This window comes from Pipistrellus hanaki, assembly GCF_964339955.1.
Source record: "Pipistrellus hanaki genome assembly, chromosome: 20".
Taxonomy (NCBI): domain Eukaryota; kingdom Metazoa; phylum Chordata; class Mammalia; order Chiroptera; family Vespertilionidae; genus Pipistrellus; species Pipistrellus hanaki.
Genome location: NC_140522.1, coordinates 14308056 through 14378347, shown reverse-complemented (window position 1 = coordinate 14378347; position 70292 = coordinate 14308056). Strand labels below are relative to the sequence as shown.

The following is a 70292-nucleotide window of genomic DNA, read 5'->3' as shown; positions in this document are numbered from 1 at the left end:
GGGCCCCTGGAGCCCAGGCCTGGGACGGTGCTGAGCCCAGTGCCCGTGGCCCACAAGCTCCCAGAAGCCCGTAGACTGGCTGCCCAGCTCAGCTCTGCCACCCAGGGCCTCCTGTCTCTCAGCCACAGGCGCCAGGCTCAGCAGCTCAGCCAGCGCTGCCTGGGCTGGAGCCCCTGCCCCAGCCCCTGGTTCTTGCTAAGCCTCAGAACCCTAACTTGTGGCTCTTGCTCTGCCTGGCTCCCATTGTCTCTGAGCCCACTGACCTGTTGCCCTGCCTGGCCCTGCCCTGGCGAGGAGTCCCTTCCTCGGCCCACAGCCCCTACCCTTCTGGGTCAGCGCTGCAGCTGAGGCATGCCTGGTCCCCACCCCAGCCTGGAGACCCTCCGTGGGGGCGTCCCCCGTCCTCCCTGCAGCGCCTCTGTACCCAGCAGTCTTGCATGCTCACCCCTCCCCCTGGCACTGCCCCCTCGCTGCCCCAGCTCCTGCCTGTCCAGAGCCCTCCTGCCGGGTCCTTCCTCAGTCCCCACTCAGCATGGCTTGGAGCCTGGCACTGGCCTTGGCAGCCTTCTGCATGGTGTCAGTGTCCCCAACCCCTGCGTGGCCCCATCAGCTCAGCCTCAGGGCCCTGCCCTACTGTCTCTCCTCCCCATCCGCCACCACCATGCTCAACCCCCACCTCGCCCTGGGATCCTTTACCTCAGGCCCTGCCTTAGCCCTGAGCTACATCCCAGCTCTGCTGGACAAACTGCCTGCTACTCAGGGCTCCCAGCCCAGCGGCTGCCACGCTCAGTGCCCTGCAGGGTTACCCCCTCCAACTGCTCCCCACAAGCCTTCCCTGAACCCCAATCCCCACGAAGCCTCGTCCTGGGCCTTCAGAGGAGCTCAGGCCTCTGTCCTCCGGTCTCTGCATTTGCCCATCTGAATCTCATTTCTGCCTACTCTGTCCCAGCCCTGCCCTGGGCCTCAGGCCCCTGCCCTGGGGCTCAGCCTCCTGCCCTGGGCAGGCCCTTGGGCTCAGGCCAGGGTTGCTGTGTCCTCTCCTGACCTGCCCCTGCCCCACTTCCTCCCCCTTTTCACTGAAGCCCCTGGCCAACAACCCCCCTCTGCCAAATGCCCTATGATCCCGCTCTACCTACCTGCTTACCGCAGTGCTTTTGTCTCGTGGATCCTGGGCAGCTCCTGCCCTCCCAGCAGCCCCTGCTCACTGCATAACTGCAAGCTCCCTCCCAGCTCCCACCCAGCCCCTGCTTACCCGCATAGCTCTGCCAGCTCCCACCCAGCTCCCACTGGCCCCCTGCCCTCCCAACGACCCCCTGCTCACCTGCATAGCTCTGCCAGCTCCCACCCAGCTCCTGCCCTCCCACCTACCCCTGCTCACCTGGATAGCTCTGCCAGCTCCCACCCAGCTCCTGCCCTCACACCTACCCCTGCTCACCTCCATAGCTCTGCCAGCTTCCACACAGCTCTGACCCAGCTCCTGCCCTCCCACTGGCCCCTGCTCACATGCATAGCTCTGCCAGCTCCCACCCAGCTCCCACCCAGCTCCTGTCCTCCCACTGGCCCCTGCTCACATGCATAGCTCTGCCAGCTCCCACCCAGCTCCCACCCAGCTCCTGCCCTCCCACCTGCCCCTGCTCACCTGCATAGCTCTGCCAGAACCCTCCCAGCACCTGCCCTCCCACCTGCCCCTGCTCACCTGCATAGCTCTGCCAGCTCCCACCCAGCTCCTGCCCTCCCACCTACCCCTGCTCACTTCCATAGCTCTGCCAGCTTCTACCCAGCTCTGACCCAGCTCCTGCCCTCCCACCTGCCCTTGCTCACCTCCATAGCTCTGCCAGCTCTCACCCAGCTCTCACCCAGCTCCTGCCCTCCCACCTGCCCTTGCTCACCTGCATAGCTCTGCCAGCTCCCACCCAGCTCCCACCCAGCTCCTGCCCTCCCACTGGCCCCTGCTCACATGCATAGTTCTGCCAGCTCCCACCCAGCTCCCACCCAGCTCCTGCCCTCCCACTGGCCCCTGCTCACATGCATAGCTCTGCCAGCTCCCACCCAGCACCTGCCCCCCAACCTGCCCCTGCTCACCTCCATAGCTCTGCCAGCTCCCACCCAGCTCCCACCCAGCACCTGCCCACCCACCTGCCCCTGCTCACCTGCATAGCTCTGCCAGCTCCCACCCAGCTCCCACTCAGCTCCTGCCCTTCCACCTGCCCCTGCTCACCTGCATAGCTCTGCCAGCTGCCACCCAGCTCCTGCCCTCCCACCTGCCCCCTGCTCACCTGCATAGCTCTGCCAGCTTCCACCCAGCTCTCACCCAGCTCCTGCCCTCTCACTTGCCCCTGCTCACTGCATAGCTCTGCCAGCTCCCACCCAGCTCCCTGCCCTCCCAGTGGCCCCTGTTCACCTGCATACTTCTACTAGCTCCCACCCATCTCCCACCTAGCTCTCACCCACCTCCTTCCCTCCCACCGACCCCTGCTCATTCTCATAGCTCTGCCAGCTCCCAGCCAGCTCCTGCCCTCCCACCAGCCCCTGCTCACCTCCATAGCTCTGCCAGCTCCCACCCTGCTCCCACCCAGCTCCTGCCCTCCTACCAGCACCCGCTCACCTGCATAGCTCTGCCAGCTCCCACCCAGCTCCCACGCAGCTCCCTGCCCTCCCACCTGCCCCTGCTCACCTGCATAGCTCTGCCAGCTCTCACCCAGCTCCTGCCCTCCCACCTGCCCTTGCTCACCTGCATAGCTCTGCCAGCTCCCACCCAGCTCTCACCCAGCTCCTGCCCTCCCACAGGCCCCTGCTCACCTGGATAGCTCTGCCAGCTCCCACCCAGCTCCTGCCCTCCCACCTGCCCCTGCTCACCTGGATAGCTCTGCCAGCTCCCACCCAGCTCCCACCCAGCTCCTGCCCTCCCACCTGCCCTTGCTCACCTGCATAGCTCTGCCAGCTTCCACCCAGCTCTCACCCAGCTCCTGCCCTCTCACTTGCCCCTGCTCACTGCATAGCTTTGCCAGCTCCCACCCAGCTCCCACCCAGCTCCCACCTAGCTCTCACCCACCTCCTGCCTTCCCACCAACCCCTGCTCATCCTCATAGCTCTGCCAGCTCCCGGCCAGCTCCTGCCCTCCCACCAGCTCCCACCTGCTTACCTGCATTGCTCTGCCAGCTCGCACCCAGCTCCTGGGCAGCTCCCTGCTCTCCCACTGGCCCCTGCTCACATGCATAGCTCTGCCAGCTCCCACCCAGCTCCCACCCAGCTCCTGCCCTCCCACCTGCCCCTGCTCACCTGCATAGCTCTGCCAGAACCCTCCCAGCACCTGCCCTCCCACCTGCCCCTGCTCACCTGCATAGCTCTGCCAGCTCCCACCCAGCTCCTGCCCTCCCACCTACCCCTGCTCACTTCCGTAGCTCTGCCAGCTTCTACCCAGCTCTGACCCAGCTCCTGCCCTCCCACCTGCCCTTGCTCACCTCCATAGCTCTGCCAGCTCCCACCCAGCTCTCACCCAGCTCCTGCCCTCCCACCTGCCCTTGCTCACATGCATAGTTCTGCCAGCTCCCACCCAGCTCCCACCCAGCTCCTGCCCTCCCACTGGCCCCTGCTCACATGCATAGCTCTGCCAGCTCCCACCCAGCACCTGCCCCCCAACCTGCCCCTGCTCACCTCCATAGCTCTGCCAGCTCCCACCCAGCTCCCACCCAGCACCTGCCCACCCACCTGCCCCTGCTCACCTGCATAGCTCTGCCAGCTCCCACCCAGCTCCCACTCAGCTCCTGCCCTTCCACCTGCCCCTGCTCACCTGCATAGCTCTGCCAGCTGCCACCCAGCTCCTGCCCTCCCACCTGCCCCCTGCTCACCTGCATAGCTCTGCCAGCTTCCACCCAGCTCTCACCCAGCTCCTACCCTCTCACTTGCCCCTGCTCACTGCATAGCTCTGCCAGCTCCCACCCAGCTCCCTGCCCTCCCAGTGGCCCCTGTTCACCTGCATACTTCTACTAGCTCCCACCCATCTCCCACCCATCTCCCACCTAGCTCTCACCCACCTCCTTCCCTCCCACCGACCCCTGCTCATTCTCATAGCTCTGCCAGCTCCCAGCCAGCTCCTGCCCTCCCACCAGCCCCTGCTCACCTCCATAGCTCTGCCAGCTCCCACCCTGCTCCCACCCAGCTCCTGCCCTCCTACCAGCACCCGCTCACCTACATAGCTCTGCCAGCTCCCACCCAGCTCCCACGCAGCTCCCTGCCCTCCCACCTGCCCCTGCTCACCTGCATAGCTCTGCCAGCTCTCACCCAGCTCCTGCCCTCCCACCTGCCCTTGCTCACCTGCATAGCTCTGCCAGCTCCCACCCAGCTCTCACCCAGCTCCTGCCCTCCCACAGGCCCCTGCTCACCTGGATAGCTCTGCCAGCTCCCACCCAGCTCCTGCCCTCCCACCTGCCCCTGCTCACCTGGATAGCTCTGCCAGCTCCCACCCAGCTCCTGCCCTCCCACCTGCCCTTGCTCACCTGCATAGCTCTGCCAGCTTCCACCCAGCTCTCACCCAGCTCCTGCCCTCTCACTTGCCCCTGCTCACTGCATAGCTTTGCCAGCTCCCACCCAGCTCCCACCCAGCTTCCACCTAGCTCTCACCCACCTCCTGCTTTCCCACCAACCCCTGCTCATCCTCATAGCTCTGCCAGCTCCCGGCCAGCTCCTGCCCTCCCACCAGCTCCCACCTGCTTACCTGCATTGCTCTGCCAGCTCCCACCCAGCTCCTGGGCAGCTCCCTGCTCTCCCACAGGCCCCTGCTCACCTACAGTTGCTGTCCATAAAGTTCCCGACCTGCCGTACTCCCTGCCCATTCTTCCCTAAGATCCCTTCCCTACAGGTCAATGTTCCACCTGTGCTGTGTCTGCCCACAGCTGCCGCAGGGCCTCCTGCCAAGCCCAGAGCCCCAGCCCAGTAGCCCACTCCTGGTCTCATTCCTTTCCCGGCTGAACTGGGCTTTGCTCCTGGAGCCTCCAGCCACCCGCCCTCTCTCCTACAGCCTCTGTCCACCCTGTCCTCCCCCAGAGCAGGCCCCTCCTCACTCCCCACTTGCAGACATTCTGGACCTTTACTCTTTCCAATTGCTGGTCAGCTGACCTGTGCCTGGCAGCTGCTGGCACTAAGCTCTGAACCCTGCCACCTGCCTACTCAAGGAGCTGCCCACTGAGCCTGCCCTCTGGGCACAGGAGCCCACGTCCACCTCCCCGCTTGGCCCCACCACTGGCTGCCCTCAGCCCTGGGCCCCATGGTCTCAGCCTCTGACTCAGCCCATTGGCCTGGACAGGCCCTCAGGCCACCTGCGGGTTCTCTTCCTCTGCCGTACCACGCCAGCCACCCCCCCCCCCCCTGTGCCCCCAGCTCCTGCTGTGGCTGCCCCAGCCCTACCCTCTGGCCCAGGTAGCCCTGGACTCCTGCCTTCCTGCTTGCTACCTTTCTCTCAGGCTCTGGCCTAGCTGCTCCTGTCTGTGGGTCCCCAAGGGCCTGGTCTCCCCTTATCTCCTGGGCCAGGTCCACTGTCCTCCTTCGGCCCTGCTCTGTAGGGATCCCACTCACCATGGGTGGGAGCTGTGGACGCAGTGCCCTTGGCCTGCCTGCTCTTGACCCCGGTACATGTGGCTCCTGGTGGCTGTGGCTCTGCCAACAGCCCCACATCCTAGGAGTTGGTAGCTGGGCCCCTGAGATGTGAATTACCCCTGCCCCTCCCCCCTTCCCCCCGCACCTCCCCTCCTCGCCCTGTGAAGACTCAGAACGGGATTGAAACTGGTGGCAGCTTCCCGAAGTTCCCTTTTCTCTGGCTGGTTTCTCTCAAGGGGCCTGGGGGAGTCCAGACACGGCACAGGGCCCCTCACATGGGTGTGTGGGTTGAGGTGAGGCAGGCATCCAGGGCCCAGGGGACAAAGTGAGAACCTCCTGTCATGCGCTCTGCCTCTCCCCCCTCCCCATGGGGCCAAGCTTTCCCCGAGGCCCCTGGCTTCCCCAGCCTCATTGACACCTTGCCCTGCCTGGCCAGCGTGGGTGTGGGCACAGGCTTCCAGTCATAGTCTGCAGCTCAGCCCAGGCTCCCCATCCTCCTACCAGGCAGCTCCCAGGAGCCAGCTGTCCTCTGGGCCCTGCCTCTGCTCTCCTTTCTTCCCTCTCTGGTTCCATTGTGGCCTAATCATTGATTGGTTCTTTATGTATAACAAACTAGAGGCCTAGTGCATAAAAATTCATGCAATGGAGGGGGGTTTCTCAGCCCAGCCTGCCCCCTCTCACAGTTCGGGAGACCTCAGGGCAGGAGGCAACCCAGCGATTGGGGAAGGTGACACCCTATCACGCCTCTGCTGCTGCCACTGCCAGTAGTACAAGCCTCTGCTCACCCTGCTTACCTGAGCTTTGGGCTACCCTGGAAGGCTGGGCAGCCACCATTCAAGGCTTGCCTGTGTCTCAGGCCAGCTCTGGGTGACTGGGGGGCTGAGGGGACTGGGGGACTCCGAAGGCAGCCACCCCAGTGGGGCTGAAGGGACTGAGCGCCACCATCTTTGAGGGCATTGCAGTCAATATATTCTCTCCTTATTGGCTGTGGGCACTGACATATTTGTGACAGTGTGAGGGTCAATTACCATATCCCCTCTTTATTATTTTTATTTTATTTTATTAATAAATCTTTATTGTTCATATTATTACAAATGTTCCTCATCCCCCCCCTCCATTGCTCCCCTCCACTAGGTTCCCAGCCCACCCTCAGCCATTTCCCCACCCCCCCATTGTTCTCATCCATAGGTGCACAATTTATGTTCAGTCTCTTCCTGCACCCCCCACTCCCCTTTTCCCCGAGAATCGTCAGTTCACTCCCCTTCCATACCTCTGATTCTATTATATTCACCAGTTAATATTGTTCATCAGATTTTTTAATTCGATTGGTTTTTAGATACACTTGTTGATAGTTATGTATTTGTTGTTCATAATTTTTATCTTTATTTTCTTCCTTTTCCTAAAGAACCCCCTTCAGCAATTCATATAATTCTGGTTTGGTGGTGATGAACTCCTTTAACTTTTTTTTTTATTATTATTAATGAAGCTGGCCTTTGATTATGAGCGATAGCTTTGCTGCGTAGAGTATTTTTGGCTGTAGGTTCTTCCTATTCATCACTTTGAATATTTCTTGCCATTCCTGTCTGGCCTGCATGGTTTCTGTTGAGAAATCAGCTGACAATCTTATGAGTGCTCCTTTGTAAGTAACTACCTGCTTTTCTTTTGCTGCTTTTAATATTCTCTCTTTGTCTTTTGCTCTTGGAATTTTAATTATGATGTGTCTTGGTGTGGTCCTCTTTGGATTCCTTTGTTTGGGATTCTGTGAGCTTCCTGGACTTGTAAGTCTAATTCTTTCACCGGGTGGGGGAAGTTTTCTATCACCATTTCTTCCAGTATGTTTTCAGTATCTTGCTCTCTCTCTTCATCTGGGACCCACATAATTCTGATGTTGGTTAGCTTGAAGTTGTCCCAGAGGTTTCTTACATTATCTTCAACTTTCTGGATTCTCTTGTCTTCTTGCTTCTATGGAGGAGTGTCTTCTGGTTCTTTATGTTCCAAATCTTTGAACTGATTCTTGTGATCTTCCATTCTGTTTTTAGGACTCTGTATAATATTTTTTTATTTCAGACAATGTATTCTTTATTTCTAGTTGATCCCTTATTATTTCTAGTTGATCCCTTTAGATATCCTCATAGGTCTCATTTATTTTATCGGCCTTTTCTAGGAAATTCTTGAAAAACCTTATAACCGTGGTTTTGAACTCTATATCCAGTCTTTTTTTGTCCTCCATTTCTTTCATTTGTGATATGTTCCTTGTCTTAGTATTTTTTCAGCTTTCCTGAGTTGGTAGGGTGGCTTTGTGTGCTAAGGTGTCCTATATGGTTCAGTGGGTCAGCCTCCCAGTTACGTGAGGTGGACACTCTTGGTGCCCCCTTTTGTGGACTGTGTGTACAGCCTTGTTGTAGTTAAATCTTGATTATTGTTGGTATCACTGGGAGGAATTGACCACCAGGCCAATTGGTTGTGAGGATCAGCTGTGTCAATGCCAGGAGACAGTCTTATTCGACTAGACTTAGAAAATTGCAAAAATCTCTGTGCTCAGCTTGGATGGGGCAGAATTTCAGGGTGGAGCCTATAGCCTTGGCTTCCTATCAGCCCCGCCCTATGAGGTTCCTGAGTCTCAGTGTTCCTCAGTGTTCTTCGGTACTCACTTCCTCTGAGAGAAAGGTGACCTCAATTTCGCCCGCTACCAAACAGTCTAGGCTCTCCCCCAATGAGCCTGGAACTGGGGTTCAGTGCAGTTGGAAGTGGGGTTCAGAGCAGTCTGGTACTTTTGTTTCTTTCCTGCTAGGGCAATCCAGCAACACAGGCAACAGTCTGTTCTCTGCGCATAATGTGTGCTCCTCTGGGACTGCCTTTCGCTGCTCCCCTGAGTTTCCGACTTACAGCTTAGACTCCCTCCTTATGTGTCTGGGTCCCCAGGGTCTTGCACAGAACTGGGGTTCAATGCTGTTGGAACTGGGGTTTAGCACAGTCCGGAGCTTTTATCTCCTTCCCACTAGGGAATGCCAGCCAGGCACTCAGCCACCCCTCCCCTCCACGTGCAACATGTCTCCATACCTTAGGCTTTTACAGCTCCTCTGGTTTTCCTTTTGGTTTTCTCTTTCCTTCTAGTTGTAGAATTTCCAGTCAGTTGACTTTCCTGAAGTTCTGGGTAATGTCCATTTTGTATTTTAGTTGTATTTTTTTTGAAATTGTTGTGTGAGGCTGCAATTAGGTGTTTACCTATGCCTCCATCTTGGTTTCTCCCCTTTCCCCCTCTTTATTAGATAGGATAGTCCTAAATGCTGATGCAAGATACTTACAATAGGTAAAGATGTGCCAGCCAGCATGGCTCAGTAGTTGAGTGTCGACCTATGAAGCAGGAGATCATGGTTTGATTCCCAGTCAGGACACATGCATGGGTTTCGGCCTCACTCCCCAATGTGGGATGCACAGGAGGCACTTTTCTTTCTCCCTCTCCCTTCCTCTTGAAATCAATGCAAATATATTTAAAAAACAAAAAAGAAAAAACAATAGATAAAGGTGTGGTGTTTGAGGGGCACTGTAGAATGGAAACTCTGTACTGTCTGATTAGCTTGTTTGTAAACTTAACCTCTCTCCCCTACCCTCCCCCAAACAGTAAGCCATTCAGAAAAACAAGAACAGCACTGCAGACAGCTGCTCGCCCAGGTGGTGGGCCTGACAGCACCATGGACAGCGACTGCCCAGGTGGTGGGATGGACAGCAGCTAGCCCAGGTGGCTGGCCAAGCAGCACTGTGGACAGAGGTCTGGAGGCTGAGGGGACAGACACTACAGAGCCATTGTCTCCTGTGCAAAGGCAGCCGCCCGGGACAGCACTGGCCCTACAGCAGGAATTTACAGAGGAAGAAAGCATTTGGACCTTTGCATCGTGACCTCATGCACCTAGTCCAGGAGTCATGCGTGCATCACCCATGAGTGCCCCACAGAGAACACTGGGTGAATGCAGGGTGGTGGGTGGAATTCTCAGATGGCCCCTCATTCTTTGTTCAATTATATTTTTATTGATTTCGGAGAAGAAGGAACAGGGGGAGAAAGACAGAAACATCAACGATGAGAGAATCATCGATGGGCTGCCTCCTGCGTGCCCCACACAGGAGAGCGAGGCCGCAACTCGAGCATGTGCCCTGACCAGGAATCAAACCATGACCTCCTGGTTCATAGGCAATGCTCAACCCCTGAGCCATGCCAACCGGCGTTTTTGTTGTTATTAATTCTTACCCGAGGATATTTTTCATTGAGTTTTAGAGAAAGTGGAAAGGAGGGAGGGAGTGGGAGAGAAACACTGATGTGAGAGAGACACATCGATCCGTTGCTTCCTGCACATACCGCCATCGGAGCCAAGGATGGGCATGAACCTGCAACCCAGGCCCACAAGAAGGGAATGTGCGACCCTTTGGTGTGTGGGCCAGTGCTCTAACCACTGAGCACACAGGCCAGCATGGTGCCTCATTTTGATATGATATATATATATATATATATATCAATTATTTTCTCTCCTGTCCCCCCCCCCGTTCTGCTACCATTTAGCATAGGATGCATTCCTGTGAGTTACCATGGCTCAGGGTTAAGCGGCTGTCTAGCTCTGGCCATTTTCCAACAAGGACAGAATGAGTGGCTCCCAGGGACAGGGAAAGGGGGTGCTGGCTTCGTGTCCTCTGGGAGGGGGCTGGCAGGGGGTAAGGCCGTGTGTTCTTCACTTGCCAGCAGGAGCTCAAGGAGCCAAAGGAGCCACGTGGTGCTGTGGTGAGTTTGTTCTCACCTTAGCTAAGCGCTCACTACACCTCTCAGGACCCTCTTCCCAGGAGGTCTAGAGGAGAGTGGTCATGCCAGGAAGTCACCGTGCTAGGAAAGCTGGGCGAAGCAGCAGCAGTCCTCAGGGCTGGAAGGCGAGAGCCGGGCCCAGGGGAAGAGCGGCTTGTCAGGCCTGGTTGAGGTGTGGAGGGCACGTATCCTGTTGGCACAACTGCTGGGACAGATGTTTCTACGCTGAGAGGGGGGGCACCACTGGGGTAGGCCGACGTGACAGGAAGCTTAGGGCACGGGAGCCCAGGAGACCACCACGTGCCTCCAGCAGGCCAATTTCCGCAGCAGCGAGGCCAGCAGGGGTTCACTGGGGATGAAAAGGGACGTTGTGCTGGGTGCAGCCCCAGCTCTCGGAAACCCCTGGGCAGCTTCCCAGAGCCAGAAGCTATGAGTTCAGGTGTGCATTGATGACAATATGTTTCACGCCCTGTGTCAGGGGCTGTTTTAATTTGTAAACATATTTTTATTGATTCCAGAGAGGAAAGCAGAGGGAGAGAGAGGTAGATATATCAATGATGACAGAATCATAAATGTGCTGCCTCCTGCACACCCCACATTGGAAATGGAGTCCACAATCCGGGCATGTGCCCTGGCTGGGAATTGAACCATGAGCTCCTGGATAGGAGCCTATGCCGCCTGGGTAGGAGCTGTTTTATAAATGTGTTTCCCAGACAGAACGAACCTTAAGAACTGACTCCTGGCCCAGCCAGGCACCCGCACACTCAGGGGAAGCATGGGCCATGGGGTGTGGTGCCCAGATTTCCTCCTGGCTGCCCAAGGGCCTGTGGATAGGGCTCCAGGTGAAAATCCAAGGGCAGAATGAAAAGTCAAGACCTGCTCTCTTGGGAACAGCCAGGAGACAGCTGTGACTCCATGGGGGTTCCTGAGGGTGGGGTGGGGCTGGAGGGCGGGGCTCCGGGATAAAGCCCAGCAATGTGGCCTTTGAGGCTCTGAGACCCTCAGCCCCCAGCCCGGCGCCCTCCCAATCTTCATCATTTGTTCATTCATTCCTCCTCTCAGGGGTGTGGGTGCTGGGGTGCCCTGTTCCTGCTCCCACGGAGCTTAGCGTAGGCACGGAGGCAGGACTGGGGACACACAAATTGTGTTGCCATGGACAAAGAGCTGGTGAGGAAGCCATGGGGAGGCGGGCAGCGGGCTGGCTGGGCGAGCTCTGACTTCATACTTGCGTGATGGGAACCCACCAGCCGGTTTGGGCCTTGGCAGCCAGGACAGTTTAGGTTGCAAAAGACCACCCTGAGAGTGGAGGGGCAGCCTGGAGAGGCAGCAGGTGTGGTGTGAAGCAGGAGGTTGGCCGCACACAGTGGCAGATGGAGGGCCATGGGCCCATGGGCAGGTGGTCATCTGCTCATCTGCTCAGATGGCAGAGCAGGCAAGCAGCTCAGAGGGAATCCCCTGAAAGCAGGACAGTGACTGCCTCTGTGACGGCTGAGGTGAGCGAGCAGGGATGGTGCACCTGACCATGGCCAAGACAAAGGCATCCTGATGCTGCCACTCTTGCCTGTTTGCTGAGAGCTTTCCACCTGCCTGGTGGTCCCACCTGCCTGGAGGGTCCCACTTGCCTGGTGGTCCCACCTGCCTGAGTGTCCCACCTGCCAGGAGGGTCCCACCTGCCTGCTAGTCCCACCTGCCTGGAGGGTCCCATCTGCTTGCTGGTCCCACCTGCCTGCTGGGTCATATCTGCCTGCTGGGTCCTACCTGCCTGAGGGTCGTACCTGCCTGGAGGGCCCCATCTGCCTGGAGGGTCGTACCTGCCTGGAGGGTCCCATCTGCCTGGAGGGTCCTACCTGCCTGGAGGGTCCTACCTGCCTGAAGGTCCCACCTGCCTGCTGGGTCATAAGCAACAGCGAGCTTTGTGCTCTCTGAGGCAACTTTCTAGGTGAAACCAAGAATAACTGACAGGAATAAGTGAGCCACAGAAGGTTCTGGAAGGAGGCTCAGGGGGAGGTCTGGGGGCTAGGCCTTTCGTTGGGTGGTGGGACCTCACACCGAGCTGTAGGGGATGAGGGGGAGCTTCATGGCCTGGAACAACCTATGAGGGGACAGAGAGGGATGGAGAGACAGGAGGCCAGGGCAGGCCAGGCCCTACAAGGACCCCATTCTGATTTCTGATAAAATGTGAGGGCTTTTCAGGCTGTGGAGACCTGGGGTCTCATCTGAGATCTTGAAACAGGGCTCCGGGGGTGGGCAGGGAGACCCTGCAGGAGTGACCCTGGGCCTCTGGCAGGGAGACAGCACGGCCAGGTGCGGAGAGGAGGTGGGGCGTCGGCTGGATGGGACAGGGTGTAGCAGCGGTGTGCTCCTTTCCTCAGCTGCTGGGCAAATGGCCCCCAGCAGGTCCTCTCCAAGCCTCACTGGGCAGTGTTCACTATGTGGTTCTGCCCAGTCCTCTCCCCTCCCACAGGCTCCAGGGAGAACCCAATTTGCCTTTTCCAGCTTCTGTGGCACCCACACCCCTGGGCCCCTGGCTGTCCCGTGGCTGTCCCCACACAGCTGGCCATGCAGAGATGAGTGCCAACTTCTTTCTTTGATGACACTGCCCAGCAACAGGAAGAGCCCACCCACCTCAATATCCTGACTGACAGGTTCTGGGAATATGTGTGTGAAGCCTGTATGTTGCTGTAGGCTGGCACACATGTGCCTGTGTGTGAGTGCACATGTGTGCATATGTGTGCGAACTAGGTACAGAAGCATGTTGCATGTGTGCATGGTGCATGTTGCTTCTGTGTGAGCTGTATTTGCACCTGCAGAGTGAGCCTGCGTGTGTGTGTTCAGTGGGGAATAGGCTTCCCAGCCCAGTCCACTGTGTGGACGGGTCTCCGGGCCCTCCGTGGCAGTCCTGCTGTGAGCAGCCTCTCAGCACCCTGGTTCTGTGGCCGGAGGCGGGTCATGATGACTGGGACAGAACAGGAGGCAGTGCAAGGAGCCAGAACTGTTTATGGGTTAGCCAGCGGGTGGGGGGCCGGGGGGCGGAGGGGGGTTGGCGCTCAGGTCAGGGCCGGCTCTGCAGCCAGGCTTGCAGTGTTCCTGTGAGGGCCCTGGGCGGCTCCCTCAGGCCGGGCTAGTGCCCACGGCCCACGGCCCTCCTGCCCAGGTTTCCCGGCTCCGCACGGTCCCTGGCCGGCTCCAGCAAGCCCCCTGGATGTCCCTGCCCTTCACTTTTACGAAGGTGACGAAGCCGCTGTAAAGCAGGGTGAGGAGGAAGAGGGCCACAAAGGTGGGCCACAAGTGGCTGGCGGCGTCCACATCGGCAGAGCCATCACAGTCCTCGTCCATGCTCAGGGCGCCCCCGAGGGGCTGGGCCAGATCTGGGGAGGAAGCGGTGCCACGTTAGGTCAGTCCTGCGGCCTCAGAGCGCACAGAGGCAGCTGCATGCCGGTGACAGCTCACACCATCCGGTGCCTGCCTATCACCTACTCAGCGGGCATCTGCAACTGGCCTTCTCATGGCTAGGCTTGTGCCTGGCACAGCAGAACCAGGTAGGTCACAGAACGATTGGGGCCAATGAACCAGAACGAAACTTGGGCACATAAGTCCACAAATGTGTGACCAGAGAGCCAGGGAGGTGTCAGCTGTAAGAAGATGCAGACGCACAGGGAATGGCCCGGAAGCCTGGCCATGGCCCTGGCCATATGGCTCAGTGGTTGAGCATCGACCTATGAACCAGGAGGTCATGGTTTACTTCCCGGGCAGGGCACATGCCTGGGTTGCAGGCTCTATCCCCAATCTCTCATCATTGATGTTTCTATCTCTCTCTCTCCCTCTTTCTCTCTGAAATCAATAACAATAGTTAAAAGTACATACAGTATCTGGAAGTGGCAGCTGTGACGAGCTGTGGAAAACAAGATATTGCCCACGAGGCAAAGAGAGGAGGGAACAGCATTCTAAGCGAGAGGAACAGCATGCACAGATGCTCTGTGTTGGGAGAGAGCCTGGCCCAGGAGGACGGAGGGGCAGGAGGCCAGGCCCAGGAGGGGTGCAGGCCTGGATGGTGGCGGGAGGAGTGGCAGGGCTGTGAGCCAGGGCATGCTCCAGGCTGGAGTATGACATCATCATCCTGCCGGATTGGGAGGGGGACTTGCCCAGGTCAGACAGGAAGTGGGCCTGGGAACCAGCATGCAGCACAGGTGCCGGGCCCCTTGTTGGTGGTATGGGGTGTGGGAGGTGGGCCGGGTAAGATTGAGTGCCAAGGCTTTGCAGTCTGTCATCTAACAATGGAAAGCTTGTGCAACGTTGTTTTCTCATCATCATATTCTTCGAGTAATTAGTGATTTATTCCAGACTCAGGGTCCTAGGCGAAATGGAGATTTAGAGAGCAGCCGTCTATCACCACAGAGACTCAGAGCTGGGCTAGGGCCTGGGGCCTGGGGCCCGGATCCCTCATGACCAGCCCGGCGGGCAGAGCCATCTCTGTGACCTGCGCAGCCTGTGGAGCTGTGGACATGGGGCACAGGTTGGCAGGTGAGCACTGGGTGGCCTGGCCAAGCGTGCCCATCCCATCCCCCTGGGGCTTGGGGGGTGAAGCCGGGGCAGGGTCTGGGTGCTGTGCCCAACAGGCGACCTGGCGGAAAGCCTCAGAGGGGAGGGTGAGGCCTCCCCTGCGGGTCCCTGTGCCCTCCACAGTCAGCGTGGGGTCTAGCCCTCCCTTCAGGGTGCACCGGGCTCCCAAGGTGCTGGGCTGGGTCCTAGGAAACCTGGGGGCTTGGAGAGGCTTGGACATCTTTGTGGGGAGAGCCGTCTGCAGTGACGCCCCGATGTCCGCCCTGGAGGAGGCCCTGTGCCATGCCCAGTGATGGGGTTGTCTTCACAGGAAATGGCTGGTTCTCTGGACCTGGCGGGGGGGCTGGGGAGGTGGCGCCGCCTGCCCGCCTGGACTAGCATCCAGAATGGGGCCACCAGGAATGGGTGAGATTGACAGGTGTCAGGTCACCCAAATCACCTAGTGTGGGGACAGCGAGTGCAAACTCCAGATACCCAGTCAGCCGAGTGGGGCTGTCCCGGGGTCAGCAAAGACCACAGGCCACTGGCCGGGCTGCCCCCCAGCCCTGTGCCCTGGGGGGGCTCACCTGCAGTGTCCAGGCTCCAGCTGGCATTGAGCAGCCTCCCAGAGGCCGGGTGCCTGACTGCGCACGTGTAGGTGGCGGGCGAGGGGCTGGGGGCGGCCGGGACCCGCAGGACGCTCCAGGTGCGGAAAGTGGTGCTTCCAGGCTCGGCCGTGGGCTCCGCGGTGGCAAACCAAGCTGTGTCCAGTTGACGCAAGCCCTCCTGCCAGGTGAAGAGCAGCTCCGCAGGTGAGAAGCCCGCCACCTCGCACAGGAGCCAGGAGGCCACCCCGGCAGAGGCGTGAGCGCCCAGCGTAGCCAGGACCCGGACAGTGAGGCTGCTGGGGGCCGTGGCAGCTGTGGGGAGGAGCCCAGGTGTGCCCGGGCCATGGGCAGCCTCTGGAGGATGTGTGTCCGTGTGGGCGGAGGTGGCCGGAGGGGCTGTGGAGAGAGGACATGGGAGGCCCTGGCCCATTCCTTCCCTGCTCCCCCTGATCCGGCCCCAGGCACTGGCCTCAGAGAGAGGGGTCCAGCACCCCACCTTCTGGCTGGGACACAGGCCGGGGTCTGGGCATGGTGACCGGATCCCTCATGACCCCTGGGTTCAGGGGGTTGGAGGCCCTGAGGGGGAAATGGTTGGAGGAGGAGAGTCACCTCCTGGCCCACCCAAGGTCAGGGCTGTGGCCACTCCATGGTCCCAGCTGTGAGGTACAGCTCTGAGCCGCACCCAGGCCACATGGTCCCTGTGTTGGTGCCCGGAGTTTGCTCTGGTTCTGGCGGGACCCTGCTGGCCTGGTGGCCGTGACCGACTGCCAGGTGCTCAAGGACCATCCGTATGGCAACCTCTTCTATGGTTTAGGGCATGACAGGCACCAGGTGAACAGGCCACAGATGGACAGCAGGCCAGGAGCAGCGCGCTTGTAAAGGGACATGCCCTGGCTGGTGTGGTTCAGTGGATAGAGCATCGGCCCACAGACTGAAGGGTCCCGGGTTCGATTCCAGTCAAGGGCATATACCTCGGTTGCAGGCTCAATCCCTGGCGCAGGTTTGGATGTGTGTGGGAGGAACCAATCGATGTGTCTCTGTCACATCAGTGTTTCTCTCTGTCTCTCCCTTTCTCTTACCCTTTCTCTAAAAATCAATGGAAAAATCCTCAGGTGAGGAGTAACAAAAAAAAAAAAAAAAGATAAAATAAAAGGACACATGGTAAATATGTCTCCTTCTGTCTGATACTGGAAGGCCCATCACCAGACAGCAGGCAACAACTGCAGCTGGGAGTGTGGGCGTGCAGACCAGCAATCTGGTGGGGCCACCGCAGGTCGGGATGCCTTGTGTCTGTCCAGCACACCTCTGCTGGCACTGGCAGCCCGCTCAGAGCAGGAGCACCATCTTTTGGTGTGGCAGACGCGGGGCATGCCAAGATCCCAGGCTTCAGGAGGTGCCTGTGTTTCTGTGAGGGCTAGGGGGCGGGTTCCACCCTCCTGGCTGTCCTGGCAATGAGTCCCCACAAAAGCCTTCAGAGCAAGCACATGTCTCAGCCAGGCCCATGGGCAGGCATGTCCCGGTGCTGGCCCGGGGCCCTTCTTATCCACCATGCTTCCTGCATAGTGACCTAGGCACCTAAAGGGCCTCAGTGGCACTCAACACAGGGCTTGGCATATGGTAGGCACTCAGTAGCCGTAAGTTCAGGGCCCCGGCCTTCCTGACCTCAATGTGACTGAAGACTCCCCGAAGTCATGGAGGGCTGACCGGAGGAGGCAGCCTAAGGCACAGACAGGCGGGCGGGGGTAAGCTGGCAGAGGGCTCCTCACCTGGGGCTCTGGCAGTGGTGGAGGCTGGGATGGGTTTCTCTGAGAGAGGTGGCCCGGGGGTCACTGAGAGGGCCTGGGTTTCCCAAGATGCTGAAATCAGAGGGGCAGTTGGCAGCCCAGATCAGAGAACACTGTGGACAGGCTGCCGGGTGGACGGGAAGACATGGGTTGGGCAGGGGGAGGGGCATAGAAGGGGCCGGGTTAGGCTGCTGCCTCCAGCACTCCGGGGACAGGGGTGGAAGGGACTGGGTTTGAGTGCTGGAGCTGGAGCAGCTGAGGGCAGAGTGGGGGGTAGGGAGCGAGCCCCTCTGGGGGGTGGCTGAGTGCCCATCGGGCCCAGTCCCTGCTTTGGTCCTTGAGGTCAGGTCCTGGAAGATGCTGGGACATGCTGTAGGCCACCCACCTGGCCACTGTAGGGTCTTGGAAGTGTGATTGGCGCTGCAGACGAGGGAGCCAGGCTTCCAGGTGACAGTTTGGTAGAGGAGGTAGGTGACTCTCTGCGTGAGATTCCCAATCACAATGTCCTTTGCAAGCAGCTTCTCTGTCCCGTTGTGCCAGGTGGCTGAGTGGGACCCCATCACCAGGCAGGCCAGGGTCACGGGCAAGCCTGCTTTTGGGGTCTTGCACTCCGTGACCATGGGGAGCACGGTCACCTCAGGAGCACCATCTGGAAGACAGACAGATAATGCTTGTGAGGCCGGGCACTCCCAGGGCACAGGGCAGTGTGAGGGGAGGTCCCAGTCCTGGGAGGACTGGCAGAGCCCTGGAGGGCAGGCCAACACAAACCCTGATCCCCTTGCTCTATGCATCTCCTGTCTAACCCCTGCCATGACACTGCAAGGGGTGGAGGGATCCCCCAGGCCAGGGTGTGCCCTGGGGTATGAGCCTGGGAGCCTCAGTTGCCAGGCAGGTGAGACAGAGCATGGCTGGACTTGTGTGTCATCACCTGAGCAGCAGTGAGGTCAGCCATTCCGGTCCCCATTTCTGCTCCCATGGGCTCTGCTCTTTGGGACCAGCCTGTCAGTGACTTTGGTCTCAGCGGGTATGCTCAGTCCTGTCCTAGGGGAATCTGGGGGCACACAGCTCCATCAGCCAATGTCCAGACAGCTGGCTCCCTGCAAGTGCTTCAGGTCTGGATGCTTGTAGGGCTGTCACTCATGGATGCTGGGCTCTGGGACTGGCAGTCCCCTGGTGGGTTGGCTCACAGCTTCCTCATCTTTTCTGTGGGGACCCGGGTGACCAAGGTGGACATGCCCATCTGGGGTCCCTAAAGGTGCTGCTCCATCTTAGTCTCATGGCACCTCTTCTCCAAGCCCCCACCTCTTCCCATGTCCCTGCCCCCACATCGCCTGCGGGTGCTGGGACAGGGCCACAGGTCCCTGCGATTCAGCCAGCATGCAAGCCATCTGGCTGGGCAGTGCACCGTGCCCTCTCTGCAGGTGCTCTGGTGGCAGAGCCCACTGCACTGCTCTCCCAAGCATCTGGCGACCCTACTCTCATATTTTCCTGTGCTTTCTCAGTGGGACTATCCCCCCTTCCCATAAGGTAATGAGGTCCTGCTGGACTCAGGTGGTTCCAAATCCCATAGGACTTTGTCCTGACAGAAGAGGGACTTGGACACAGAGACACACACAGGGAGAGGCCATGCACAGAGGAGCTCTACAAGTGGAGGGCATCAGCACCTTCCAGAGCAGCAGTGGGGAGGGCCTGGCCATCCCCCTACAACCTGGGATCACAAGCCCTGTGACCCTTGACCTCGACTCCCAGACTCCAGGTCTATGACTGAATTTCTGTTGTTTAAGCCCACGGGTCTGTGGGACTATGGTACAGGTGATGTAGGAAATAAATGTGGACCTTAGTACCAGAAGTGGGGTGTGATGTCACCAACTCCTAGGAGTGTGGTTGTAGCTTTAGAACTGAGTGGTGGTTGGAGGCCTGGAAGGTCTGAGGTGAGGGTTAGAAAACCCAAACTGGGGAGCATTTGAGATCTTGCTTTCCAGATTGTCGTCATTTGTATTCAAATAAATTCTTATTAACATTCTCTACAGAGGGGACATTGGAAGATGGTGGACCAGTAGGGGATCTGTCTCCCATAACCTTCCAGAATTTCACTGGAATTTAAACTAAATTGGAGAATATTCACCCTGAAAGAGCAGGTGAAGATTGGCTGGAGAGGAGACTTTAAACAAAGAAGGGCAGAAACCACCTTGAGACTGCACCTGTACAGCAGCTCAGAGAATGCAGTTGGGGTTGAACCTCACAGTCAGCCAGCCTGAGAAGAGATCCCAACCATGAATGGGACAACAGTAATCAAGACCCAATTATAACAAGAGGGCCCAAATAGCACACAAAAGGGTCACTCCTAGAGCATCCAGCTCAGTAGTTCAAAGAGACAGCATAGAGTGGGCCCCATATTTACTACAAAATGCTACACCATAAAGACTTGGAGTCATATCAAGTATATCTAATACATAGAAATAAACACAAAGTGACAACAAAAATGGGGAGAAAAAAAACCAAACTCCAAATGGAAGAAAATGAGGAATTTCCAGAAAAAGACCTAAATGAGGTAAGTAACCTATCAGACATAGAGATCAGAGTAATGATTATAAAGATGCTTAAGGAATTTAGTAAGAACTACAAGGAACTTAGTGGAAACTACATTAACATGGCAAAGGACATATAAACCATGAACAAGAACCAGTCAGAAATAAAGAATACTATATGTGACATAAACAATACACTGAAGCCCTAGCTGGTTTGGCTCAGTGGATAGAACATCAGCTCCCAGGTTGGATTCCAGTTAAGGACACATGCCCAGGTTGTGGGATCAATCCCCAATGTGGGGCATGCAGGAGGCAGCCAATCAATGATTCTTTCTTGTCATTGATGTTTTTATCTCTCTCTCCCTCTCTCTTCTGCTCTGAAATTAATAAAAATATATATTTAAAAAAATAAATTAATTAAAATAAGAGAATACACTGGAATGAATTAAAAGTAAGCTTGATGAAGCAGATGATCAAATCTGTGATTTGGAAGACAAGGTAGGAGAAAACATTCAATTAGAGCAGCAAAAAGAAAAAAAAAAAACTTAAAACACATGAGGAGAGTTCAAGGGAACTTTAGATCAACATGAAATGAAATAACATCTGCATCACAGAGGCATTAGAGAGAGAAGAAAGTGAGCAAGGGATAAATAACCTGTTTGAAGAAATAATGATAGAAAAAACCCCTAATGTGGTGAAGGAAAAAAGTCATACAGGATCAAGAAACACAAATCCCAATTGAGATGAACACAAAATAACCCACACCAGACACATCATAATTAAAATGGCAAACATTAAAGACAAAGAGAGAATTTTAAGGGAAGCAAGAAAAAGACAGTCAGATACCTACAAGGGAGCTCCCATAACGCTGTCACCTTATTTCTCAGCAGAAAAACTATAGGACAAAAGGGAAAGTATTCAAAGTAATGAAAAGCAAGGCTCTGAAACAAAGACTACTCTATCCAGCAAGACAATCATTCAAAATTGAAAGTGAAATAAAGAGCTTTCCACACCAAAAAAAAAAAAAAAAAAAAAAAAAAAAAAAAAAAAAAATGCTAAAGGGACTGTTGTAAGAACATATAAATACTAGTGGCCCAGTGCATGAAATTCATGCATGGAGGATGGGGGTCCCCTCAGCCCAACCTGCACCCTCTCCAATCCAGAACCCCTTGGAGGACATCCCTCTCACAATTCTGGACCACTGGTTCCTAATTGCTCACCTGCCTGCCTGCCTGGTCACCCCTAACTGGACTCCCCTGCTGGAGTGTTCACCCCTCATTGCCTCTATGTGCCAGCCTGATTGTCCCTAACTCCCCTTCCCCCCAACAGCCTGGTCACCCCTTACTACCCCCTGCCAGCTTGGTCGCCCCAACTTCTCCCCTCTGCCAGCCTGGTCTCCCCTAACTGTTCTCCCTGTCAGCCTGGTTGCCCCCAACTGCACTCCTCTCACTGGCCTGATCACCCCTAATTGCCCCCTCTTACTGATCTGGTCACCTCTAACTGCCCCTCTCTGCCAGCCAGGTCACCCCCAATTGGCCCTTCCCACCACCTGGTATACCCTCATGGCCCCCCCCACTTCCTGGTCACCCCATGCAGCCTGCTGTTCAGTTGTTTGGTCCTCCCTCACTAACCCCCCTGCCGGCTTGGTTGCCCCACACAGCCTGTTTGTTCAGTCATTTGGTTGTCCCTCACTAACTCTCCTGCCAGCCTGGTCGAAGGCAGCCATATTGTGAGAGCTTGAGGGTTAATTTGCATATTACCTTGTTATTATATAGGATATATATACTAGAGATCCAAATTCATGCATTGGAGTGGGGGCGGGGGGAGAGAGTCCACTCAGCCTAACCTGCATCCAATCTGGGACCCCTCAGGGGATTTCTGGGAATCAGGCCTAAACCAGGAGTCAGACATTCCTCTCACAATCCTGAACCACTGGCTCCTGACCACTCACCTTCCTGCCTGCCTGGTTGCCCCTAACTGCTCCCCTGCCAGTTTTATCACCCCTAACTGCCTCTGCCTACCAGTCTGAGCATCTCTCACTGGCCCTCCCCCCCCCCACCTGCTGGCTGGTTGCCCCTAACTACCCCCCTGCCAGCCTGATCACCACCAACAGTCTCTCTGCCCACCTGGTTTCCCCCAACTGTCCCCCCTCCTGACCTAGTTGCCCCACGCAGCCTGCTGCTTGGTCATTTGGTCATCCCTCACTAACCCCCTTGCCAGCTTGGTTGCCCCACACAGCCTGTTTAGTCATTCGTTTGGTTGCGACTGTCACTTAGGCTTTTATATATATATATATATATATATATATATATATGCAATAAACAAATACTTATCAATGATAACCTTAAATATAAATGGATGAAATGCTTCAATCAAAAGACATAGGTTAGCTAATGGGTAAGAAAACATAACCCATATATATGCTGTCTACAAAAGACCCACCTTCGAACAAAAGATTCATACAGATTGAAAGTGAAGGGATGGAAAAGAATTATCCAAGCAAATGAAAATAAAAAATAAATAAATGGGGGTAGCAATACTGATATCTTACAAAATAGACTTCAAAATAGACTTCACAAGAGCCAATGAATGTCACTACATAATAGAAAGGAATCAATCCAACAAGACGATATAACCCTGGTAGATGTATATGCACCCGATAAAGGAGCACCTAAAAATACTAAACAACTGCTAGAGACTTTAAGGGAGAGATCGACAGTAATATAGTCAGAGTAGGGGACTTTAACACCTTGTTGACTTCACTTAATACATTTTTCCGGACCAAAAAAAATCAGTAAGAAAACAGTGACTTCAAATGAAACACTATATCAGACATTTACAGAACATTTTATACCAAAGCAGCAGAATATACATTCTTTTTAAGTGCACATGAAACATTCTCAAAGACAGACCACATATTAGCACACAAATAAGTCTTTACAAGTTTAAGAAGATTGAAATTATATCAATCATCTTCTCATATCACAACAGCATGAAACTGAAAATCAATTACAATAAGAAAACTAAAAACACTCAAATACATGGAGGCTAAATAGAATGCTATTAAACAATGAATGGGTTATGAATGGGATCGAGGAGGAACTAAAAAACTTCCTGGAAACAAATGAAAATCAATACACAACCCCAAATCTATGTGACACAGCAACTAACCTGGTCACCCCCAACTTTCCTCCCCCCCCCCCGGCCCCCGCCAGCCTTATTTCCCCACATAGCCTGCTGTTCAGTTGTTTGGATGTCCCTCGCTAACCCCCCTGCCACTCTGGTCACGACATGCAGCCTGCTTGTTCAGTAGTTTGGTTGCTCCTCACTAACCCCCCTGCCGACTAGATCACCCTACACAGCCTGCTTTTTCAGTTATTTGGTCATCCCTCACTAACCCCCATGCCAGCCTGGTAATAGGCAGCCATTTGTGAAGGTGTGAGGGTCAATTTGCATATTACCTCTTTATTATATAGGATAGTACTGGAAGTCCTAGCCACAGCAATCAAACAAGAAGAAAAAATAAAAAGCATCCAAATTTGAAGTGAAATTCTTATTATTTGCAGAAGATATGATATTATACATTTTTTAAAAAAATCCAAAAACTCCACCAAAAACCTACTAGATTTATCAAATAAATTCAGTAAATAAGCAGGATAAAAAATTAACATCCATAAATCAATGGCATTTTTATACACCAATAATGAATTCTCAGAGAGTTCAACAATCCCATATAATAATCCCATATTGCAACAAATAAATAAGATATCTGGGAATAAACATAATCAAGTAGGTGCAAGACCTGTACTCAGAAAACTATAGGCGATTGAAAGAAGAAATAGAGGAAGATGCAAACAAGTGGAAGCAAATACCATGTTCATGGATTGGAAGAACTAATAACATTAAAAATGTACATACTACCCAAAGTGATCTACAGAGTCAATGCAATCACTATGAACATGCTTTTTCTGTGTCTATTGATATGATCATGTGATTTTATCCTTCATTTTGTTTATGCGATGCATTTTATTTATTGACTTGCAAATATTCTACCAACCTTGTATCCCTGGAATAAATCCCACTTGGCGATGGTATATGATCTTTTTAATGTATTTCTGGATCTGATTTGCTAATATTTTGTTGAGGATTTTAGCATCCATATTCATCAGAGATATTGGCCTATAATTGTTTTTTCTCTGTAGTGTCTTTATCTGATTTTGGAATTTTGATAATGCTGGAATCAGTACAGTTCACAGATCTAGAAAAAGTACTCAAAAATTTATATGGAACACCAACAAAAAGACCTTGAATAGCCACAGCAATCTTGAGAATGAAGAACAAAGTTGGAGGGATCACAATACCAGATATCAAACTATACTACAAGGTCATTGTAATCAAAACAGCCTGGTACTGGCACAAGAACAGGCATATAGATGGGTGGAATAGAACAGAGACCCCAGAAATTGACCCAAGCCATTATACTCAATGAATATTTGACAGTTTGGAGTTTTCTCAAAAAATTAAAAGTTAAACTGCCTTATGACCCAGCAATCCCCCTTCTGGGAATATATCCTAAGGAACCCAAAACACCACTGAAATTATAGATGCACCCCATGTTCACAGTAACACTATTTACAATAGCCAAGATCTGGAAACAGCCCATATGCCCAAGTGTGGATAAAAACATGAGTGGTCCATTTACACCACGTGTTATTTATGCAGCTACAAAAAAGAAGCATTTAATACCTGTTAAGACAGCATGGAGGGCCCTGGGGAGTATTATGCTAATCAAAATAAGCTAGTCAGAGGAAGACAAATATAACATGATCTCACTTATATGTGGAATCTAATGAACAACATAAATTGATGAATAAAATAGATCCAGAGCCCTGTAAGCATGGAACTGACTGACAAATCTCAGAGGCAGTTGGAGAGAAGAGTTTGGGAAGAGATTAACCCAAGAACTTATATGCATATATACATAACCCATGGGCACAGACAGTAGTGAAGTGAAGGCTGGGGCTGGGGCAGGAGCATGGTGGAGGGGTGAAAATGGGGAGAAGTAGGGACATTTGTAATACTCTTAACACTACAAATAAATTTTGTAAAAAAGCATTTAAAAAAGAAAAACTGCTACAATCCAAATTTGGTGGAGAGACTGGTAGAAAATGAGCATTGAAGGCGATTCTGTGTGGGCCCTAGAAGGGAAGGGGCTCTAGAGAGAAGGCCTGACCCCTGGTCAGGAATGCCGACATTCAGAGCCAAAGGCGGGAGGCCTTGAACTAGAGCAGGACCTGAGCACTGGAGACTGGAGGACCTATGAAGAAACCAAGGATGTGGCTGAATTCTGTTCTACTGTTTTTTGCAAAGTAGGGCTCATGGGAAAAGTGCTGACAGCCTCTTCTGCTGCCCTGTGGGAATGTGAGGAAAGAGAAGCTGAAGGAGACATGTGGAGGGACCAGGCTAGGTGGGTCTGGGAGGTTCTTAGCTTGTTGAGAGAGCAGGCTCCTAAAACAGGGCAGAGGGGCAGGTCAAGGGTCATGCCCCTGACTCCCTGGTTTCAGCAGTTGGCTCAGCACCAATCAGGAAGAGCTTGTGGGAGTCTTACTGGAGCAGAGCAGGTGTGGGAACATGATTAGGAGCAGGACGAGGAGGAAGAGAAGGAGCAGAAGGAGCAGCAGGAAGAGGAGGAGCAGGAGGAGGAACAATAGCAGGAGGGGGAGCAGCAGCAGCAGCAGCAGGAGAAGGAGGAAGAGCAGCAGCAGCAGGAAGAGCAGCAAGAGAAGCAGAAGCAGCAGGAGGAGCAGCAGGAGCAGAAGAAGTAGCAGGAGGAGCAGCAGGAGGAGCAGAAGAAGCAGGAGGAGGAGGAGAAGGAGGAGGAGCAGCAGGAGCAGCAGGAGGAGCAGCAGGAGCAGGCTTGCTGGGACTGAAGGCCATCTGTGGCTGGTGGGATACCACTGCCACCAGAGCCCGAGGACTCAGCCCTGTTTAGAGGGATGGCCCCAAGGGCAGAGTGTGGACTGAGGAATCTTCTGGGGCCTCAAAATCTAATGGGGTTTGGGCCCTGGCCAGGTAACTGTTTGTTAGTGTCACCATCATACACCAAAGGTTACAGTTCCATCCTGGTCAGGGCACATACTAAAAGCAACCAATGAACATAGCAGTAAATGGAACAACAAATCAAAGTTTCTCTCTTTCTCTTTTTAATCAATTACAAAATATCTAATGGTGCTTGCCCTTCAGGCTGGAACTTGCTTGGGGCCATGGCCTCTCCTTCCCCTTCCTTCTGTCTCCTCCTTCTGGCATGGAAATGCTGGCCATGGGGCTGTCCAGCCTGTAGATCCCGAGTCTACTCCATAGTCCGTGGCTGGGAGCCCTCAGTCCCAAGATTCCTCACTTTCGTGACTCCCCTGCCTGGTTTAGCTGAGATTGGGGACTGAGAGGGGATGCTGGATGGGTCAGACCTGTGGGAGTGTGGGGATGGGGTATTCTGCCTGAAAGAAACATATGAATTTGGTGAGTCAGCGGGTAGACTACTGCTGCTTGAATTGTGTGTCCCAATTTATACACTGACATCCTACCCTCTCCCACAGTCCTGCAGAAGTCAACTTCTTTGGGATGATGGAGGTGTGATGAGTGAGTTAAGAGTTCCCTGGCTTGGGCTGGGCCCCATTCAGTGTGGCTGCGAATTTGTGAGAAGGGGAGCTGGGGACAGACACACACAGGATGAGGCCACAGTGGTGGAAGTGCAGAGTGAACGAAGGTGTGTAGGCGGGAAAGGAGGCTATGGTCAGCCGCAGGGACCACCCCACCTTGCCCTCACCTTGATCTGACCCAGAGCTGGGCAGGATACACTGCTGTTGTTAAGCCGTCGGGCCTGTGTTGCTTTCCCTGTAGACACTCACTGGTGCTGTCCTGAGGGCCACCCATATGTGTAAGAGCCACATGTCCCGTGTGCCTCGCACTGCCTGGGGCCCTGTTCGGGTCCCCCAGCCCGTGGGCTGGGCCCGGACGGGATTCACTTAACGGAAATGGAGCCGGAGCCTGGAAGCTGTCCACGTGGAGTCTGGGCCAGGGGAGCCTTCCCCTCAGACCCGCGTCCTTTTCCAGTTCTGCTGTGGACAGTCACCCGCAGGGCCAGGAGAACACTCAGGCCTGGACACCCCATGTCTGTTGCTGCCCTGCGAGCCCAGGTGGTGCCTCCGCTCCCAGAGCTGGGCTCAGCGGCTCTGTCCTGGCCCCTCCAGGGACCCTGGCCCTGCAGGGTGTGCCCTGCCTGCCTCGGTCTGCCTCTGCCCAGGCCCGGCCACCACAGCGGGTCAGGGCACTGCATGGCCTCTGGCCCCCCGGTTGTGCGCCCCAGGCCCAGTGAGCCCCCAACACACGCCCCACGTCCCCTGTGCATGGCTCTGCCTTCTGCACCTCCCACCCATGTGACCTCTGGCCCAGCTGCCACCTGCCTCGTTTTAGCCCCAGCATGGATGGCACCTCCCGTGCTGCCCTGCCTCCAGGTCATGCACACTCTAGACGACACGGGTCCCCCGGGCACCCCCCAGACACTAGGCAAGGGTGGGACAGATGGCATGGCTGGCTTTCCAGGAACAGCCACAGGCAGTGAGGCGCATCCTGCCAGTGCCCCGGGCAAGGCCCTGCTGACCATGGGGAGGCCAAGCCCAGCTCCGCGGATGTGATGCCGGGGAGCCCAGGCCTGCGTCCCCTCAGCTCAGCCTCGTCCTTCAGGCTCATCTGCCCCAGTGCTGCCTGGCCAGAGGGCACCTCCCTTTCCCACGCGGCTGTCAGAATCAGGCTCACACAACAGAGTAAAGCAATGTCACAGAATAACATGCACATATTTATTTCAAGGCGACATGGGCACACACTGCGCGTTGACATGGGCTGCGCTCGGCAGACAGCGTCCAGGGAAGCGGCTTCCTGGCGCTGGAAGCTGGAAGCACTTGGGTGTAGGGGAGTGAGGAAGAGGGGAGGGTTATGTACAAGGGGCCCAGCACACAGCCCCGGGCCATGGTGCAAGGCAGCGGGCACCCCCTTGGTTCTGTCTCCTTGTGTCCACGCTCCTGCCCAGCTGGTCACTTCACCTGCAGATGACAGAAGCAGCGTGAGGCACTGCTCAGGGCAGGTCTGGGTGTCAGGACCCCCAGCCCTCCCACCTGCCCATCCGCCCACCTTGAACAGGGTGACGGTTGTGCTGTAGAAGAGGCTGAGCAGGAACAAGACAATGAAGGTGGAAGCCATGGTGTTGAGGTTCTCGAAGCCCTCCTCCTCGGCGCTCACCTCCCCCACTGCAGGGACACAACCAGGGGATCAGTGCTGCATCCCAAACCCCCTCCCAGGCCACCCAACTCCCACTTCCACGGGCCCTGGCAGTGCTGCCCCAGGAGGACAGGGCAGGGCAGGGCAGGGTGGCAGCAGAAGCGGAAGCACTCCGACAGCCTGATGGGAGGTGGGCAGAGCCCTGGATGCAGGGTGACAGCAGCTCACAGACGTACATGGGTGCCACAGGACTGGGATGGGGGAACCCAGTGGAGTGCCTCCTAGAGGGGTTACGGCCAGGGACCCTTGCAGTGATGAAGCTGGGAGTGGTTGGAGGTGGGAGTGGGGGCAGGCACAGGCCTGGGCCTGAGGGACCCTCCTTGCTTCCTCAATGGGACTCTCACTCTCTTTCTCAGAGTGGAGGGTGAGTGCAGGAAGCCATGGGGGCTCTGGCTGGGTTGTCTTACCCACAAGGAATCATATCTCTGGGATCAAGGGGTCTGACAGACACCTGAGGCTCTGGGCAGAGTGAGGCTGGATGGACAGGTGGACACATACAGTGGGCTCTGGAGCCCCAACACAGATGGGCCTTTGAGGCGGTGTCTGGAGCCCAGGTTCCCAAAGAGGTAGCCCGAAGGGGGGCAGTGCCATCTGCTGGGAACCGAGTCCCACCCAGGCCCCTGTACCCCTCACTCCCTGCTACAGACGGCCTCTTTCCCAGTCAGGTTCCAGGGCCAGGTGTTTGCGGGGCACAGCCCGCAGAACAGCCTCCCTGTCTCCGGGACAAACTGACTACTTCTGTTCACAGGGGGTGCAGGGCCTGCTGCTTCATCAACAGCCAGGACTGGGCCAGGGTGGCCCAGAGGCTGCAGCCACCTGCCCGGTGGCCCCCTGAGCCTGGGATGGAGCTCTGGTCAGAGTCCTGTCTGGGCTGGCTGCACCTCCAAACAGAGACAGAGGACAAGTAGAGTGGGCAGGAAGCCGTGTAGCAAGCATGGTGCAGAGGCACCGAGTGTGTGTGTATATCTCTGTATGCCCATACATATGTATGTTTGTACATGCATGTGTCTGTGAAAATGTGTCCATGTGTCAGTGTACACATGTGCATGCATAATTCCTCTCTGTGTGAGTGTTCATGTGTGTCTCTGTGCATGTGTGTATGAATGTACATTAACTGTGTGTATGCATGTGTGTGCAGGTATCTCTCAGTGTGTGTCTATGCCACAGTATGTGTGTATGTGTACATGTGCCAGTATGCCCATGTCCATTGCATATGTGTTTATATACATGTGCACTTGTGCCTCTGTGTGTACGTGTCCATGTATCTGTGTATGAGTCTGCATGTGTCTGTGTATATGAATGTGTGGGTATTTGTGTGTCTGTGCATGTTTCCATGTCTTTGCATGTCTCTGTGTATCCCTACCCATGGCATGTGTTTATATTCATGTGTGCATGTCTGTGCATGTGTGTCTATGTTCATGTGCATGTGTGACTCTGTGTGATGTGTCCAAATCTTTGCATGTGTTTCAGTGCATACAGGTGTGTCTGTGTAAACACCTGTGCAGGTGTGCATGAGTATGTACCCATATGTCTGTGTCTTTGCATACATGTGCACACAGCATGTCTGTGTTTATGTCTGTGTGTGCGTAGGTGTCCAAGTGCATGTGTGTCTTTGTTTATATCCATATCCGGGCATATGCCTGTGTGCATGCTTGTGTCTCTGCATTTGTGCATGTATGCATGTGTCTCTGTGCCAATGTCCATAGCATGTGTGTCCATGTTCATATCCATCTCCATGTGTGTATGTCTCTGTGTGCCTGTGTCCATGTATATATATGCCTTTGTGTGTGTCCATATTTGGGCACGTATCTATGTGCATGTTTGCACATGTCTCTGAATATGGGCATGTGCATGTGTGCCCATGTCTACTGCCTATATATCTATATGCACGTGTCTCTGTATGCATGTGTATGTACAAGTTATATGCCCAGGCCCCCATGAGCCGATTGCAGCAGTAGAGAAGCAGTGAGCATTGGTGTTGTCTGCTGGGGGAGCTCTGAAGGGCAAGCATGTCAGACTCGTGGCCCACAGTCACAGGCCTTGTTTATTTGGCTCGTGTGAGCCTTTGAGTGTGACATGCTTGCTGTAGGGGCTCAGGGCTTTGAGAGGCAGGTGGGAGGCCAGTGAGTGAGGCAGGGTTGGGGGCAGTGGTGACGGTGGTCTGCGGGGTGGAGGAAGCACAGCCATGGCCCCAGCAGGCGAGAGCATTGCTCACTCGGACCAGCATTTTTTGAACAGACATTTTTATTTCTAGTTTTTATAGAATGCAACACCCCACCCGTTGACACAGTCAGTTTGCATGCATGCACACACAGCGACAGGTCAGCCAAAGACTCCGGGACTGCCCTGGAGGGGCAGCCTGGGGTCAGTGGCAGGAGCTGGCCAGGTCAGACATGACCAGGGACACGTTGTACAGGGTGGGTTTACCGGTGGACTTGTCCACGGTCCTCTCGGTCACCGAGTAGGGCAGGGCCTCGTGGGCCACGACGCAGGTGTAGGTCTCCCCGGCACTCCAGTCCTCCTCGCTCACCGTCAGGACGCTGTGGACGAAGTACAAGCCGGGGGCCTGGGGCTCGGGCACTGGGGCGCTGGTCACATACATGTCGGAGGACACGGGCTGCCCTCTCTGCAGCCACTGCACAAACACATCTGGGGGCGAGAAGCCCTTCACCAGGCAGGTGACCGAGGCAGACTCCCGCAGGCTCAGCTGCTCCCGGCTGGGTGGCTGCACGTACACCGCGGGTATGTGCTTGGTGACATCTGTGGGAACAGGGTGAGCTCAGGTCGGGACAGCGGGGCTCTTCCCTGACAACAGGGGGAGCAGAAGGCATGTGTGCCTGTGTGTCTTAGTGCACGAATGTGCAGGTATCTGTGTCATGTGCCTGTGTCTACATCTTCGCATGGGTGTATGGTTGTCTTTGTATGTGTCTGTCCATGTGTGCCTGTGTCCATGTGCACATGTGCCTCTTGCTCCCAGGCCTGCCATGGGATCTCCAGGACCTGGATGCCATGCCTGGTAGGGTCTGAGGTGGTGGAAGGGGGCAACCTACCCTTGGGCCTGAAGATGGTGTGCTTCAGCGGCGAGGGCAGGTCCGTGTGGGTCACCATGCAGGTGAACTCCTCGCCCCTCTCCCAGTCATCCACGCACACCGTGGCCTTTCCAGTGGCACTGAAGGTGGCGTTGGGGTGGCTCTCAGAGATGTTGATGTGGGTTTTCAAGTCCTCGCCGTTCTGGCGGGTCCAGGAGATGTGCAGGCTGTCATAAGTGGCCAGGTCCGTGACCAGGCATGACAGCGTGGCCTCCTTGGTGAGGAAGATGCTGGCGAAGGTCGGGGGGATGGTGAAGACTCGTATGGTGGATGTACCTGGGATGGGGGTGGGGAGGCAGGTAGGGGGGAATCAGGCCAAGGCGTTGACTTGGCGGAGCCTCTCCTGGGCCCTGGGGTCCTGCCAGAGGGGACACCGGGCCTCACCAGACAAACCACCCTGGGGGGCCCCCTCCCAGCCCCTGGCCTCTATGGGAAGCCAAGGCTCAGGGAGCCGCCGGCCCAGTCTGGGGCAGGTCTGCCGACCTAGTGGACACCTGTGTGCTGGGGGCTCTGCCGGGGCCCTCGGGGAGGGACCACTCACTGGGGCCGCACATGGAGGACACGTTCTTCTGGAAGGTGAGTGCCTGGTGCTCCACTTGGCAGGTGAACACAGTCTGGCTCAGCCAGTCGCTCTCGGTGACAGTCAGCGTGCTGGTGACCCTGTAGGTCACGGGACGGACTCTGCGCTCGACCTCTGGTTTGTCCGTGACAAAGCCAGAGGTCAGCAGCTTCCCCTCCTTCAGCCAGGACATGGCGATCTTCTTGGGGCTGAAGCCCGTGGCCTGGCAGATGAGCGTGGATGTGCGGGGGCTGGGGCCGGTGAAGGAGTCACGAGGCGGGATGAAGACGTTCACGTGGGGGGGCTGCTCTACACTAACTGTGGGGAGGGGACAGCGTCAGCTAGGCCACCGCCCCCCTCGCCCACCCTCCCGCCCGCCAGGGAGAGGCCTGCTCACCTTGGAGGGGCACTTGCAATACTTTTTCACCATTGGGGTGTTTGACCTTGCATGTCACGAACTCATCCGTGCCCTGGAGGATGTCAGCCGTGGGCAGGAGAACCTGTGAGCTGGCCTCGTACTTGCCCTGCCTCAGGAGCGATGGGAAGTTCTGGACAGCGCTGATGGTGCTGGTGTTCTTAAAGCTCCAGGAGAAGGTGACGGAGTTGGGCAGGAAGTCCTTGGCCAGGCAGCCCATGGCCACCAGGCGCTCCTCGGACAGGGAGTTCTCACAGGAGACGAGGGGGAAGACAATGGGGGCAGCCGCACTCTCTGAGGACCCGAGCGGGACAGAAGAGAAAGGGGCATGAGAGGATGACTTTCCAGACTCGGCAGGTCAGGGGTCAGGCCCGTCACCCCTCAGTTGCCTCTTGAGGCCAAGCCCATGATGACGGGGTCCCCCAGGCCTCGCCACTTGTGGGGCAGGCAGTGTGGCCAGCCAGAGCCCTGGCAAAGGCTTGGGCTAGGGAGGCTGCCACGGCCCCCATCCTGCAGGAGCCGGCTCTGAACCTGGGAGGACGGGAGCAGTTTTTCCTGGGGCAGCAAGACTGGCCCTTCCTCCCCTGGCAGTTCTGTCCCCAGATGCAGGAGCACGTGCACCCAGCTCCCAGCTCACATGACCGAGGCCCAGGCCAGCGCAGCCTTCCCTCTGACCACTGCAGCCACACACTCAGCCCAGCACCCAAGAGCCCCGGGCAGCGGCCAGCGAGAGAAGGGCCCCTGCGGGTCCAGCCCTCACTGCCGCGGCTCCTCCACATGGAGCCCTGCCCTTGGGTCCTCGGAGCCAAAGGACTTTGTGTGATGGGGGGACAAATACAGACTCAACTCAACACAACACAACCAGGTCACAGGTTAGCCCAGGGTCAGCAGGACATGCTTGCATGGCCAGCTCAGCCCATGAGACCCATGTGGCCCAGCCAGTTAATGCAGCCAAAGCAACTAGCAAATTCCTCTGAGAGAAGCCACTCACCCACCATTAGTGCTGAACCCAGCCCAGCCCAGCTCTTTCCAACCCGGCTTATCCAGATCAGCCCAGCTCACCCAGCTCGGCTCACCCAGCTCACCCAGCTCACCCAGCTCACCCAGCTCACCCAGCTCACCCAGCTCAGCTCACCCAGCTCATCCAGCTCACCTAACTCACTCTGCTCACCCAACTCAGCTCACCCAGCTCAGCTCACCCAGCTCACCCAGCTCAGCTCACCCAGATCATCCAGCTCACCCAGCTCACCCAGCTCAGCTCACCCAGCTCACCCAGCTCACCCAGCTCACCCAGCTCAACTCACCCAGCTCACCTAGCTCACCCAGCTCAGCTCACCCAGCTCATCCAGCTCACCTAACTCACTCTGCTCACCCAACTCAGCTCACCCAGCTCAGCTCACCCAGCTCACCCAGCTCAGCTCACCCAGATCATCCAGCTCACCCAGCTCACCCAGCTCAGCTCACCCAGCTCACCCAGCTCACCCAGCTCAACTCACCCAGCTCACCCAGCTCACCCAGCTCACCCAGCTTACACAGCTCACCAACCTCACCCAGCTCATCCAGCTCAGATCACCCAGCTCAGCTCACCCAGTACAGCTCACCCAGCTCAGCTCACCCAGTACAGCTCACCCAGCTCAGCTCTCCCAGCTCACCCAGTTCACCCAGCTCAGCTCACCCAGTACAGCTCACCCAGCTCACCCAGCTCAGCTCACCCAGCTCACCCAGCTCAGCTCACCCAGCTCACCAACCTCACCCAGCTCACCAACCTCACCCAGCTCAGCTCACCCAGTACAGCTCACCCAGCTCACCCAGCTCAGCTCACCCAGATCACCCAGCTCACCAACCTCACCCAGCTCAGCTCACCCAGCTCATCCAGCTCACCTAACTCACTCTACTCACCCAGCTCAGCTTACCCAGTACAGCTGTACAGCTCACCCAGCTCACCCAGCTCAGCTCACCCAGCTCACCCAGCTCACCTAACTCACTCCACTCACCCAGCTCAGCTCACCCAGCTCACCCAGCTCACCCAGCTCACCTAACTCACTCCGCTCACCCAGCTCACCCAGCTCAGCTTACCCAGCTCACCCAGCTCACCCAGCTCACCCAGCTCAGCTCACCCAGCTCACCCAGCTCACCTAACTCACCCCACTCACCCAGCTCAGCTCACCCAGCTCACCCAGCTCACCCAGCTCACCTAACTCACTCCGCTCACCCAGCTCACCCAGCTCAGCTTACCCAGCTCACCCAGCTCAGCTCACCCAGCTCACCCAGCTCAGCTCACCCAGCTCACTAGCTCACCCAGCTCAGCTCACCCAGCTCACCCAGCTACCCAGCTCAGCTCACCCAGCTCACCCAGCTCAGCTCACCCAGCTCACCCAGCTCACCTCACCCAGTACAGCTCACCCAGCTCAGCTCACCCAGTTCACCCAGCTCAGCTCACCCAGCTCACCCAGCTCACCTCACCCAGTACAGCTCACCAACCTCACCCAGCTCAGCTCACCCAGCTCACCCAGCTCACCCAGCTCCGCTCACCCAGCTCACCCAGCTCACCCAGCTCAGCTCATCCAGCTCACCCAGCTCACCTCACCCAGCTCAGCTCACCCAGCTCAGCTCACCCAGCTCACCCAGCTCACCCAGCTCGCCCAGCTCTGCTCACCCAGCTCAGCTCACTCAGCTCACCTAGCTCACCCAGCTCAGCTCACCCAGTTCACCCAGCCCAGCTTAGCCCAGCTTACCCAGCTCATCCAGCTCAGCCCTGGTTCAGCTCAGAATGCTTAATTCAAACTGCTACAGTCCACCTCAGCTCCAGCCTCCCAGAACAGCCCAGCACAGTCCTGCTCAGCTGGGTGGTTCTGGTCAGAAGGTTCAGGCCACACGACCTGCTCACCTCAGAGGAAGCGTCTCACCCAGGACTTCTATACAGCTGGGCTCAGCCAGGTTGGCTCCTTCCCAGGGCCTCTTCCTGCCTTTTGCCCCTGGTACGCCTGCTTCCAGCCCTGGCCCCACTCCTGCTGGCCTCTGGCTCCCAAGCAGTGCCCATCACTGCCCTCCCCAGCAGCCGGTCAAACACTCTGCCCACTTCAAGTCAGTCTACATCTGGTGGGGCTTGGGGAGCTCTGGGTCGGCAGAGTGTCTCCCCTGCCCATGCCCCACTGTCAGCCTCTGGCTTTAACCATGTTCCCTCCCGAGAAAAATCACCCCTCAGAATGGTCAGGACACGCATCTTTCTGACCTCGCAATTAAAGCCCTGCTTGGCGGCACACGTCATGGGACCTTCCTAATGCTCGGCCATGACCCGAGAACAGGAACTGCGCTCACGACTTAGGGACAGATAGCAGAGGGGGCTTATCTGAGCTACCCGCCCGCAGCTAGCTGGCCACAGGGCGGCACTGGCCACTTTTCCCTGGAAGGTTCTCTGGAGAGAGGTGACTGGGAGGGACCCCCAAAGGGGCATCTTGGGGGGTCACATACCCAGCCCTCTGCGCCTCCACCCAGCCCTCTGAGCACCAATGGCCCAAGCTCCCCTTCAGATGGAGGCAAAGCTATCAAACCCTCTGGCGGCGGTGGCTTCTCACCACGCCTGCCGCTCACTTGCAAGTCGGGGCCCTCCTCGCCAGTACTAAGTCTAAACACAATCTAGCCATTTTAAATTAAATTATAGAAGAGCAATGGACTTGAAAGAAATCCAATCTAGCCCAGGAATCGCCTCCTCATTCCGAGGGCAGGGGACCTTTGTCCTGCAGCAGTTCCTCCAACTCCTCTACTCACTCAGTCACTGGGGACTCAGGAGAGTGGCAGGCTGGTGGTAGAAGCCAGGGATGCACCTCCTGGCCTGGGGCTTGGCCGCTCTCAGACCCTCCATTTCCACTGGAGCAAGTTCAAGTGCAAACGAGGCCTTGATATGCCCGGTTCCTTTCTGCCTGGAAACCTGACGGGTTTCCTCTTAGCCCACTGACTACGAGGTTTCACTGAACTAATCCAGGACCATCCCACACTTTCCACCGGCCTCTGTCCTCAGGGGCGTACTTGAAAATCGGTCTGAAACAGAGGCGACTTTATCAGAAATCACAAAGTGTCTTCCTCACAGGAATAAAACACTAACTTAAAAAAAAAAAAAAAAAACACAGAGGGTCCCTGTGACACGAGGCATGGTCACTGCGAATGACCCCTTGCAGGGCCAGCGGATTGAACACAGGACACCGGCCCTCGGCTAACGGCTCCTAGGCAGTTGCCCACCTCACTAGTGTAAACAAGACGCTGGCGAGCCACGTCCGGAAAGGAAACCCAGACATGGAAAGAGGAACCTCGTTCCCGCCTCGCCTTATCTCACAGCCCAGCCACAGGTGCTGTTTGCTCCAGCAACACAGTTAGGTTTGTGGGAAAAAGTCCGAAACCACATCTCAGAACCAGAAGCTATAAATGTGTCAACTGTGTTTTCTCGCTTCCGAAAATAGACTCTGGCAGGCCGGCTGGTTCCGGCCGTCGGCTGCAGGTGCGCGGCCCCTGCCACGGTCACCGGCTCCCCTCCATCCAACAACCTCATATCAGTGAAAAGTAATTTATCTTTGTCAAAACTCAGCCCACGGTTCCATCACCGTGTCTGGCCAAACTGGCACCACTATCCACTCCTGAAAGACGCGATTCCTGATTCTTGATTAAATAATACGATTTTTACAAATTCAGTGTCCTTGAAAATCTCTCACGTTTTAAAGTCACACTTTTCTTGCCCTGGCCTGTTTGGTTCAGTGGATAGAGCATTGGCCTGAGGACTGAAGGGCCCCGGCTTTGATTCCGGTCAAGGGCACATGCCCTAGTTGCGGGCTCGGTCTCCACTGGGGTGTGCAGGAGGCAGCCAATCCACAATTCTCTCTCATCATTGATGTTTCTATCTCTCTCTCCCTCTTCCTTCCTCCTCTCTGAAGTCAATAAAAACATATTTTTAAAAATAAAGTAAAACAAAGTCACACTTTTCTGAGCTCTGTCTTTCAACTCGGTAAGCAAAGTGTTTCCTCAGTCCTCGGCCCTATCCAGCCACACAGCTCTCCTCGCCAATACAGAAGTCTAAACACAATCTAGCCATTTTAAATTAAATTATAGAAGAGCAGTGGACTTGAAAGAAATCCAATCTAGCCCAGGAATCGCCTCCTCAATCCGGGGGCAGTGTCCCCCAGAGCCACCTGCTCCTGGTTCTGTAAACTCCTGGTTCTGACTGCGAGAAGGTCCCTCGGCCAGTCCGACCTCTCGCCCCGGCGCGGCCCTTCAGGCTGGCAGCCTCTTTCAGGAGCTCAGTGACCCCCAGACAAGCCATTATTTCATTCTCCGAAAGGCGCCCAAAAATCAAGAGGCTTTGCAGGCCCTGCCCAGGCCCCAGTCACTGATGCCCAGAAAGACCCACCAAGAGGAGCAGGAAGAAAAGGCCCGAGGAGGGCATCGGCCTTACCTGAGGAGACGGTGACCAGGGTCCCTTGGCCCCAGTAGTCCATTCCATAGTAATCACAGCCGTGCAATCTCCATCCTCACCCCACAAAAACTGGGGCGCCAGCACGGCTTTGCCAGAGCCTCCAGGGCCCCTGACCATGAGCCAACAGCCCTGATTGGGACTCAGAAATCCGAGCCACACAGCTGGCCGGGTGGGGCTGCCACCTGCCCTGCAGTCTCCTGTCACTGTCTTTGGAGAGGGGAGGTCGGTCTCCAGTCCCACTTGGGGGACCCTCTCTCCGGATCCCTTTCCTGACCTCCAAAATACCTTGGCATCCCCGATATCCAGACCCGATGCCCGACCTCCCCAAGGGCAGCTGCGGTGGGCACAGTGCAGGACTCACCTGAGGAGACGGTGACCAGGGTGCCCTGGCCCCAATATTCAAACCATCTGTCACATTGTGACAACCGTGCCCGGGCCCCGGGCAAGAACCTCGGGCCTCACATCCCCTCAGATGGTGCCCAGAAGGGCAAAGGGGCCACAGGGTCCGGAGGCCAAGGGAGGCTGAGACCCAGAGAGACCCCCGGCTGCAGAGCCCAGAAGAGCGGGTCCGAACCGTCCTCTGACCCGAGAGCTACAGTGCCCCGGCCCCTTCCTAAGTCCCCAGGCTGGCCCCGTCCTCCTGGACCCGAGACCCAGACACACTCATTTCCCCAAAAAAAGCATCAAAAACCCTCCGAGAGAGAGGAGAGAGAGAGGAGAGAGGGGGTGGGAGGACTCACCTAAGGAGACGGTGACCAGGGTGCCCTGGCCCCAGTAGTCAAAGTGGTCACATTGCCTCAGGCTCCCTGAGGCAGCGTACAAAAACCTCCAAAGCCTGTCTCCTCAGGACTCCAAAACCCGAGAACACAGCCCCTCTGCCCTCCACCGCCCTGTCCCCCATGAGAGACCTTCTGCAGTGGCCCCCGGGGCTGCCCAGTGGGGACTCCGCAGGGCCCCTAAGAGAGCAAAACACAATCCCAGGACAGAGACGAGAGAGGAAGCCGGCTTACCTGAGGAGATGGTGACCAGGGTCCCCTGGCCCCAGTGAGCAAAGTCACCACAATGCCCCTGCTGCCTGAGGCCGCATACAAAAACTGCACCACCACCCACCACCCACCACCCACACCCTGCCCAGCCCTGGCCACCCCAGAAACCCGTCTCTTCAAGTCTTCTCGCCTCTGAACACAGCCCCCTCAGCCTCCTTTGCAAAGACCCATCCCCATGAGAGGCATCTGCAGAGCGGAGACCCCAGTGGCCTCAGGAGCAGTCCCCTAGGAACTTCCCTATCCCCAACCCCAAGAATCTCTGGAAATTCCTTTCCCAGCCCAGACAGAGGAGAGAGGAAACCGGCTTACCTGAGGAGACGGTGACCAGAGTCCCCTGGCCCCAGTAAGCAGTCACCACAATGCCACAGGCTCCCTAAGGCCGCCTACAAAAACTGTACCACCACCCACACCCCGCCTGGCCCTGGCTACCCCAGAAATGCGTCTCTTCAAGTCTCCTCCCCTCCAGACACAGCCTTCCCTGCAAAGACCGGTCCCCATGAGAGGCATCTGCAGAGCAGAGACCCCAGTGGCCTCAGGAGCAGTCCCCTAGGAACTCCACAGACCACACACACACACACACACACACACACACACACACACCCCTGCCACCCCGAGAATCTCTGGAATGTCCTTTCTGGGACAGAGGAGAGAGGAAGCCGGCTTATCTGAGGAGATGGTGATCAGGGTCCCCTGGCCCCACACATCGAAAACATCACATGGGGACACAGTTCCCGGTTCCCCCAGACATAAACCTGCCCCTGCCCCCAGCGGCCAGGCTGCTGTCCTGCCCAGGGCCACAGGGACCCCGGGTTGGGAGGGCGACAGGCCAAGTGGTGTAGCCTCCTGTCCCACAGAATGCACCCGCCCTCCTGTCCCAGGCCTGAGACCAGATGGGACCCCTGGCTCTGCACACCTGAGCCTGCTTCCCGCCCCGCCCTGTCCCCGTGGGACAGTGGACGCCAGACTCACCTGGGGAGACGGTGACCAGGGCGCCCGGGCCCCAGTGCTCGAAGTAAGCATAGGCACAGTGAGTGGCCCCGAGCCGTGGCCTCAGAAATCCCCGCAGCAGTGGGGTCCCCCAAGAGCCGCAGGAGACACCAGGCTACTCTCTGCTCACAGACACACCCCCTCCTGGGCCCAAGCAGGCCCCCTCGTGCCCCCTGTCCCCAGGGCTGGGTTTGGACCTCCTTCCTGACACCAGGCTCATCCCACGGACCCTGCCTGGCTGCTCCCCGGCACCCAGCTGTGCCCCTCACTGGGACAGCACCCCATCTCATGCTCCCACCCAGCCCCCAGAGCCCCTGGCCCTGAGCCCTGAGCCCTGGGCAGCTGGCTGGGTTTTTGTAGAGCTGTCAATCACTGTGCCCCAGTTGGCACTGTGGTCCCTGGCTTAGCCAAAACCTCTAGGCTGGGGTGGGGCAGGTGGGTGGAGATGGGTCTCCCCCTGAGGGCCAGGCTGGGATGGGAGGGCACAAAGCAGAGGAGACCCCAACATCCAGTCCTGTTTTTTCCTTTTCTTAAAAATAAGAGCAGATTCAAGGCTGCTCTGAGGCTCTCTCCTGCTTCCCCCCCCCCCACACACACACACACACATTTTGTTTGTTCTTAGTGGAGAAAGGCCTCGTCCTGGGAGGTTTGAGGGGCTGATGGAACCCCTAGTCCATCTCTGATCTGTGGGGCAGTCTGTCAGGGGCTCAGCTGAGAGGCTGCTTTCTCTCTCTGGCCGCATCTCGTTAATTCTACCTGTTCGCTACCCCACAGGTGCGGGATCCTGGGGTAGGCTGCTGAGACAGTGTCCCACAGGGTGGTTCCCGCCCAGTCCCCTGGGGCGACTGGTCCTTGTGGGGGAGGTAGTCTCAGGAGGGTAGTGCAGAGAGGGTCCCTCCCCAACACCTGGCAGGCTGTTGTCCCCCAACTCCCGGCCTCAGGGAGGGGAGGGAGGACAGCATCAGCTCCTGTCAGATGGGCTGGTATCAAGGCTCCGAGGGCACCAGGGATGGGAGGGAGGGCACAGGCTGCCTGGTCCAGGTGCCAGCCTGCAGGTGTGAACAGGAGCAGGCTGTGTTGGGGGGACAGGGGCACAGACACAGCCTCACAGCCTCACAGCCTCAGCCTCACAGCTTCAGCCTCACAGCCCTGAGGTCTGGGAGGGCAAGATAGTGCCCTGACCACTATCTGGGGGAAGGTGAGAACCCAGTGTGTTGAGAAGCCCCTGTGTGCGTTGTGTGTGTGAGAGAGTGAGAGCATGGGTTTACATGTGAGTACACATGTGCACAGGTATGTAAATGTACATGTGTGTATATATATGCATTTGTACACACTGAGTGTGCACATGAGTGGGCATGTGAGCACACGTGCATGTGCACTGTGTGTGCACATGTACATGAGTGTGTGTGTGTGTGTGTGTGCCTATGTACATGATCGGGTTTGTGAGCATACATGCGTGTCACTTCAGGCAGAAGAACCACCAAGTGGAGGCCCAAGGCTTGCCTGGTGCCTGGGGAGCTCAGGTGGCTGAATGCAGCTGTGTTGACAGGGGACCCGAAGCCCCGTGAGGGGCTGGACATGTCCTGGACTTTGCTTAAAGTCTCGCTCCAGAAGGTTCTGCCTGGTCCAGTGTGGACGGATTTGGGTTGAGCTGGGGTGTGTGGGATGAAAGGCCTGTGCTGAGAGAGGTTAGGGAGCCCATGGGATGGTGAGCAGAACCACGGGGTGCCCACGGGGTCAGGGAGAGTAGGGTCCTGGGCAGCACTGCGAGGACTCAGCAGAGCGGGGTCCCAGGATCCTAGGTCTTGAGAGATGGGGGGCCCCTGAGGCAGAACTGCAGATGCAGCGAAGGGGACAGCCAAGGTTGAGGGTCCGGTTCTGGCCTCTGAGCCCAGGGGAAGAGGGTGGTTATGGGGGAGGTACGGTCTGCCCTGTCCTGAGGGAACAGGAGTCCGGACCTCCAGGCTCTGGGGGCAGCTACAGCCCACGGGAGACTCCTCAGGCCTCAGCCCCTCTGCAGGCTCTTCCTGCTGCGGCCTCTGCTCTGGGCCTCCTGCCTCCTGCTCAGGAAGAAAGGGTGAGGCCGTCCTTGACCCTTCAGGAAGCACCTGCTGGGCTCCCCAGCCTCTGTGCCTGATGGGGGAGGGGAGGGGCCCACCCTGCCCTGCTGGCCCCTTTCCTCCAGCTCAACTCCATCCCTCATCCTTAGCCCCTACCTCTCATCTTCAGCCCCCCAATCCCTCATCCTTAGTCCCATCCCTCATCCTTATGCTCCACCCCTCATCCTAAGTCCCCATCGCTCATCCTTAGCCCCTACTTCTTTTCCTTAGCCTCCATCCCTCATCCTTAGCCCAATCCCCCTCTTCAGCCCCCTTCCCTCATTCTTAGTCTCCTTCCTTTATCCTTCTCATCCTTAGCCTCCATCCCTCATCCTTAGCCCTAATCCCTCATTATTATCCCCTATCCCTCACCCTTTGCCCCATCCCCCATCCTTAGCCCTCAACTCTCATCCTTAGCCCCATCCCTCATCCTTAGCATCCATTCATCATCCTTAGCCATTATACCTCAATACTGGTTCCCATCCTTCATTCTTACCCCCATCCCTCATCCTTACACTTCATCCTTAGCCCCATCCCTCATCCTTAGCTCCCCTGTCTTATCCTTAGCTCTCATCTCTCATCCTTTGGCCCATCCCTTATCCTTAACCCCATCTCTCTTCCTTAGCCCCATCCCTCATTCTTAGACCTCATCCCTCATCCTTAGCCTCCATCTCTTATTTTTAGCCCCATCCCTCATCCTTAGACCCATCTCTCATCCTTATCATTCTTTGCCCCAATCTGTCTTCCTCTGCCCCCATCCATCATCCTTAGCTCCCATCCCTTGTCCTTTGTCTCCATCCCTCCTTCTTAGGCCTCATCCCTCATCCTTAGACTCCATCCCTCATCCTTCTCATCCTTAGCCCCTACCTCTCATTTTTGGCCCCTATCCATCATCCTTAGCCTCTGTCCATCATCCTTAGCCTCTCTCCCTCATCCTTAACTCCCTTCCTTCACCTTAGCCTCCAACCCTCATCCTTCTCTTCCTTAGTTTCCAGCCCTCATGCTTAGGCCCAGTCCCTCATCCTTAGCCTCCAAATCTCATCCTTAGCCCCCTTCCCTCTTCCTTAGCCCCCATCCCTCAGTCTCAACCTCATTCCTCATCCTTAGTCTCTATCCCTCATTCTTTTCATCTTTATTTTTTTTTTTAAATAAGTTTTTATTTTTCATATTATTACAAATGTTCCTTCCCCTCCCCCCCCACCATTGCTCTCCTCCACCAGGTTCCCACCCACCCTCTGCCCTTTCCCCTCTCCCCATTGTCCTCATCCATAGGTGCACAGTTTATGTTCAGTCTCTTCCCACGCCCCCCTCTCCCCTTTTCCCCAAGAATCGTCAGTTCACTCCCCTTCCATACCTCTGATTCTATTATATTCAACAGTTAATATTGTTCATCAGATTTTTTTAATTTCCTTGGTTTTTAGATTCACTTGTTGATAATTACGTATTTGTTGTTCATAATTTTTATCTTTGTTTACTTTCTCTTCTGAAAGAACCCCCTTCAGCAATTCATATAATTCTGGTTTGGTGGTGATGAACTCCTTTAGCTTTTTTTTATTAGTGAAGCTCTTTATCTGGCCTTCGATTCTGAGTGATAGCTTCGCTGGGTAGCTTATTTTTGGCTGTAGGTTCTTGCTATTCATCACCTTGTATATTTCTTGCCATTCCCTTCTGGCCTGCATGGTTTCTGTTGAGAAGTCAGCTGACAATCGTATAGGTGCTCCTTTATAAGTTACTACCTTCTTTGCTCTTGCTTCTTTTAATATTCTCTCTTTATCTTTTGCTCTTGGAATTTTAATAATGATGTGTCTCGGTGTGGTCCTCTTTGGATTCCTTTTGTTTGGAGTTCTGTGCACTTCCTGGACTTGTAAGTCAAATTCTTTCACCAGGTGGGGGAAGTTTTCTGTCACTATTTCTTTCAGTATGTTTTCGATATCTTGCTCTCTCTCATCTTCTGGGACCCCCATAATTCTGATGTTGGTTCGCTTGAAGTTGTCCCAGAGGTTTCTTACATTATCTTCAATTTTCTGGATTCTCTTGCCTTCTAGCTTCTGTGGAGGAGTGTCTTCTGGCTCTTTATGTTCCAAATCTTTGACTTGATTCTTGCGATCTTCCCTTCTGTTTTTAGGACTCTGTAGAATATTTTTTATTTCAGACAATGTATTCTTTATTTCTTGTTGTTCCCTTATCATTTCTTGATGGTCTCTTTTCATATCCTCATAGGCCTTATCCATCTTTTCTAGGAAATTCTTGAAAAACCTTATAAGCGTAGATTTGAACTCTATATCCAGACGCTTTTTGTCCTCCATTTCTTTCGTTTGTGATCTATTTTGTTGTCGCATTTCGCAGTTACAGATGGGACGGGATTTCAGGGTGGAGCCTGCAGCTTTGGCTTCTGTCAGCCCCGCCCTATGCGGGTCCTTCAGTGCTCGCTGCCGGAGCCTCTGAGAGAAAGGTGCCCTCGATTTTCGCCTGCTGCCAAACAGTCTATGCTCTCCCACAATGAGCCCGGTATTGGGGTTCAGTTCAGTTGGAAGTGGAGTTGGAGGTGGCGTTCACAGCAGTCTGGAGCCCCAGTCTCCTTCCCGTCAGGGCAATCCCGCGGCACAGCCGACCGTCCCTTCTCTGGGGGCAGTGTGCGCGCCTCCGGGACCTCCTTTCTCCGCTACTCCGGGGTTCCGACTTACAGCCCAGCTCCCTATGGCTGAGCCTGAGTCCCCGGGGTCTGGCCCAGAACGGGGGTTCAGAGCAGTCAGGGGCCCAGCACAGTCGGAGTTTTATCTCCTTTCCGCTAGGGAACGCCCGCCAGGCACTCGGCCTCCCTCCTCTCCGGCTCCGTCCTCTTCTCGCGCGCCGCGTGTCTCCGTACCTTGGGCTTTTACAGCTCCTCCGTGCTTCCTTCTGGTTTTCTCCTTGCTTCTTGTTGTAGGATTTCCAGTCAGTCGACTTTCCTGTAGTTCTGGGTAATGCCCATTTTATATTTTAGTTGTATTTTATTAAAATTGTTGTGTGCGGCTGCGGCTAGTTGCCTACCCGAGCAGCCATCTTGGATTCTCTCTCTTTTCATCTTTAATACCCATCTTTTATCTTCAGCCCCCATCCCTTATCCTTAGCCCCTATTCTTCATCCTTAACTCCCCATTCCTCATCCTTAGCTTCCATCCTTACTCTGTACTCTTATCCTCCATCCTCAGCTCCTATACCCCAGTCCCAGCCCTCATCTGCCTCAAGCACACATCTCTCTGTCACACTCTCATATGCCTCACATTGGGCTCCAAGTTTTATGCTATGTGGTGTGTCTTTGTATTGGAATATTTCCATTTCTTGTTTTTTTTAATATATTTTATTGATTTTGTACAGAGAGGAAGGGAGAGAGATAGAGAGTTAGAAACATCGATGAGAGAGAGTCATTGATCAGCTGCCTCCTGCACACCCCCTACTTGGGATATGCCTGCAACCAAGGTACATGCCCTTGACCGGAATCGAACTCGGGACCCTTCGGTCCCCAAGCTGACTCTCTATCCATTGAGCCAAACCAGTTTCGGCGGAATATTTCCACTTCTATCTTTGTTGCATAAAGTTTATTTTTATTCAAGGAAATACTTTTATTTCCAATAGTCTGTATTAATCTGACTATGTATGTATACACATGTACAAATATGCACCCATGTTCAATATTCAATATGTATATTAAAAGTAAACTTACATTATAATGAAATATTAATACATACGAGTGAAGAAGCACATGGAACCAATTCCCATGTTCACATGAGTGGTGTATTTGAACGCTGTATAGAGCATGAAGTTCTTGGTTCACATTTTGTCTCAACGTGTTTTATAGGCGTTGGTAAAGGTTTTGGTTTTGGTTTTGGTTTTAGAAATCAGGCCAGACTCATTCCTGTCTTATAAATGACCTGGATTTCTTGCTTAAGTGCCATTTGCTTTAAAGTCTGGTGACTCAAATAAAATATATTTGCTATTGATTGCTTGGGGGAATGTTTTTCTGGTAATTTAAAGAAATTTCAGGGATGCTGTTTTGAACCAGGTCGGGGAACATTGGCTCTGGGTCCCTGACTGCCCCTCCCTGCGGCTGGCCAGCAATGTGGTCTGTTGTTCTTCACAGGAGAGCACAGGGTGGACATGCAGCAAATGGCGAGTCACACTTTGGAGGCCCCACCTGCTGACCCCACTCACATCTCACTGGGCAGACATGGGTGGCAGGGGCACCCTTGGCTGTATGTGAAGGGTGTGTTGACCAGGGGTGCTGGGGCACTTGGATAGATAGTCTGCCAGAGAGGGTTGGAGCAGGAGCTGTAATAGTGGCCTTGAGGGCCCACAGCCCACTTCATCCTATGGCTGCCAATTCAAAATGGCAGGGAGAGGAGTTGAGGTGCATGGGTGCTGCAGGGAATAAACTGGAAAGAGAGGAGGGCAGGCAAAGGGTGGGTACTGCTAACAGCAATTCTGGAGGGGAGCAGTGGGTGCAGAGGAGCCCAGAGATTGGCCTGGGAGAAGGGGCTGGGGGGAGAGGGCCAAGGACCTGAAGGTGTTCATCAGGTGACAGGGATCGGGGAGAGGATGCACCTTCCACAAATGAAGGTTGCAACCAGGAAGGCAGGTGCTCTCTGTGTGATGTGTATGTGTGTGAGGAGCATGAGGAATGTGAATGTAAAAAGTGTGAGGAGTGTGAGTGTGAGGAGTACGGAATATGAGTGAGAGGAGCTTGAGTGTGAGGAGTGTGAGTATAGGAGCATGAGTCTGAGTGTGAAGAGAGTGAGTGTGAGAAGTGTGAGGAGTGTGAGTGTGAGGAGTGTGAGAAGTGTGAGAAGTATGAGTAATGTGAGTGTGAGGAGTCTGAGAAGTGTGAATGTGGATGTGGTGTGCAGGATTGTGAGGAGTGTTTGTGAGGAGTGTGAGTGTGAGAAGTGTGAGAAGTGTGAGTGTGAATGTCATGAGCATGAGTATGAGGAGTGTGAGCATGATTGTGAGGAGTGTGAGTGTGAGGAGTGTGAGTGTGCCTGTGTCACTCTGAGGCTGAGGCTCCCAGGGAGGCTGGGCTCTTAGGCAGGATGGAAGAGGCAACAGAAAGTCCACCCAGGCCCTCGGGGTGGCTATGGGGTCTCCATAAGGGACACGTGGGCAAATGGCGAGGTGGGCTGTCCAATGGTGAGAGGAGTGGGGCATGGTGCCCATGCAGCCTCTTCCTGCCATGCTGTCCGATCTGAGCAAAGCATCCTGGCAGGGACAACATCCTTGTCCAGGCCCAGCTAGGGGCTGGGCTGGGGCTGGAGTTACTGTGTGAGGGGCTTCCTGGGGTCTCCCACCCCATCATGCCCTTCAGGATGATTTGCATCAGCAGGCCTGGGCCACCCCCCAGAACTGCTGCATCTGCGTCTTGAGGATATTCCCCAGTGACTCTCGGCATTGAACTGCAATGTACTGAGCTTAGGGATTCTGAGAGGGCTTGTGTCTCACCACCTTCTGGTGTCCCAGGGCCTTCCATGCCCTTTACCCCCTCCGGCTGGTTCCTATGTGCCAGGGCAGGTCTCCAGGGACCCCAGACCTTCGTCCAGCTAAGTCTCTAGTCCCCACATAGCCAGGGCATCACAAGCCCTGGAGGCTCCTTCACTCCAACTGCAGCTAAAGTGATGCCTCCTCCAGGAAGCCACCCTGACTGACCCAGACTGGACTGGACCAGGTGACCCACTCTCCATGCCTGCCCTTGGCTCCCTCGGGGCCTCACGTGGTCACATCCAGGGCCGGCCTGGCTCAGGCCCTCTGAGGAAGGAGTGCGTGGGTGAACGAAGCTTTGCCGCATTGGGAGGGGATGAAGATACATGTTATTGACTAGAAGAAGCAAACAAACTGCAGAGACATCCACTCAGAGCGACGGCAGCTCCATGGAGAAGCGTGTGAAACCTCCCAGGCTGAGTGTGGGGAGCTGTGGGGGCAGGAAGGGGCTCCAGGGTTGGTGGTTTGGAGACTGAGTTGGCCGGGAGCTTATCTGCTTCCTGCCTGCTGGCGGCCCCCCTCAGTGTCCGGGTCACCGCTGGGCAACAGCTGTCTGGGGCTGCCTGTTTCACCCCAGGGACCTGGGTGCGAGGCGCCTGTGGCTGGGAAGGGAGCTGCCTGGGGCTGGACCCTCTGGGACGGGCTGCTCTTAGGAGCTCACCTGTGGAGCAGTGGGTACAGGCTTCTACAGCCCAGATGTGCACTGGGGCACCGGCTGCCCTGTGTGGCCAAGCTCCCAGGGCTAGGAGAGAGGCCCTGTGAAGACGCTGGAAGGGCTGTGTCCTGGGAGCTTCGTGGAGGACATCCCCTGGGTGACCGTCCCTCATGAGGGAAGGGCGGTCGGCTCTGCTGACTGCTGACCATCAGCTTCTGCACTGGCTGCCTGCCTGGCTTTCTGAAAGAGCAGAGACTCGTGAGCAACTGCCCAGCTGGGCCTGGGAAGGCCATAGCTGGGGGGTGAGGGGGAGGGTCTGTGGTCCTGGTGGGCATGGGGCCAGCGGAGCGCTGGGCCTCCTGGGTGTGGCTCCCGAGCCTGGGGTGTCTGCTCCTGCTGTTGGCTCTGGATGATATAGGTGGGGGGTCATGTCTGCTGGCACCTCAAAGGTCAGCTCTGGCCAGGGTCCCCAGAGCTGCATCCACTGACTGGCCCAGCCCCCACGCTCACCATGCAGCGGGACACCGAGGGGTGCCCAGGCTGTGGGGGCTACCCGTGGAGCCGGGGGCTGCCTGGCTGGGAGCCGGGCTCACCCTCTGACGCTGGCTGGTTCCCGAAGGCCATGGGACGGTTTTAGCCACGGCCTGTCTCACCGTGGTAGCTCCCGTAGATCCACGGTGACTCAGGGCCGCTCAGAATCCCCTGGCTGGCCCCGCCTGGCCTCTACCCTGGGGCTGGGCTTCCGGGCGTGGCCTCCTGTGGGCAGGGCTGGGCCCTCCGAGGTGGGCTCTGGGGGGCAACGGGCAGGTTTTAAGAGTGGCCTGTGGCACTGTGAACCCCGTAGTTATACCCACACTGCCTGAGGCCCGCACAAATTCTGCCGGGTCCCAGGCAGTGTAGGGGCCCCGCCTGGACGTGGTGACCCATGTCCTGGCCCAGGAGCCCCTCAGACTCTGGCTGTCCCCTGGGAGGAGGGGGCAGCGCAAGGACATCTCCTGGCCAGAAGGGCAGCGCTGCACCCGGGAGCCCCAGGGCTAGTTCCAGCGAGGGTTTCAGGCCGGGTGAATATCACTGTGGGCCCAGCTGTTACTGTACCACAGTGACACAGGCAGGACCAGAAACCCCCTGGCCTGAGGGAGCTCAGCATACCCCATGCTCTTCAGTCTGGAGGGGGGCAGGGCGGGGTGCTTGCTCTCTGGATGCATCTCCTGGGCCCTGGGAGCTTGTGGCTTTGGGGGGTTTCCAGCCCGGCCCCTGTGGGAAGGAGCCTATGGCCCGTGGGCTCTGTGCAGAGAAGCCCTGGATCGAAGGGGCAGCCTGAGCCATTTGGTGCGGGGTGTCACTGGGGGCGCTGTGAGAGAGAGGGGATCCCAGAGGAGCAGAGGCTCATGGAGAAGCTTTTAGATCTGGCCTGAGCTGTGGGGGTATTCACCCTCCAGAGGGTCCCTGTGGAATCTGCCTCCAATGGGAGGGCAGGTGGGCTGGGCATGGCATCCTCAAATGAGCTCCTCCTCCTGCAGCTGCCAGGCCACTGCCCTGCACCAGGACAGGGCCCACACTCAGCTGCCCTGCTGGCAGCTGCACAGGAGGGAGCTGGACTTGCGAGCCGGGACAGCACCCTGAGGTTGGTGGGAAAGTGGGTGGGGTCACGGTGCTCTTGGGTGAACAGGTCAGCTCCAGACCCTCTGCACCCCCTCCCCCACCAAGGGGTCCTGGAATGTCCCTGTCCCTGTCCAGTGGAAAAAGGAGGGGTGGGCAGTGGGGGAAGGAGGTGAGGCTGGGCCCTGGAGGGCACTCGGCCTGAGCTCCATCCTGTGCCCTGGCCTCTGGATGGGGTGTGGGATTTGAGGGGGGCCTCCCGGGCTGGCCTGGTCAGTGCTGCCTAGGGCTCTGGAACTGGACACCAGGGAGGTAGCAGTGACCTCTCTCCCTGCAGCTTCCTGCATCTGCTCAGAGCCCCGGCGAGGTCACCATCTCCTATGACAGGAGAGCAGCCGTCCCGGGCAGGGAAGGGTGCCGGGCAGGCGGGCGGGTTCTGAGCACAGGCTGAGTCACTGTGGATCTATTCCAGTACCCACAGTGACAGAGGCCGAGACAATATGGCCTGGCCCCGGTGGGGTGAGGGGTCAGTGCTCAGGACACCTGGGTCTGCTCAAGGTGAACGCCCCAGGCCTTGGTCCCGGGGGAGCTGGGCAGACGAAATGTGGAGATTCGGGGCCTGTGGCACTGGCGGGGCTCACGCCGCTGACCCAAGGTGCGGATGGTGCCTGGCGACCAGGCCAGGCTGCTGGGACCTGCCTGTGGCGGCCTGGGCTGAGCTGGGGCTCAGTAGGCATCTAGTCTGCCCCTGGTGTCCAGGGTCCAGGGTCCATGGGTCTTTGGATGGGGGACCATCTGCCTGTCACAGGAAGAGCTAGGCTACCGCAAGGGCTGGCCTGGGCCCCTGTCTGCCCTGGGAGGAGCACTGGGGGCAGGTTTCAGCCTGAGCAGGGGACAGGGTGGGACAGTGGCTGGGGAGGAGGAAGGTGGAGGCTGGGCTGGAGGCGCTGTCCCCTGGCCTGTCCAGTGCTGCTGCCCTGGGGCTGGCGGCAGGTCCTGCGAGGGGATGGGGTGTCTGACCCAGGCTGCCCTTCTGGAAGGTTTTGGCTTCAGCTCTGTGGCCAGTTCTGTATGTCACGAAGTATAAGCCCTCGGTCACATCCTACATCCGAAGCCACCCTCCCAGGAAGGCCCACTGGTGGGTGGCCCCTGGGCCAAAGCCTGGATGTGGACAGGGCCCGAATGTGCAGAGGGCGGGCAGGTGGGCGGGAGTCTGAGCTGTGCAACCAGAGTGGGGGTGGCCCCCGGGCTGTGGACACGGTCAGGCCCCGGGCGGAGTCCTCCACAAGGAACCTGCACCCAGCTCAGGGGGCAGAGTGGATGCCCCTGCCGCTGGGTGGGGTGGCCGGCCCCTCAGAGGGAAGGGCTTTCCCTGGAGGCAAGTCCCAGAGGTTGGATTTCGACCTGGTGTCTGAGACACATGGAGGCCAAGCACCTGGCAGGTAGCCCTTTCCCCCGGGGGGAGAGACCCTGGGACCCCACAGGCCATGCCAGGAGCAGTCCCCACTCCTGGACCCCAGAGACTGGGAGCTTCCCCCACCCAGAGGCCTGCCTGCCCGGCTCAGGGGTGAGCTGCCTGTGTAGAGCCGAGAGCAGGCCCAGCTCTCCCTCAGCCGCCCTGAGGGTGCCTGGGGCCCTGCCTGTTGGAGCCTCAGCTCAGACGGTCTGCCGAGGGCAGCTCTTACCTTCTTGCTGGTGTTGAACTTGCCGGACAGCCGCCTGTGGAGTCTGGGAAGAGCCCCCTGAGGCCCCGGCAGCAGGTGGAAGTGGCCCAGAGGCCTAGGGTCAGGGCTACGACCCTGGGAGCGGCCCCTGGCGGCCTGAGGGCTTGGCTGCGTGGCTGGGTTTGTGGTGGCAGGTTTGTCACCGTGGTAGCGGTATCCAGGATTGCACGGTGGTATGAGCCTTGGCAAAAAGCTCCTGTGTGTGGTCGGAGGCGCTGCCCTGCGGAGGCCCTGGCCCAGGGGTCTGGTGGGCCCTCTACGTGGGGACCATGGGTCTCAAGGTCCGTGGAGCTGGCAGGATGGGGCTGTAGGGGAGCCGAGGGGGCGCTCACTGCGTCTGCCACCCCGAGGGTTTGTGCTTCGGGCTGCACCACTGTGGTACCACCATGCCCATGGTGATGGAGCCCCATTCAAAATCCAGAGGCGGTGCCCCTGCGGGCAAAGCGCAGGCAAGCCCGGGTCCAGCAGGTTTTTTGTTTGTTTTGCAACAGAGGTCAGCATTTATTGGAAGTGTTACAAAAGAGTCAGTTTAGTCCAAAAGCCCAAAGCCCATGTCATGATCGGACGCCTCAGATTCTTCTTTCTTGGCTTCCACTTTCTCCTCAGCTGGGGCAGCACCGGCTGCAGGGGCCGGTCCACCGGCCCCCACATTGCAGATGAGACTCCCAATGTTGACCTTGGCCAGAGCCTTTGCAAACAAGCCTGGCCAGGAAGGTTCAACACTCATACCAGCTGCTTTAGTGAGCGCCTGGTCTTCTCCTGTCACCGTCACATCCTCGGCATGAGGGCTGAGTAGCTGCGGTGAGCTCTGAGACGGAGGCCATGGTGAGGGTCAGTGCTGGGTGAGCGCAGCCGGGGTGCTGCTAGTTGCCCGGTGAAGTGAGGGCCTTGCCCCAAGGCGGCCTTAGCTTCCTCAGAAGGTCCGAGCACCTTACCTTACCTGCAGCTGGGAAGGGGCTCCAGCGGGGTGTGGTGGGCACTGTGACACTGTGGCTGTGACAGCCAACCCAGAGCAGTAAGCGTAACAGTGACCCAGGCCCGCCCCCTCTTCTCCCTCCCGCCCTCCCCCCCGGGGGGGATCATGGAATCTGTGATGGCCCGTGGCCCGAGGCAGGCCCCAGGGAGGCTGTGGGCGGGTGCAGGGCTTGGAGCCTGGGAGGCCTTGCCTGGCAGGTGGACGGGACCCTGCCCGGCTCTGTCTTGAGGCTCCTCGGCAGGGCACGGTCACCTCAGCCTGCTGTCCAGCCCATTTTGGAACCCAACCCCATTGTGAAGGCCTCGGGTTGACCAATTGCCCCAGGCTCTGTAGGAGTCACTGTGGGGCCTTTGGGCCTCCTGGGGCCAGAGGGTGACCCCCACTTGCTGCCAACCCTGGGACTCCGGGTTCGAATTGTGCTCACTGACCTGGGGACATCGGAGAGGAGGGCCTAGCCTCGCTTCACCTGGACCCTGCTTCCCGCCTCTCCCTGGCCCTCTCCCTCCCCCTCTGCTGGGCAGGCGCTGCCCACCCCCTAATTCCGCCTGGAGTCGTACGTTCTGGTGATGGAGACCTGGGTGATCCCCCTCCTGAGGCCAGCCCATCTGCAATGCAGCTTCAGTTCTGTCTGGCCGGCAGGACTTGGAGCAGGTGCAGAGAGGCCCTGGGAGGCCCAGGTGCAGGGAGGCCCAGGTGCAGGAAGGCCCAGGGGAGGTCCACGTGCAGGGAAGCCCAGATGAGGCCCAGGTGCAGGGAGGCCCAGGGAGGCCAGGGTGCAGGGAGGCCTTGTGCCTCGCCTCCAGATCCTCCCTCCTGCTCCACCCCCTGTGCTGCTGGCTGTTGTGGCCAGGTCTCCTTCCTGGGACATGTGGCCTCCTGAGCCCCGGAGCCCAGGCCTGAAGCAGGAGCTGATCCTCTAGGCCCCTCCGTGGAGTGGCCTCTGCAGAGGGACACCTGCCTGTTTCTAGTCCCAACCTGAGCCCTGCAGCAGCACTGCCTGTCTAGGCGGCACCCCAGGGTGGCGTTGGCGTTCATTGCCCTCAAGTCCCCATAATATTCTGGGGCCCTGCTGGGGGTCCCCTCTTCCCCTGGGTCTTCAGTCCTCTGAACCCCTCCCTCTTCTGAACCTCGGAGGCCCCGTCCCAGGTCCCAGGGGCCCACGTGGGCGCCTTTGCTCTTTAGTCTCAGGGGGTGGAGCCTGCCCTTGGACTATGCCCAGGTCCCCCAAGGTGGTGGGGTGTGGGGGCTGGGGGTGGGGCAGGAAAGGAACCACAGGCCCAGGACCTGGTGTGGTTCCCAGCACCGCCTGGTGGTCAGTTTAAGACATTTCATTACAGCTGCAGCGCCTGCTGGGGCGGAGGTCTGACATCAGGGGCAGGAGGTGTCTCCTGCGGGTCCCCAGCTGCCTCCTGGGCCCCTCAGGGATGGCAGTGCTGCTGGGTCTGCCCAGCCTGCAGGCGAGGACAACCTAAGGGGCCCCGTTGCTCCCTTCTCTCCTGTCTCAGCTAGTGCTCCCCCCCACCTCACCCCCCCAGTGCTGGGTGCCACTCCCAGGTGTCAGAGTCAGCATGTCCCTACAGAATTCCAGCCCCAGGTGGGCCAGCTCTGCCCGGCCAGATCCTGTTTTAAGGGGGGTGCCTGGGGCTGGTCTGACCCAAACCTCCCTGGTCAGGAGGGGGCTCTGCACAGGCTGCAGGTGTCCTGGGCGCTGGGCCCTGGCTGTGCCCTGGCTGAGCCCTGGCTGTGCCCTGGCTGAGCCCTGGCTGAGCCCTGGCTGTGCCCTGGCTGAGCCTTGGCTATGCCCCTGGCTGAGCCCTGGCTGTGCCTTGGCTGAGCCCTTGCTGAGCCCTGGCTGTGCCCTGGCTGAGCCCTGGCTGGGCCCTGGCTGGGCCCCTGTTGGAGCCTCCCTTTTCCCAGTGAGGCCAACGAGGGCCTGAGGGCCCAGTGTCCCCACTCCCAGTCCCCTACCTGCTGAGGCTGGGAGGGTGGACCCGGACGGTGACTAACCCCCAAGTCTCCCATCTGGGGCATCTGGCGGCTCCCCACCTCGCCTCCTGCCTCTCAGGTGGTGCGGGCACCACGGGGTGGCCTGGGTGTCTCCGGAGATCAACCTGCCTGGACCCCTTTACTCCCGCTTGGGGGAGGGGTGGCTTCCTCCCCAGCGTGGCACCTGGTGGGCCCAGGCACCTTCACCCTGGAGCTGGCACCTGGGCCCCTCTGCCCTGCGGGCCACGCCTCCAGAGCTCAGACATGCCCCAGCCTTCAGGGTGGGGGTGAAGGTGAACTAGAGGCTGGGTGCACCCCTCAGGCCACGGGCTGCTCTTCCAGGGTGAAAGCTGCCTGTGCCCACCACTTAAAAAGAAACAGGATTGCTTTAAAAAATAGAGGTGGTCTGAATTCTCAAGGCCTCTGAGGGGCCTTGAGCCCCAAGAGGACCCTTGAGAGGGGATGACAGAGCAGAGATCTCTGCTTCCTTCCCTCCGATGAATTCTTAGTGAAAGGACCCCCTCGGCTCCTTCATGCCTCCTTTATGGCCAAACATGGAGCTGCCTTCCTCTCAGGCTTGACCAGGGAGGGCTCTGGAGACTCGACCAGAGGAAACAGTGAGAGGCCAGACCTCCCTGTCCCTCTCTCGAACCACGGCTGGGACCAAAGGGAGCCCCAGAGTGGGAGTGGGGACCAGGCAGTAAGACTGAGAGAAAGAGGAGGATGTAGGTCCCACCAGCAGGTGATTCCACAGTGGGTGATGCCACAGTGGGTGAGGTCACAGTGGGTGAGGACACAGTGAGGGAAGTCACAGTGGGGGAGTACACAGTGGGGGAGATTACACTGGGGGAGGACACAATGGGGGAGATCACAGTGAGGGAGGACACAGTGGGTGAGGTCACAGTGGAGGAGGTCACAGTGGGGGAGGTCATTGGGGAGGTCACAGTGGGTGCAGTCACAGAGGGTCTGCTGGTTCTGTGCTAGGCCACCTCCTGCCCATGCCTGTCACTGCAGAGTGGAAACACCCTGCTCTTTCAGGCCTGGATCCAAGGAATGTCCTGTCAGTGGCAACAGGTTAAACAGAGCTCTGGGAGAGTCATGATTTTATTTTAATTTATTTCCCAGAGGCCGAGTGTGCAGCACATTGTGCATGAGTAGATGGCTTCTGCTTCCTCAGCTGGTCACCCTGCCCATCACTGCTCAGAGCTCTTGCCCTGCTCTCTGCCTCTGGTAGCTCTCTGATGCTCCTAACCCTCCAGGGCTCATGGCTCTTCACCACCAGTAGCTTGAGTCCTGCCCTGCCCGATGGCAGAGCCCAGGCTCTTTTGGTCATGATATTGTGACAGTATGACAGCCACGGGCTTTTTATTAATATAGGTTTATTAAATTCTCACTAGAGGGTATTTCTCCATTGATTTTAGAGAGAGTGGAAGAGAGAGGGAAAGGCAGCGAGAGACATCAGAGTGAGAGAAACACATGGATTGGTTGCCTCCTGCACCAGCCCAGACAAGGACCCAGGCTGGGGAGGCCATTGCAACAGAGGTACATGCCCTGGACCATAATAAAACCTGGGACCCTTCAGTTTGCAGGCTGATGCTCTAGACACTGAGCAACCGTCTGGGATATTTTATTGTTTGTGATGAAGAATAAACAAAGTTGTAGAGGAAACCCTCTTTGGCCAACCCCTGCACATGCCTTTGGGGCTGATTTTTGAGTTTAGTGTGTCCTGAGTTTAGTCATTCCAGTAGTTCTGAGGGGCCAGTGCTGGCCCTGAGCGCCCCCTGGTGTTTTTAGCGCCCACTGCAGCCCAGCCCTGCTGCCTCCCTCAGGCTCACACTGACTTCCAATCACTGTGTCTGTAGCACAGTAATACACAGCAGTGTCCTTGGCTCTCAGGCTGTTCATTTGCAGATACAGCATGTTCTTGGCGTTGTCCCTGGAGTTGGTGAATCGGCCCTTCACAGACTCTGCATAGTATGTGCTACCACCTGTGTTAGTAATGCGTAAGACCCACTCAAGCCCCTTCCCTGGGGCCTGGCAGACCCAGTCCATGTGGTAGCTACTGAAGGTGAATCCAGAGGCTGCAGAGGAGAGTCTCAGAGACCCCCCCAGGCCACACCAAGCCTCCCTCAGACTTCACCAGCTGCACCTCACACTGGACACCTGCAAACACAGAGACACAAGGTGGACTTAGAATCACATGGAAGCAGCCGAAACCGGTTTGGCTCAGTGGTAGAGTGTTGGTCTGCGGACTGAAAGGTCTCAGGTTCGATTCCGGTCAAGGGCGTGTACATTGGTTGCGGGCACATCCCCGATAGAGGGTGTGCAAGAGGCAGCTGGTCAATGTTTCTCTCTCATTAACGTTTCTAGCTCTCTCTCTCCCTTCCTCTCTTTAAAATATCAATAAAATATATTTTAAAAAAAAGAAAGAAAGAAATCTCAACCCTCCCCCCCCCCAAAAAAAAAGGAAGCACAAACAGGCACAGGAACAGGTCTAAGTGCTCCCCTCTCCTGAGAATGACCTTGAAGAATGATCAGGAGGAAAACACAACTTGGCACCAAGTCTATGGTGGAGCCACTGGGGTCCTGACTCAGGTACGTGGGTTCTGGGTGTCTCCCTAGCATGGGGGCTGGCCCCTCTTTTATGAGCAGGAGGGGAGCCCCATTTGCATGGAGTTTGGATATAAGGATGCAGCTGGGACCCTGGGCTGCATGCCTGACCTTGTCATCCTAGGGTGACCCCAGATGGCAAAAGACTGAAGGATGCTGGCCACATGGAGTCCTGTCATGACCCACTCTCTTTCCCTTCTTTCCTTACACCCAGTCATTCTGATTTCATTCCTTTGGGATGAGACCTTGCTTTGGAATGATGCTTTTATTTTGAGACTGAAATATCACAGTTAACAGAGCAGGATTACTGTGTCTTACAGTTCTAGCTGGTCCCCTACATTCTATTTCTTCCCTATGAAAACCTCAAATGTGTAAAAGTGACGAGGCAGGAGAGGCTGGGCTGGACCCTGTGGCCACAGCCTCTGTCTCAAACCTGTTGTCCCTGTCACAAGCACGCATCTGCCTGCCCAAAACCACAGATTTCACTGGACTTCCCTGCTGTTTATGTGCAAAAGGCCTGTGTTCCCAGCCTCTCAATGTGGAAGAGTTTTCATCTTTTAAAATGGAGCCCTGGCTGTTGTGGTTCAGTGGTTGGACCATTGGCCTGCACACCATGGGGTGTGAACTCTTTAGAATTAATTCCATTCAGAAAACAGGTTTGTAGAAGTAAAGGCCATAACAAGAGGTGAGACAGACCACTACATAATACGAGAGAGAGCAATTGAACAAGAAGATATAACTCTAATAAACATATAAATCTGCTCCAATACAGGAGAACCCACATACATAAGACAACTTCTGGAAGATATCAACGGAGAGGTCAATAGCAATACAGTCATAGTAGGGGACTATAATATCCCACTGACACCACTGTATAAATCCTATAAACAAAAAATCAGCAAAGAAACAGCAATCCTAAATGACTCACTCAATGGGCCTAATTGACATCTTTAGTATATTTTACCCCAAAGCCACAGAATATACATTCCTCTCAAGTGCTCACGGGACATTTTCGAAGATAGACCAGATATTTGGACACAGGCAAAGTCTCTTCAAATTCAGGAAGATAGAAATCATAACAAGCATTCTCTCAGATCACAATGGCCTAAAATTAGAAATAATCTACAATAAAAACAATGAAAAAAATCAAACACTTGAAGGTTAAATGGCATGCTATTAAACAATGATTGGGTTGCCAAAGAGATCAAAGAATAAATAAAAAAACATCCTGGAAACAAATGACAATAAAAACACAACAATCTAAATCTATGGGACATAATGAAAGTAGTCCTGAGAGAGAAGTTCATAGCTCTACAGGCCTACCTTTAAAAATAAAAATAAAAAGTGGTAATAAAGTATCTAACCTTGCAACTTAAAACATTAGAAAGAGAGAAACAAAAAAAGCCCACAGTAACCAGAAGGAAGGAAATAATAAAGGTCAGAGCAGAAATAAATGACACAGAGAACAAAACAAACAAACAAAAAATAACAAAACAAAAAAAGCTATTCAAAAGATCAATGAAACCAAGAGCTGGTTCTTAAAAGGATAAACAAGATTGGTGAACCTCTAGCCAGGCTCACCAGAAGCAAAGACAGAGCACCCAAATAAGAAAAATCAGAAATGAAAGAGGCAAAATAACAATAGACCCCACAGAAATATAAAGGATTGTAAAACAAACAAACAAAATACTGCAAACAACTCTACTCCACCAAACTGGCCAACTAAGACAAAATGGACATATTCCTAGAAAAACACAACCTCTCAAAACTCAATCAGGAAGAATAAAAAAACCTGACTAGACTGATAACTACTAATGAAATTGAGTCAATAATAATAAACATTCTAGCAAACAAAAGCCCTGGACTGGATGGCTTCACAGGGGAGTTTCACCAAACATTCAAAGAAGAATTAAAACCAATCCTTCTCAGACTATTCAAAAAAAAAATTCAAGAGGAAGGCACTCTCCCAAGTTCTTTCTATGAAGTCAACATTACACTAATCCCAAAACCAGATAAATACACTGCAAAGAAAGAGAATTATAGACCAATATCCCTGATGAACATAAATGGTAAAATCCTCAACAAAATTCTAGCAAATTGGATCCAGCAGTACATCAGAAAAATCATACACTATAACCGAGTGGGATTTATTCCAGGGATGCAAGGATGGTACAATATCCACAAATCAATAAATGTGATGCATTACATAAACTAATTGAGAGACAAAAATGACATAATCATTATCAATTGATACAGAAGAGGCATTTGAAAAAGTCTAACACCCTTTTCTGATAAAAATGCTTAGCAATGTGGGAATGGAGGGATCATACCTCAACACAATAAAAGCCTTATATGTTGAACCTACAGCCAACATCATACTCAATGGGCAAAAACTAAAGGCATTTTTCCTTAAAACAGGAACAAGACAGGGATGCCTGCTTTAACCACTCCTGTTCGACATAGTACTGGAAGTGCTAGCCATACAGATCAGACAAGAAGAAGAAACAAAAGGCACTCAAATTAGTAAAGAAGAAGCAAAACTTTCCTTATTTAGAGATGACATGATATTATACATAGAAAACCCGAAAAAATTATTAGACTTAATAAATGAATTTGGCAATGTAGCAAGATATAAAATTAACACCCAGAAATTTTTGGCAGTTTTGAGAATGGTTTATATGAAACCTTGATTATATTGTAAAAAATTAGTTTATCAAGTAATTAGAATATGCACCTTTATTGAAAAAGCAAAGTAAGTAAATGTATACATTTGACCCATGAAGTACAGATGCCACCCTTACACCCCCAGCAAATCTGAAAAGCAGGCTTGGTGGTGGTCTGAGGTATTATGTACACTCCTGTCTTAAAATTGTGCTGCTGAATATTCTGGAGAAGCTTAAGGAGTAGGCAGCAACCTCGTCATGTCAAGCTTAGAGATTTAATTCTCTTGCTTTTTAGCTTAAGAGTAAAAGGCCCTTCTCCCAGGTCCCCTCTCTCCCCCCGTTCTTTTTTGCCCCTCTTCCCCTAACTTTCTGTATTGACCAAAAAAATGTTTCTCAAATTCTGGGCCCAAAAAACATGGAGGAACTTTCCCTATTTATATGTTTTTACCATCTTTGTCTCCCAAATATCCTTCTCAGACTATTCAAAGGTGTTTCTGGCTTTATTTGCAAGTTCTTAAAGCCTTATGTGCTGGGGCTTTCAGACCTGAACCAAAGATTTGGCCTGGAGCCAGCACTGATAATTTCGTCTGGAGGGTTTAATGGCCTCTCTGAAGTGGGCGTAATCTTATTTTCCTTATTCTTTAAGCAAGCAAGCATTTACAGAAGCCAAAATAGCAGGGATAAGATATTCAAAAGGCAGTTTTTATAATCAGATGGATGCTTCACCACCAGCACTTCGCTTACTGCCCTCTGATTCCAGTGGCCACGGGCTTTTCCACCATGATGCTCTGCAGCTCAGGGGCCCCTGGAGGTTCCCTCAGCACAGGTGTGAGCTGTTGGAGGTGCTCTGAGAGCAGTGCTCAGCTCTGTCTCCATTTGACACAGGTGGGGCCCCACACTCTGACATCACACGTGGGCACTGCATGTGGGCTCAGCAGGGCAGCTGTGTCCAGCTTCAGGCCACCTGAGTGGCCCTTGCCCTGGCACCTCAGGAAGGGCCTGGCACAAGAAATGGTTATGAGGAGTGGCATAGGGGTGCATTTAAGGCAAAACCTATCAGGCGGGAAGGAGAGGGCAGAGCGCAGCCACACAGGACGTCCTGTGCAGGCCCGATGGGGGGAGAATGTGGGCTGCAGAGGACAGAGGGCGAGGATGGGTGCTTACTCTGTCTCCCTTCAGCAGGTTCTCAGTGATAAAGTAAAAATATAATTCACACTTGTAAAGAATTGATGTGAATTTATTTGAGCCAACCTATAAACATATGCCCTGAGGCAGAATCTCAATGAATTGAGATAATGCTCCAGAGAATGGAGGGTTACATCTGTCTTTGTACACAGCAATAAAAGGAAAGGGACCTAGGGGAGTTACATGAAATTCATTGTGACTGCCTCCCTGCAGCACACCCTGAGAGCTGGGTTCATCTCCCAGGTTCATGGAGGGGCAGCGCCCGCAGGGTCAGACCTTAGTGAGAGGCAAGTGGCTAACTGCCCCCTCAAGGCTCTTCTGAGGGTGGAGACAGGGGCTGACCACCCTCAGGTGAGATTTGGGGCCTGGTCTCTGCATTCCCCCCCAGCACTGTGGGGGAGAGAGGGGAATATCATTCTCAGTGAGTGGACAGGAATCCCTAGAAAGTTTTCCTTGTCAACCCAGAGAGCAACCATCAGGGACCTGGTGACAGGAATGGCGCAGAGGAGAAGTCCACCAGATCTGAAACACAGCCACTTCCTCCTTTTTTGCCTGCAGAAAAACTAATTAAAGACACAAAAAGGAAGCAGGATCTGCCCCCAGGGACAACAGGAGAGAAGAAAACATTCACCCCAATAGGAAGCCTGCACAACCCCTCCAGGATCAACTTCTGAGCTGGGAACCAGGGTTTGCTGGTCCTGCGAGCCCCCTGGTGTCTGGGACGCTCCTGCAGTCCAGCCCTGCTGCCTCCCTCAGCGAGGTTTGTGTCCCGGCTCACATTGACTTCCCCTCACTGTGTCTGCTGCACAGTAATATGTGGCTGTGTCCTCGGTTCTCAGGTTGCTCATTTGCAGGTACAGTTTGTTCTTGGCATTGTCTCAGGAGCTGGTGAATCAGCTCTTCAAAGTGTCCAGATAATATGTGCTAACACCTGTATTATTAATGCGTGAGACCCACTCCAGCCCCTTCCCTGGGCCCTGGTGGAGCCAGTCCATGTGGTAGTTACTGAAAGTGAATCCAGAGGCTGCACAGGAGTCTCAGAGACCCCCCAGCCCTCACCAAGCCTCCCTCAGACTCCACCAGCTGCACCTCACACTGGACACCTGCAAACACAGAGACACAGGGGGACTTAGAATCACATGGAAGCACGAACAGGCACAGGCACAGGGCTCAGCACTCCCCTCTCCTGAGAATGACCTTGAAGAATGGTCAGGAGGAAAACACACTTTGGCACCAAGTCCATGGTGGAGCCACTGGGTCCTGACTCAGGCACTTGGGTTCAGGGTGTCTCCCCAGATGTGGGCTGGGACCTCTTTTATGAGCAAGAAGAGAGCCCCATTTCCATGGCATCTGGATATAAGGGTGCAGCTGGGACCCTGGGCTGCATGCCTGACCTTGTCATCCTACGGTGACCCCAGATGGAAAAGGACTTTAGGATGCTGGCCAGAAGAGTTCCCATCCTGACCCATCCTCCTTCCCTCCTTTCTGAACATCTGGTCACCCTGACCCCGTTTTTTGGGGGCAGCTCCCAGGATTGAGAGTCCTCTGTTTTGATGAGGACCCAGAGGTGATGCCCCAGAAGGTACTGAGGATGGGGCTTCCTCTTGCTCTACTTCACCAGCCGTGGGCCATGTTTGCTTTCTGGGTTTGGTAATGAGAGGTTGCATTGGAATGATGCTTTTATTTTGAGACTAAAAAATTGTCTTCATCATTTTCCACAATCAGCTCTTCCATAAAACTCTCACATGGACATGTGATGAGGCAGGAGAGAGTGTCTGGACACTGGTTACAGCCTCTGAGTCAAAAATGCTGTCCCAGTCCAAAGCACCCAGCTGCCTTCCCACAACCCCACAATTCACTCAATTTCCCTGCTGTTCACCTGCAAAAGTCCTGTTTCCCAACCTCTCAAATTGGGAGAAGTTCCTTTATTTATAAATGTAGTCCTCACTGGTGTCACTCAGTAGTTGGAACATTGGCCCTGGCATCAAAGGACTCGGGTTTGATTATTGGTCAAAGGCACACACCTGGGTTCCAAGCTCTCTCCTGACCTCTGGAAGGGGCAATGGGGAGGCAGCCAATCCATGTGCCTCTCTCACATCAATGTTTGTCTCTCTTCCTTCTTCCTTCCCTCCCTGCCTCTTTCCTTCCCTCCCCTCCCTCCTACTCTGTGAAAAGCAATGGAAAATATAGGGTAAATAGGTGAGAATTGGGTGAGAATAAAAAATAAAAAGGGAACACATTGGCTTTGGGAAGAAAACCCTGGGTAGAAATGGAGGCACCAAGTCGTCCTCGGGGGCAGGTGAGCCCCTCCCTTCTCAGGGGCAGAGGGGACTCCTGCAGGTTAGTCCTTGGATCTTCATCTGGGACAGCCTCTCTCTCTGCTGCACACTGCACAGGCCCTGGCCAGCTCAACTGGACTCGCTGTGGGTGAGGCCTCCACGGCCCCACTCACTTTACCCAAGAGGAGACCATGCCCACCTCAGGTCTGAGCTAGCTCACCTGCTCCAAATCAGGGGCCCTGGTGTGGAGAGGGGAGACCTGCCCTGTGGACACATCATGAGCCCATTGCTCAGCTGCACTAAACAAGGCTCTTCCATGAACTGCATCAGCTACCCACACTGGGCTGATGGATGAAGGGTGCAGGCAGCTGCCTAGTCCCAAAGCCCAGCTCTCTACTCAGGCTCAGACCCAGCTCACACTCCCCAGGCTGCTGGTTTGGAGATCTGGGTCCTGGTTTAATAGAAATGCAGAGATGAGGGGTTTTAAGGCTGAGAGGGGGAGAGGTGGGAGTCAGTGTGCAATGGGGTGGGCTTCTCCTGGCTGCAATCAAAATGCTTTGGAAGTGGGCACAGGCAGGTGAGGGCCACACAGCACAGCGAATGCGCCACATGCCTTCGACTGTGCACTTTGTGGACGAAACAAGGTGGCAGGTGACCAGGACTGCCAGTCCCCTCACAGGGTGATATGGTTAGAATCCCTAACTGGGCCATCATGGTGGAGGCACCCCCAGGCCTTAGCATTTTAGGGAAAGGCTTCTCTTTACCTAAAGCCGGCCCTGCCCATAGTTCTTGAGCATCAGGTCAACACTCCTTTACAACAAGCCACACCTGCCCTCAGGGAGCACTCTTGTTAAGTGTCCTGAGATCCAACCTTGCCTGCTCCCTCCCACCTCCATGCAGCCTTCCCTCCACCTTCCTCAATCCCACACATGTCAGAGAAACTTTGGGAGCCACTTTGACACTGGCATTCTCAGGGGCATCTGAGATCCTGTCTTCTTGCAACTGCCCCAGGTTCAGCTCAGATAAACTCTTAAAAAATTCTCCTCAGTTTTGGGCATGCGTATTTCAACTACTTCTATGTGGTTCACTTACTTTGTTGACTTTATGCCGATTCAACAACCAAGGGGAACCTGGAAACGTGTTTATAGCTGGGTGGGGGGAGGGAGGAGCTCATTCCTAAGGAAGGAAACCTTACTACCAGGACAATGACAGCAAACTTGTTTTCTCTTTAGACATCATCCTGGTGAGGTCGCAGGTTTTCAGTAATTGTGTGCACTTCCCTCGCCACATGGGGAAGAAACAGTATGAATGTATGTTGTAAAGGAAGAGAAGATAATTCCTTGATGTAAGAAAAGCCTGAACATGGAGAGAATGTGTTATAAGGTATTGTTGGAGCCAAACTGACAACTAACATCATTTGAGGAGGAATACCTGAAATGCAGGAGAATAACAGTTTGCAGCTGCAGGTGTGCATTTGAAGTTCAGGAGGGAAGGTGAGGAAGGTGACAGGGAGGAGGGAGAGAGCCAGGCAGGGACTGGGTGCTAGGACAGTTCCCAGGAGGTGCTCTCCTGAGGGTGGTCATGCTGGTGTCACAGGTGTGTCAACCCAGAACCATGGACAGGGGTGCTCAAGGCCAAGAGGAGCCTTTTAGTGAAGAAGTCATAGGCCTGGGGCCAGCCCACTCCCAGGGCTGCCCAGGTAGGAATGTGTGATCAGAGCCTCTTATGAGGTTCCTTGTCAGTCACTGAATTATGTCAGTAAAAAGACAGAGCTCCTTTTGTGATGAGAAATATAATCCCTAAAGCTAGACATAGAATCCAGTTTTCAGTAAGCTCTGTTGCTTGGAGCAAAACTATTTTAAGGCAGACCAGGAAATGTTATCTCTGCTGAACTCCCCACCTGGTGTCCAGAGCGCCCCATGCTGCCTCCCTCAGGGAGGTTTGTGTCTGGGCTCACCCTGACTTCCCCTCACTGTGCCCCTGGCAGAGGAATACACAGCCGTGTCCTCTCTGGTCACAGACTTCAGCTGCAGGGAGAACTGGTTCTTGGATGTGTCTAACCAACTCTGGAGAGATGGCGCATAATTTCTGTACCACTGAGACCTGAAGTAGATCCTTCTCAACCACTGGAGCCCTTCCCCAGGGGCTGCCTGACCCAGTCCCAAGTGGCACTGTTGCTGGAGACACTGTCCCCAGAGATGGCACAGGTGAGGAACAGTGTCTGTGAGGGTTGCACCACCATGGAGCCCAACTCCTGCAGCTGCACCTGGGACAGGACACCTGGGACAGAAGGAAGCAACAAGGTTAATCAGGCCACGTCTCCATGAAAACAGCTGTGATCCGCCAGGTCCCCAGACACTGACCCCAGGGGAGCCCCAGCACGGGAAGGAAGACGAGGAAGGAGACTGCCATGTCCATGGGTCAGCCAGACTCAGCAGGCTCTGTGGCCCCAGTGGGGCTGTATATACACAGGAAGACATGCCTGGCATTTGCCTGAGCATCGCTCACTGATATAAGGACCCGGCTGCACAGCCCACTGAGGCACAGACCGCAGTTCTGCAGCCAGATTTCTCCAGGATGGTGTCCTTGGGCAAATGGGACCCAAGGCAGGGCCACAGACAAGGGTGGTCAGTGGGGGTCCCTGAGTGTGGGCGTTGTGGACCTTATACCAATTCCAGAGCCTGTTCACTCGCATTAATTGATTGGGTTTCATCCATCCATTCATTTATTCATTCATTCACCCATCCATTCCACCAACACTTAGGGCCCATGACACACCAGCGTTTCTGTAGGCAACTACGACATATCAGTGAAGAAGACAGAGGCCCTGTCCCGTGTTCTGTGGACGGACACCAGGTACTTGTGTTGTATCATAATTCAGGGGGCTGGACAAGATGCCTAATGAGCCAATTAGTTAAAGAGTCATCTTTATTGTAGGCAGGTTGTGAGAAAATTACCTCTGTCACATTCTGAACAAACACAGGAGGGAGTATTTCCTTTTCACATCTTTTAGTTCTTTGTGTAAGACAGCTTGTATTCTAGAGCACATATCATATCTATATAGGCACCTGGAACCTTGGGTGAACAAACTCTTGACAGAATATGTAAATTAATATCAGTATCAGTGTATCAGCCCATTTAGAAGGCTAGCTTACAAGGACAAACAGTTAAGTTTATGTTTTTCTGTTATTTGAACTAAAAACAAATCCATTTTATAGAATAAGAGATGGTCTTAAAGTGACAGAGTTTACAGGACTAGGGACTGTCTGACCACAGCAGAGAATTTCAAACAGCAGTTATATCCAAGACGGAGGTTACTATGCTTCTCTTGTGTGTCAGACACATACCATGTGGCCCACAGAGTTGGGCAGCTGGGGAGTCTGGGAGCAGAGGGCACAGGTGAGGGCAGTCAGCCCAGGGGACCCATGGGGGAAGGACATAGGCCTGAGTTTGTGTTTTGCCTCCCAACGAGGTGCCCTCACCCTGAGCACAGGGAGTTGGGAACTAGGGGGCATCTCTGCAGGGAGCAGGGGCAGGAGCAGCCGAGACACCAAATGGATGCACAGAAGCTCTTCCTTCTAAAGTGACCCCAGTGGTTAGTCTGCAAACAACAATGGCTCCTGCCCTGGATGGTGTGGTCCAGTGGATAGAATGATGGCTTGGAGAATGAAAGGTCCCAGATTTGATTCTGATCAAGGGCATGCACCTCTGTTGCAGATTCCCAGCCTTAGTTGGGGGGTGTGAAGGAGGAAACCAATAAATGCCTCTGTGTCACATTGATGTTTCTCTCTGTCTCTCCTTCTCTCATGTACTCTCTCTAAACATCAATGGGAAAATACACTCAGTGAGGATTAACAAAAAATGTTTTAAAAAAATGAATAAAAGAATGATGGCTCCTGACAGGAGTCACAGAGGTGAGGTTCTGCTTGGGGAGTTTCCTGGGGCAGGAAATCAGCCTCTGAGCTCCACCACAGCATGGCCAGCTTTATTGGAAAGGGTTACTGAGTATCCGTAGGCAAATGGAGTGCGGGAAAAGGGAAGAGGCTATAAGAACAGAGAACTGTGCACCTGAGCCAGGATTCACAGCCTCAGCTAGCCAGGGTGAGGTGGAGACAACTAGAAAAGGCCTCAGCCCATTTTAAAATGCTCCCACAGGAGCCCGAGGCCACCCCTGAGGAAATTATGAAGCCATTGAGCAGCCGGAGGTGGACTCTACCCTGATACCAGAGCCCTTAGCAGGAATTCTTCCAAGGTCTTGTCTCAGGAATCAAAGAATGAAGTCTTCAACCGGAGGCATCCAAATGAGGCGGGACAAGGGGATAAATAGCCTGTGATTGCTGCTCCGTGTGTGCCTGCACAAGCAGACAGCCCTCTTGCAAAAACACAGTAAAAGGCTCCTTTTCATCATCCTTCTGTCTCTGTTTCCATCGTTTGAATTCAAAGAGGTGAGCGTTTCTTACATGCTTTGCCCCCAGCTCTGGGCCTCCTCTGCCCACCCTTTGGGCTTGACCACACACACGGGCTGTCTGGCCCACCACTGGCTGCAGCCCTGGGGTGGGCAGGGACTTCATCCCTTCTCAGCACAAAGAAGAGCCCTGCAGGTAGGCTCAGTGCTGTGGGCCCTCTGTCCCCTGTTGGTCCCTGGGCACAGCTGGTGGTTGGGACAGGAGGACAGCGGGATGGAGTCTCCAGGCTGCTCAGTCTGTGGGTGGAGAGAGGGCACCTGGAAGTCACAGAAGCTCCTGCCTGTGACCCGTGCAGGGCTCCCTTTCAGGCCCAAAGTTGCAGAGAGACCTGTGGGATGGCTGTGGGAACCCGCCCAAAGCAGCTCCTCAAACCTACACCTGCCACCATGAAGGTGCAGCCCTCTGACGAGAGGCCTCAGGCAGCACCCCGTGAGGACAGGAGTGCTCACTGCCTCCCTGGTGGGGACAGAGGGCCAGTGGGTGGGGAGCAGGGTCTCCCCTGATAGGCAAGGGCAGTGCCCTCATCCCACCCTCTTGGGGGTTTTCCTGATTCAATTTGCAGGAGACAGGCCTCTGTGGTCCACCCCCATCTCAGCCACCTTTTAGAAAAGAGTCAGCCTGTGGCCAGTGGGTTCCTGAAGTTTTCAGGGCATACAGGATGGGGGGAGTGGTGCGGGGTGAAGGGAAGGAGAAAGGGCTGTGCACGTGACCAGCAGCACTGTCACAATTATGCCCCGATTAATTAATTATCTGCCTTGGTTTAGTGGGACAAACTCACGTGACCAGGAGTCAACAATAACAGCCTATCTCCTGGTGCTTCAATGTCTAGACAGCTGAGCTGAACCGTAACACATAACACACAGACAGAATTAGTATGTGATCACACAGGGTTTATTTATCTATTCCTAGTGGGTCCTGGGCTCCGGCAAAGGCCACCGGGCAGTGCACACTGAAGGACAGATGACAAAGGTGGAGACAGACAGGCAGCTGCAGTTGGTTCAGGCTCACACAGCAGAGCAGTCAGGCAGGGGCTTATCTCACGGAGGACATGGAGTCTTCCTCCTCTATCTCGCAGAGATGTCGAAGGAAGAAGGTCCAGTGTTTATATAGTTTTTAGTAAAACTGTGTGTCTTATCAGTGTTGGCCAGAATATGTGCCTTAAGCTAGGAGCAGGGGGTTCATACTTTAAGTGCTCAGGGCATTCACATCAAGATAGTAGGGCATTCATCATGTTTATAACATTTTGGAAGTTACAGGGTACTGGAGTCTTCACACAGCAAACATTTCACACAATTACCATTTCCCACTTTAGAGCAATTTCCTTATGAACATCCTATATAATAAAAGAGTAATATGCAAATTGACCATCACTCCAACACACAAGATGGCATCCTATATAATAAAAAAATAATATGGAGATTGACCATCACTTTAACGCACAAGATGGTTGCCCCCATGTGGTAAAAAAATGGCCACCCCATGTGGAAACAAGATGACCACCACAAGATGGCCAGCAGGGGAGGGCATTTGGTTGGGACCAGGTCTTCAAGGGAGGGCAGTTGTGGGCTATCAGGCCAGCAGGGGAGGGCAGTTAGGGGTGACTAGGCCAGCAAAAGAGGGAAGTTAGGGGTGACCTGGCCTGCAGAGGAGGGCAGTTAGTGGTGACCAGACCACCAAAAGAGGGAAGGTGGGCATGACCGGGCATGCAGGGAAGGACAGTTAGGGGTGACCAGGCCTTCAGGGGACAGCAGTAAATGGCAATCAGGCTAGGCTGGCAGGGGAGCAGTTAGACATCTATCAGGCTGGTAGGGGAGTGGTTAGTGGGTGATCAGTCTGGCAGGCAGAAGTAGTGAGGGGCAATCAGGAAGGCAGGCAGGCAAACTGTTGGGAACCAGCAGTCCTGGATTAAGACAGAGATGTCTGACAGGGATGTCCGGCAATCAGAAATCCCTCAAGGAGTCCGAGATTGGAGAGGGTGCAGGCTGGTCTGAGGGACCCCCCCCCCATGAATTTTGTGCACGGGGCCTCTAGTAGCATTATAAGAAGCATATTTCCCAAGAGGGTCCCCTGCCCAAAGGCCGTGGAGACACTAGGAAAGGCCTTGCCCATGTGTTAAATAGCCCAATAGGAGACAGCAGAGCCTAGGAGAGGAGCCTGAGAGGAGGTGAGTCCTATAGTCCTCAGCCAATGAATAACGGGGAGGGATCTCTCCAATGGGATTAAATTTCCTGAGGTCCCTGCTCTGTGCCTCCCTCCCACAGACACCGCCCTGAGGACCTGTAGGCCCTGCTTCCTGCCCCAAGTCTGCTATTTGGATTCGCACAGATGAGCATGTCTCAGGGCTCTGAGGTCTGACTGTGGCCCAGAAGGAGGAGGGCCTGTCCCACCTCCGGGTTTTCCTTTTTGCCACCATCTGAGCCTCAGGGTGTGTGTGTGTGTGTGTGTGTGTGTGTGTGTGTGTGTGTGTGTAGGTTCTCCCTGCCAGGAAAAGGGTAGGTCGGGGCTGGCTAACTACTGATCCTCCATTTTGAATGTCATTGTGTAACTGGACCTAGCCCTCACCCAACCAATCAGGGTCAGCCAAAGCAGTGACATCACCATCCCTCCCCAGACCCATATAAAACCCTTTGATCTGTTGAACCTTGCTCTCTTCTGCCATGCCGCTATTGGTGTCAGTGGGACAGAGCCCATGCTAGCATGGAATACAGGCTTTCTGCTATTGCATTGGACTTGGCTCCCTGATGGTCTTTGGGGATCACAAAATCTGGGCATAACATCAGGAGGGGGAGACCCTGGGGCCTGGAGGCAGGGCCTGAAG

The 70292-nt window shown here is 55.2% G+C and overlaps 1 long non-coding RNA gene and 3 gene segments (V, D, J or C); all 4 read right to left on the bottom strand.

The window, feature by feature from the left end:
- Positions 1 to 4847, bottom strand: part of LOC311614044 (immunoglobulin heavy constant gamma 4-like) — a 9462-nt gene extending 4615 nt beyond the window's left edge. The window contains exon 1 of the C gene segment in view: positions 4784 to 4847.
- Positions 4848 to 13264: 8417 nt separating this feature from the next.
- On the bottom strand, positions 13265 to 51281 carry LOC311614045 (Ig delta chain C region membrane-bound form-like). The segment is given in 5 exons: positions 51271 to 51281; positions 17695 to 17958; positions 17292 to 17381; positions 15505 to 15921; positions 13265 to 13746 (listed from the first exon to the last, which is right to left on the bottom strand).
- Positions 27669 to 38030, bottom strand: LOC311614041 (immunoglobulin heavy constant mu-like). The segment is given in 7 exons: positions 37672 to 38030; positions 32214 to 32525; positions 31799 to 32134; positions 31219 to 31533; positions 30596 to 30928; positions 28022 to 28137; positions 27669 to 27933 (listed from the first exon to the last, which is right to left on the bottom strand).
- On the bottom strand, positions 32536 to 34958 carry LOC311614046. The gene is made up of 3 exons (XR_014793565.1): positions 34621 to 34958; positions 34076 to 34569; positions 32536 to 33320 (listed from the first exon to the last, which is right to left on the bottom strand). It is a non-coding gene; the product is annotated as an uncharacterized lncRNA (long non-coding RNA).
- Positions 51282 to 70292: the final 19011 nt, after the last annotated feature.